Below are 58,272 nucleotides of genomic sequence, written 5' to 3'. Positions count from 1 at the left end.
GAGAGAACTTAAACGAGATCCCCCTCAATCCTGTTTTAAAGGATTATCTGAAATCCTTCCCATTTCAGATATAAGTACAGCATTAACTGTATAGGGACGTGTGAAAGATGTGTAAAGATATCCAGCTTCCTGGATTTTTAAACATGTTTGACAGTGAGCAAACTTATTTTTGTAGCAATTTACTGTATTTTGGGATGGAACTTGAACACTTGACTTCTTATGTTTACAGAAACTGTTTGCACAAACCTGGGGTTTTAAAACCCTGGCATAATTTTTCTGCCAAGCAGAATATTTTATTATTTTATAATATTTTAAAATATATTAACATAATAAACTCTATTGTGGACGTTTTTAAAAAAAAAGAGCATCTGACTTTTGTTTTAAATGTTCTGGTACCTATCCTGCTAACAAACTTCAACTGCTAATTGAATGTGTAAGTGCAGACAGGTCTCCATGTGGTCCTGCTCTTTGCCCTGACCTAGCTCACCTGTTTTAGTGCTAGTCCAGCAGATAGAGGATTCCTGCCCCAAAAAGCCTAAAATAGAAAGATACAAGAGAGTAGAAAATGTACTGAGGATGAATCGGCGCAGGAATCTAGCTCTCGTCTAAATCCATAAGAGCAGGAACAGTGTGTTAAGACTACAGTGGTACATAGTTTTTAAAAGAGTGACTTGAACCCTTAGCTGAGCTAACTGCACCAACTCTGCCTTGCCTTATTTCTATTAAAAGCTACAAGGCTCTCAGCAAGAAGAGGTTGCTGTCTGACACAACCAAACCATATGAATGTTGGTGGGGAAAAATAAAACTGTCCAGAAATGCCATTCACACACTTTAAAAGGCCATGAACACTGTATCATGATGCACTGGGGGAAGGATAGCTTAGTTCTCTCTTTAAATTGTCACATGCAAAATGTGGCAAAGGTGCAGATATCTTTAGACTTCAAAAAGGTGTTCCTTGTCTTAAAATCCTGGTCATCTACAGAGCACAGACTTGGTATTTTAAAAGAATCTATGACTTAGCTGTGTGACAGGATCCAGAGAGCATAAGCCTATAGCTTTACAGCTGTAATTTCTAGTGGCTAAACTGCATTCAGGAAAGTTACAAAACATTAGACTGTTTTGTAATACCATTTGTAGAAACTCTGGTGCCTTCATCAGTTTCCTATCTGCTCACAAAATGCAAATCAGTGCCCCATAGAGCTGTAGCCATGAATGACTTGAGATGCCTAATTTGACAAAATGTCACTTGCATTACGATAAAGTTTCTCCCCTCCCCCAAGCGTTTCCTGAAATCCATGAAAAGCTGTCTTAGAAAACCAGCTGAACCAAATCACTTCAAAGAAGGCACAGATTTTCACAGAAATGTACTCTATCAGCACAGATCTGCAGTGCTTACAGTAACTGTAAGCAGTAAATGAAGTCATTTTTAGTGTTTGGAAGATAAAAGGTCTCTTCCTCTACTTTAATTCACATTGCTTTTACAGCTAAAGCCATTTTTAGGAAACATTGAGTACGTGTTATGTAATGTAGTGTTCCTTACTGAATAATTTGTTTAGTATCATTTACTCTACAAAATCAGCTCTTACATTGTTGATGTTTCTTTGGAATAAATAGGTTTCCTCTACAAAGATGACTAAGGATCACTCACAGTGCTTTGGAAATTGTGAAAAAGGGGAAAAAGAAAGATCATACAGGCAGTATCATGTGACCCTTTACTGTGCTGCTTCCCTAGAAGTATTATTTGGACTGGTACTGCCTAGCAGTCTTCCATTCTGTTGTCAGCCATCCCTGGCTGAGATTAGCAGACAGCATTTCTGCCTAATTCTAAAGCTGGAATTAGTTGCAGAATGATGCATTTTCCCACAGCAGTTGCAAGGCTGTAAATTGGGAAGTAGTGAATGCTGTGCTATACAGCAGATACAAGAGCAGAGCAAAGAGGTTGCCTTGGGAAAGAAAAAAAAGTCTTTGTAGGGTGAAGGCTGCCAAACAGGTTTGCTGTCAGCAGAGATGTTATCCCTTTCCCCAGCCCCACACTGTAGTATCTTTTAACCCTTCAGGCCCCAAACTAATGACTCTTGCCTTGCTATATAAATCAGCGTCCACACAACAGCATTAGTGGCAGAACAAGCGCAATGTAGCTTAGAGGGCTCTCCACTACCCCTGATAGAAACAAACAAAATTAGACCTAGATATGTGGCAAGGGGCTTCCCACTGAGAGGCATGGAATGAAAAGCATAAGGACTGAGCCCATTTCATTTTCTCCCTGGCAGAAACAAACCAACTTACTTTCTCTCTCCCTTTTATTGCTTTAGAGTAACTTTAGCAGAAATAATCCATATCATCCCACATGAAGTGCCTAAATGCCTTCATTTTGTCTTTGATACCAAATGCAAACGTGGGATAGCTCAGAAAAAAATATAAGCAAAACTATAAATAAGGACAAGAAGGTTAGAATTGTCTAAAAGGTCTCTTAAGGAAAGAGGAGACAAAGCTGGCTTGTATTTTTTAACTACCTATCTTTTCACCTGCCTTATTCTTACCCTTCCTTCCTTTTCTTTTGTCTTTCTCCCCAGCATACAATACAGTGGCCAGGCAGATCCTCTTTCTAGCAGGTATATGTAAGTTGCTCCAACACAACTAAGAAATCCTAACCACAGTATGCGTGTTCACAATGTCACCCTCACTTGCCCTCTGTAAGAGCTAATGAAGGGCTCCCTAAAACGTCTGCTTACCTGCGTGCACTGATTTAAGGACTCTGTCACATCTAAGGGGTGTAGTAGGAGTCTCCTGAAGATTTCTGTAGTAATTCCAGCTGTCAAATCTCTCATCCTCTGTTTAATAAAGTACAGCAAGGTCAAATAGGGAATTTGCTGTATTCTGCACCTAAAGCAATGGAAACACATAACAGCACAGTGATTTTAATCCTCCCTGCTAAATAGTATGTGAAGAGTGGTGTTTCCAGTCCCACCCCCTCTTGCCAAGCTCTTTGCTATGACCTTTTCACTCGTGGCTGTGGCTGGAAAGTGAAGTAAACAGTCAATCTGGTAAAGGACTACAGAAGAATTTGAGCCATGCTCAGGAGCAGAGCAAAGCCATGTTTTCTGAAGAGACTGCAATATTTATAGTTAGTGGGGAAGGGACAGCTTTAAAATAATATCATTTGCAGCACGGCTGCGTCACCCACGAGGACCCTGGAGGTCTCTGTCCCACAGAGAGCAGCAGGGTGGGAACTGTGCCGCAATGTTCTGCTGGGACACCACCCCAGCCCTGCTCCAATGCAGTGCTCCTGTGACTACAGGCAGCAAGACTGAGGCTTCCTCACTTTTTAAAGACTGAAACACACATTTGCTTTCACAGTAGGTTAATTTACATACCATGCTGCAGCTGTAAAACACTTGCTAATGAATAGAGCTAATTAATAGAACTGGAGGTGTTCAGAGAACCTGGTTAATTTAGCCACAAAGAGTTTTTGAATGCTCAATAGGAGCCTCTTGAATGACAAACATAACCTTACCCACTGTGAAGCTGTGGTCATACTAATTCTGTTATGATTGAAGTCATTTACAAGAAGCGAGGCTTCAGCTGCAGTCAGCACTGATGCTATTTTCAACAATCAAGAAAAAAAAGTGTCCCATAGGGCAACAGGCTGACCATATCATATCTAGCCATCAATACTCTTCTCCCATCTTGTACTTAATCCTCCATTGAACAGTGTATCCACCTCCTGAATCTTCTCCTTCAGATCCATTGTCAGCCCCTTCTGTTGTATTGGGCTGTCATTCAGTCCCTGGCTCTCCTTCCACCCTTCCATTCATGGTGCTGACAGCTGTGTGAGCAATGCATTTATTCATTAATTCCAGCTTTCAGACAAAGTGTGTAACAGTGACTTAATTTGGACACTACATTGCTTTCTTGTGCAGTCAAAGGGTAGGCTAACAGCTGCATGTGCAGTAGGTGTCTGAGATGTTTCTCTCAATTTCAAAGAAGTGCCATTTAAGACTTCATTGCCACTCACTTGTCTGTTGTCATGCTTCTGCATAGTACTCTGATCCTGTCACTATATCTGACTTTTTCCTCCACAGCTGTTTCCCAGCATAGCAGCCAAATTTGATACACCTGGGTCCAATTTGCTCACTGTGTCACCATGGAATAACAGAAACACAGGCCAGCAGGGAGCATTGTCGTGGTTTAGCCCCAACCAGTGTCCAAGCACCACCCAGCCACTTGCTCACTCCTGGTGGGATGGGGGAGAGAATCAGAAGGGCAAAAGTAAGAAAACCTGTGGATTGAGATATAAACAGTTTAATTATTGAAATAAAATAATAATACATTGTCATGAAAAGGAAAACAACAAAAAGAGAGACAGCCACAAAACCCAGGAAAAACAAGTACTGCAGCTGCTCACCACCTGCTTGACTGATGCCCAGCCCAACCCTGGGCTGCAATCACTGCCCCTGGCCAACTCCCCTCAGTTTATATACAGATCATGATGTCATACGGTATGGAATAGCTCTTGGGCCAGTGGGGGTCAGCTGTCCTGGCTGTGCCCCCTCCCAGCTTCTTGTGCCCCTGGCAGAGCATGGGAAGCTGAAAAAGTCCTTGACTTAGTATAAGCACTGCTTAGCAACAACTAAACCATCAGTGTGTTATCAATGTTCTTCTCATACTAAACCCCAAACAGAGCACTATGCCAGCTACTGGGAGGAAAATTAACTCTTATCCCAGATGAAACCATGACAAGCATAAGGAAAAGCCACATGTACCCACTGCTCAAGTATAGCAAAGCAGCAAAGGCCAAAGAGTCAGAGATGATGCTTGTGCATAGCAAAGCAATTACCCTATAGTCTTCAGCTATGAGAATATCAGATGTTGTGAGGATAGAATAGCAGCCAAACAGAATAAAGCAAATAACTGTGCCACAAGCTGCATTTGCTCAGCTTTGTTCATTCTGCTCCTCTTGATAATATTAACAAGGCAAAGTAGGATCAACTTTCTGTTGTCATTTTAATCTCAGTATGTTTTTTGTAGCTCCCAGCCATGTTACGAATGACAAATCCAGTCATCACTCTTGAAGAGTTCAGTCTCCTTCTGTGAATCACTACTGCCTGGCCTGCTTATGCTTGTGAGCACAAAGGTTCACCTTCACTAACAAACAGGTTTAGGTTTTGGGGTTTTTTTTCTCTCTGCTTCTAACTGGAATAAACCAACTGTGAAGATTTGCTCAATTTTTGCTGAATAAGACCCACTGTGCTGTGCTTGTAGGTGTGCATAAACCCTCCAGATGTGGCTGTGGAAGTAAAGTTCTGTCTGAGTGGTAAAAAAGGGGAACTTCCTTTACATGATTAGTATGTTTTTAATCAGGGGCTTCTTACACACTTATCTATTGCCAAACACTTATCACTTCTTACATAGAAATACTCATTAAATGCCTCTTTCTTCCCCATGTAATTAATTACTTCTTAATTCTATTTTTGATACAGGAAAGGTTTGGTTTAATCATAACAGTACCCTTGTTTACACATGATTCTGAATTCTACAGCCTGTAGTTGTCTATTCTGAATACGGTGGGCCAAAACATGCTCAGGTTTACAGTGAGATATTCCATGGGCAGATCCAGAATGGTGCTGGGTTGCCTGAGAGGACACTCTGACCGAGACATCTGTGCACTCGCAGTATTGCATGGGCTCAGGATGTTTCCACAGTGTTCTTAGCTTAATGTAACTTGTGGTGCGGATCTAGCGATCATTGGTGGGACATGAGCTCCACAAAGCTCCTTTACTTGTATTTTACAGCATCTTTGCATGCCATAAAGATTTGGAGGCTAGCAGATACCAATACATTCATCTAGTTTGACCTGTATATAAAAAAAGGCCTTGGAAGTTTCACCAGGAATTTTCTGCAGTGCAAAAGTTATTCCTGCTTTTCAAAGCCAGTTACGTGTAATTAAACTTAGAGTTTTTAGGCAGCCATCCAATACCAACTGAAGGATGTCAAGCACCAAAAAATTTACTGTGTTCTTCCATGTGCTTTTCCACCAGTTAACACACTGGCTGCATTACAATGCAACTTACCTTTTCCGATCATCAACATGTCCGGCCAGTCACAGTTCTCTTTCCATTTGCGATTACAATACCATCATGGGACGACTGCAGCTGGAGAGGGAATAAAGCCCTGAAGTAGATGGTGGGACATTTCTTCTCCTTACGTGACAGAGTAGGACTGGGCAGAAGGCTGGCTTCTTTTAAGTAAGGTGAGCTAGTTGCCACCCAGGATTTGTAGAAGTTGGTAACAAGGGAGGAAAGAGGAAAGTCTTGATCATCAGTCTTAGTTGAGCACATTGGGAAAGTAGAGGAATCTGAAAGTGTTATAAATCAAGTTCCTCCCTCTCTCAGGCAGCTGAAATGCAGATAGTGAAGAAACTGTAGCTACTGTACTAAAATAAGACATGCAGGCCACACAGACGAAAGACCTGGAAAGATGCACCCAGTTGGATAGGTAAGCAGGATAAGTAGTTTAGGCCTTTACTTAGATGCTGTCAAATCTCTTGGAATTTCTGTGCTCTGTTTTAGTTGCTTTTCATAGTACAAGTGGACATGCTTGCTCTGTTAAAAAAGCAAAAAACTGTTTGGCCCTTCTTTATTCTACTGCTAACTGGCCTCCTGGTACTCTACTGCAGACACTGAGTAGCACAAAAAAGATCAGTGGTTTCAATAGTCAAGACACATAATCTGTACATAGATGAACATGTTAATGATAAGAAAGGAGAAGAATTAACTTAGTAGCAACCAAGAAAAAATAGGAAAAATATTTAGCAAATTTTCAGAGGAGATAGTAGTAAAAGGTGGCTTTACTGTGATGAATGCTTTGACATTTAGCGGTGGTGTCAGCAGAAGCAGAGAATAGGGGATAGGGAGATAGCTTGAGAAGGAAGGCAGAAGTGGGATCAAATCTCAAAATCTGTACTTTCCATGTAGCTATAAAGTCATCCTTTAATTTGGTTACAATGCTGCCAGATTAAGTCAGGATAAAGTGAAAAGTTACCAGTCCCTGGCAGATGAATACGTTGTCACTGTAAAGGAAGCCTCTGAATTCAGTTACCTTTATCTTAGACTGAAGATCTTAGATAATTTCACCAATCCCTTCCATCTTTCACGAAGTTCAAACTGAAAATAAGGTGCTTTACTATACCTGTCTAACAGGCACCCTAGAGGCAGCATTAGCACAGGAGAGCCAGCAGCTGCTGGAAGTCAGGGGAGTGCAGAGGAGTTCCCAGCACTGTACCGTGTTCCCACAGTATTCCTACTGAATTGAAGTACACTTTGCAAGACACAGTGTGAATGTGAAGAGATAGGGAGAATACCGTGGACCCATTATTTCTTTCGGTAAATCTGCTCTACTCACAACATTTACACATGTTGTGGGAAAAATAAAAATATTAACCATATTCAATTTCAGGTTTATCATATCAGAACATACAAACAACTGGAGTGAAATCTTAGCTCCAGTGAAATAAATTTCCAGGGAAGATCAACTTTTCCATAAATAGTATTATTAAATAACAGTAAGTATCTTTTTAAAATTAAATCTAAGAGCTATGGTTGCATCATGAAGATTTCTTACTTGATAGAGCCCCAGCTAACTCACAGGTTGAGGGTGACGTGAAACCATATCTGTGCTGTTGAGCTTTGATACTGAAAGTGTGTGTACAAAATTCTGTGCAATTTCCTGCTCATTCCTTCCAGCTCTGCAGGTCTCCCCTGTGCCCTTCACACTGAAACTGATAACTATGTTACATTTTCACCCTAAACTAAACTTTCCCCAAATCAGCTTCCCTACAGCAGAAACTAATTATTACTGGAATTTGAGTCAGATTGAACTTTCAGGCTGAGATTTTAGGTATCCTCTTAGCGATTTTTAAACAACTTCTCGTTCCCAGACAGAGCACTAAAACCAGAAGTGAACATAAAATATTATCCCCAAATCGTTACAACACAGACTTGACTAAGGCTTACAGATTTTGTAGCAGTCAGTGAAATAGTCTCATTTGGTTGTTTCTTGTCCTGCCCGTAAACCATCACTGTTCAGGCAATCTTGAGAGATCTGGTAGTGGAGTTGGTATATCCTATAGACAGATTCATGACACCGAAGTAGGATAGGTATGATCTCTAACATCATGACTAGGCCACACAAGGAGTAAGGCTGCTAGCTACTTTCTTAGCTCTCCCCAGATAAAAAACAGCAAACTTTCTTGCTAGACTCTCCTGGCATGTATTCCACATGCACAGTCTGTTCAGAAACAGTTTTGACAAATGCTTCAGAGATTATTTTAGGTTTTCTGTCCCCCTTACACTCCCATTTGCTCTCACCAGGTAAGTTGTTTACACCAGCTACGTTAAACAGCTGACTTTGATGCAAATCAAAAGCTTTCAGAAGACAGATGCCTAACTGCAGGTGGCAATTAGATCTGTAAATTAGGTGCCTAAAAGACATTGTGAACCCTTCCCCAGGTTTCTCCATGGTTCCCAACAAGGCCAGCTATACAGAGTAAAATGAAGTGAGCCATGAAAGCTTTATGAGTATTACATAGCAATTGCTTTTTGTTTTAAAAAACCCTGAAGTTACAGTTCAGTACACCTCATGCCTTTTGCAGCCATGAGATAGGAATTTCCCTTTCAAGTAGAGGGATCTTCTCTATCTAATCTCACACAGTTAGTCAGTAACTATGTGACTAATGGTAAATCCATCACTGTCCTGTAACCAAATGTAACATGTGTAAGTTACTATCTTAGGCAAACGTGCCTCTTTTTGTTTTGGAAAACCAAGAAGAATTACGGCTTTGTAGTAAGAGAAGAAAATACTTGTCAGAGTGTCTGTGTAAAACTGGCAGCCAACAGAAGCTTTTCCCAGACAAGACAGTGTAACAACACAATATTCCAGAGCACAAGCTACACTCTTGCAGTCCACAGCTCTGCAATGTAGCATCTAGCTATCTCACCTTTATGCATTTGGCATGTACCATATTTGTATAATTGTATGCAAAGTAGATGGTGCCTTTCTTAAAGGTAATAATTTCAGTTCCAGTATTCTCAGCCCAGCACATTTGGTAATGTAATTTCCATTTTCATGTAAGAGTTTCTGGCTGCTGTAGATCTTCTCATTACTGTTGCTGCACAGAAAAAGCTAGTGACTGGCTGAGCTGTGTTAACAGAGCATACAATCAACTTGCTCTGCAGCGTAAGTTTGCTGTAATTTTCCTCAGTGGCATTTTCACAATGACATTTGCAACCGATATTGTTCTTATAATTTGTCAGTTACGCCAAATGATTCCTCAAAGTTTCCGTTTAGTAAAAAAAAGAAAAAGACGACTGCAATGAAAGAAATCTTAGACCTTACAGGGGATTCATTACTGGCCCAGAGGCCAGAGCTGTCCAAACCATCTCAAGCCTTATGCACAAACTGTTTTATAGCATGCAATATGCTGTGGTACACTGGGTTTGTATACATTTCCAACAACTGATAGGTGTACATCTGCTGCTGTAATTCTTCAGCTCACTGTAAAAAGCAGTTAACTCCTTTCTTGAGTGGGTAGCTGAAGCAGCAGGAGTCTAGAAGAAGGCTCAGAGATGATATGAGCATTTGTACACAGGGACAGTGATTCCTGGGGTTCTCCATCTTTCTCTAAGGCCTGAGAAGCCAGACAGTAAGCATCTCATGGGGGATGCTGATGACCTCCTCAGCTAGACTGATTGTCTTTAGGGCCAGACTGACTGTCATGATGAGAGTCCAGCTCAGATTGGCAATTAAGGGATGTTGTTAAGGGACGACTTTTTCAACAGGCTGCAGTGTCATTTGTCCTTGGGAATTAAATAAGAATATCTCACCTAATTTGTGTGTTGCAGTTGTAAAGGTCTCAAGCACTAGCGAGACTTTAAATGTCTCCAACTTTCTGCCAGTTGGAGTTTTGAGGACTTTAAGCTTAGTACAGAACACACTGGGAACACTTGATATCTTCTAATACACAAAGTTGATAGTGTGGCCCACGTGCCACTCTGGCCTTGAACTCTGTGAATAGCAGCCATGTACATACTGGTCAGCGGGATTTTCTCTGGAGTCTAAATGCAAATAAAGGAGGACAGTTTTTGTCTTGGGAGTGGAGTGAGAAGGAGTGTGAAATAGCAGGGCCTACTGAAGCTGTAAGGCACAAATAATGTTCCAGTTAGCCACAAAAGTACTAGGGTTAGGAAAAGAAAATAGGAAAGAACAGAAATTCAGCCTTTGGATCAAGTGCTGCTGAAATGAAGCTTAGGACTCTGAACTCCAAACAAGGAAACTATCCCCTGCCCTGTGATTCTGGAATCTTGCACTATATAGTTTGTACAAAATATCTACTCACAGTTTGAGTGAAGCATTATAGCTTAGACTCATGGACAGAGCCCTTTCCAAGGCATCAGGAACCCTTAGTTTCATTCTGTACTCTGCCAACAAATTATTCTATACATCATACTACTTTACCTTATAACCTCCCCCCAGCTTTTAACTGTATGGATAAATAGACTGATATTTCACAGCACATAATAGAAATGTGTATCGTCTTTTTTGGACCATTAGGTGACACTGCAAGGGTTTCAGTAACAGAGTACTCAGTAAACAGAGGTTTGGCTTTTTTTAGTTCATGGTGGCCTATTCTCTTTGTAGTCCTTTTACAGCTACCCTGTTGAAACCACAACAAATTCCACATGTTTCTGACAGTAGGATAAAAGTCTCTTGATTCAAACTCTGAGTCTATAAACCTCCCCATGCCTCCATTTCCTTTACCTGTGCAATGGGTGTCATGCTCTAGTCCTAGAAAATTTACTGTAATACACACATGTATTTAGAAAGAGCCTTTAACTCCGGGGAATAAAAACAAAGGCCTAGCTGATTATTTTCTCATACACCTAAGTACTATTTTATGTCTACTTTTAAAACAGATACACCTAATGAGGAAGAATTTATCCGTGTGAATTGCAAAACTTGTATTGTGTATCTTTTTATTATGCTTTGGAACTAATAAAACCTAGATAATCTTTCTTCCTGATAAGTGTAATTTATGTACTTTATGCAAAACCATACCCAAGCTCATCACCAAGGTGAATACAATGACAATTTCAATCACAGATACTGAAATACCTTAGGACTTCTAACTCTGCACTAAACCACACAAGCAAGGAGTACAGGTGAGGCTATGTCTGTATGCTAAGTATAAAGTGAGGACTATGCAGTCCAGGGCTGCCTTTCTCAGCAATCCATATTATTTTCTCCTGTTCTCCTACATATGTCATTTCTTTTGTAATTTCAATACAGTTTTAAGAAGACAGTGATTTTAAAATGCAGCATGTTTCACATCAGTCCAAAATGTGTTTTGGGACTGGAAGGCCAGTTATATAGGTCTTAGCAGTGACATTTCTTCTGGGGAAGAATAATCCCTTCTGATTCCCTAAAGTTTAAAATACCACAGTTCATTTGCCAGACCTGAATTTCTGATCCAGGTGAAAGGAAAAGGTGACTGCTGCATACAGTCTGCTGTAGTTACACTGTATACAAACCATAATCTGTTAATGTTGTATACAAGCCCAGCCAAAGCCCAAAGGCATATAAATGCTACACAGAACCCATAGGCATACTCCAAGCTGGTATGAAATTGAGTGAATATATGAGTGCATGTGTAATTCCACTAGCTTGAATGCTGGCCATTGTTGGAATAAAAAAAATCACTGCAGGGCCAGCTTGAAGCAAATTCCAGGTTTAACTAGTTCCCAGTGGTCTTCAGGGTTTCTTACACAGCCTAATTCAATCTCTAGTGAAGTCAACAGAACTGAGCTCAGAACTAGAGAGAAAAAGTTTTCTCTCTAAAGGAAAACTCTGAGTGAAATCTGGGAAGACTGTAGCGTGTCAGAGGAAAGCATCCTGGAAGGCTGAGCCAGAGAAAATATGAGCTGGGGTTTGAAAGAATTGCACACAGGCAACAGCAGCTGCGAGGGCATACAGGTGGTTCTCACAAGTTCTCTTGCCAGCTGTAATCTCTGTTATAAAAAAGGAGTCCCAAGTGCAGAACAAGTAGTAAACAGCTAGTTTAGAGCTTTTTACTCCAAGATTCAGACATGTTACATAATCCAGCATAGTCCTCAAACTGCCCAGTTTGCACTGACAACAGTGAAGGCCTGAGCCCTTATTGAAGACTTGGAGAAGCCACTTAATTAATTGCCATACAAATTATGCTACAGTTGGTCCAAATTTTTAAAGCTTGAACTTATTGCAGGTCAGTTTTAACAGCCTCCAGTGCTTGAGCTGAAATGAATGCATTCTTTTATTCAACCTTAATCCACATTAAATGCAGAATTAAGATAATATGCTGATCGTACAGAAAAAAACGAAGGGGAAGAGACACCTATTAAACACCTTCATAAGATAGCGTCCTTTTAAATAACCATGAACAATTTATGAACCTCCCTTAGTCTGAGTCAGAATGTTTTTATGTAGCAGGCAGATTATGAAAGTAGCTTGTCCTCACTAGTTATGCAAATGTACAGAATTGGCTGAATTTTAAACACTGTCCATTGGGTTAGGTGGACATTTATATGTTTAGGTTAGGACAGCTTTGGCCAAGTGCAGCTCAGGAAGTTCTGTAAAATAGCACCTAGCAAAATTGTTCCAGAATGTAGAGGTTTGACCTCTGGAGACCACATGTCACCACATCAAAACAGATTAAGGGAAAAGAAACTAAACTCAAAATAAGAATAACTACAGTCTACTCACTTTTAATTTAATCTCTTGCAGGTCTTCCTTTTGCTTACTTGCATAATGAGAAGCACAGATTGTACAGTATGTCACTCTAGCTCAACAGGCGCTGGCATCCAAACATAAGAAAAACAAATCCCTTCCTTTTAATTCTAGTCCATCCTGCTTCTCATGACTTCCTGTCCTCCAGCGCACTTCAGTTCCTAGGAAGAGTTGCACAATACAAACACACTGTTGCCTGTGCTAACAAAATAATTGACCTGCCATGAAAAAGCTGGCATAAATATTATTTCCTTTTGGTTACTAGTGAACAGCTAAATTGCACATGGTAATGCTGTTTGCTATTAATGTTATTTTAAAGAGACGTAATGCTTACAAATCTAAACAGAACAGCCAGTAGCCTGTTCCTTGCAGGGCGTACAAGAAATGACACATTCTACTGTAAAACAACTACACCAGAATCACTGCAGTTAAAGAACATATCTCACAGTCACAGTCTTACAAGTTTGCTGGTGAGATATGATCCTCCAGGAAATTAAAGGACGAGAAGGGGAAAAGAGCGTCATCAATACTTATGTTATTGATGGTGGAGGAGGAGAACAACCAGCTTTTCACTGAACTCACTTTCTGCTTTACAAATCAACTCAAGTTTTCTGCTCTGTGTGGTTCAATATTAAGGGGTTTGAGGAGGATGAGCTAGTCAATATTCCAAACCTGGTCCAGTTTTATTAATTTTACTGTAAGCTTAAATGAAAGAAGTATTGTTACATGACCAAGTTGGAGCTCAGATTTGCAAATACTAGTCCTGTTTTGGAAATACTCCAGTCTGTGACCTCTGCTTCAGCCACTTCAGGAAACAGAGCTCATAATCCAGGAGCAAGTCCAGGAAAAGGAATTAAGCATCTGGAGACTTAAGTGTGCATAGGATAAGGAGTAGGGATTTAAGAGTGAATAACTAAAATCCAGAAATAATTCTGGAGCAATGACTAAATCACAGGATTTTTCAGGCACAGGCTGCAGACCTCCCCTGCTCTCTTCTGCTCAGAGAGATGCACTACTGTTTGTACAGCCTCCACAGACCTAAGTGCCTTCCCCTCATCCACAGAAGCCTGTGTAGCACAGGACCGTCACCTCTGAGGGAAGCAACTTAAGCCAAATATGCTCCCAGCACTAAATTTTCTTGGAAGCAAGTGCTCTGGCTACTAGACTACTGTGGGAAAGAAAAAATGTTTCTTGGCAAATACAACAACTATCTCAGGACTCTCATGTTTGATTGTGGAACACTGTGAAGGGCAAGACCATCCATACACCCAAGACAACCATCTCCCAAGAGCAGAAGTATGAAAAGTAGAACTTTTCAAGAACTAAATACTTCCATGAATCTCTACTGAAGTTGGGAGAGTTTTGCTACTCATTGTAGAGGCAGCAAAAACAGGACTAGATTGTGCATGTATCAGGCTGACAGAACAGGTACTCTCCCTCCCAGGACTAGTCAAGAGCCTTGATTTCAGCAGAAAGGCTTGCTCACTGTATAATGACCCATCAGATAATGCCACCTGGCCTTTGCTAATCAGATCTGACTGTGAAGTGTCTGCATAGCTCTGACAGTAACAGAAACAGGATGTTGGTAGTTGACAGGAAGTTCAGGTGTTAAGAGCACAAGAAAGTCAGAAGTGCTTCCTTGCCAACTCTTGGATTTGCCCACAGATAGAAAGTGTATGGCCTAATTTAGTAGAATCAGACTGCAGATCAGGATATTAGCCTTCTATTTGCCACCTCGTCAATGATAAACTTGAATTTGACTGCTCTTATACTTCAGCAGCTTGCTAGTTCTGCTCTGTTCTGGTTTTTAGCATGTGATATGAGTAACACTGAGATTTCATTACAGGATTTTGCTCTTTCCTTTGTTATTTTGAAAATCCCGAAGGACATGGCTAAAAGCCATAGTCATATCTGGTTCAGGATTTTCACAGCTGATTATTAGTTCTCTTGGAAAGATGATTTGCCTGGGAATAATATTGCTTGAATGTGCTTTTGTTAGCATTATTGAGGGGTTTTCCTTCCCTTCTTCTGTTTCTTTATTTCACAGAAGGCTCTTAAATAATTGTAATCCTTTAATTCTTCAGTTCATACATGCCTTCCCGAATGCACAAGGAACTTCAGGCTTAGTCATTTGGATTCAGTCATTTGGATGACTGCTTTGCCATATGACTTAAGAAAGACCTATTAAGCTTCCCATGCTGAGGATAAGGCCCCTTCTTTGACCTTCTTGCTAGTTAGTCCCCCACAGAAACACAACATATATTTATGCTGTTCCACGTAGACTTATTTCTGCTCTGTGTCCTCATACATTGCTACCGATGACTGTGCAATCAAACAATCTGATCTCTGTGAGATGTGGATCATGGAGACATGCTCCCAACAGTGAAACAACATCTTCTCTCCAGCTAGCACACAGCAGCCTTGTGTGTTTTGAGACCCTTCCTCAATGCCAGAATTTGGTGTATTGGGAGGCCACCTTGTCCCGTGAAGGCCACTGCTTGCTCTTGTTGGTGCAGGAAGAGGAAATCAGAGATAAATTTGTGTATTATATACCACTAATGCCCTACAATTCTAATAGATGGATTTTTGACCAATATCTAGCTACCAGTTCCTATGGGAAGGGGCTCAGTTGCTCTACATGAACAAAAAAGGCTTTGCAAAGAACCTTCTACAGAGCCAACACAGGGAAATCATGTCACAAACTCATTCTCTCTACTTCTCCACCCTTCACCTTCTCTCTACCTCAATGACACTTCAGGAGTTTATCTGCACTCACACACAATCTCTGGGATGGGAATCCCCTTTAATAAAACCTCCGCTGGCTTCAGAAGTCTTGTAAAACTGCTGCATTGCAACCAGGCTGCAGAGAAAGGACAGAGTGACAAGGGTGACAGCATCAGAGTCCTGTCTCCCTCACCCTCAAAAAGCTGGAAAACCTGAAGGTGAAGGGGGCATGCCATCACCTGTAAGTAAGGAGGGGGGATTTCCCCCCTTCCTCCTGAGGAGAAATCTATAAGGAAACTATCATGGCGTTTTGCTAGCTGTGTGTCTCCTCCTGTGGGATTTCCAAAATTGTTGTTACAGCAGTTGCGAAATCTGCCTTGTTCTTTCAGAGGGGGAGGGGGCAAGTATGGACTTGCTGGAGCTGGATGACAGCAAAGGACAGAAGTAGGCAGACTTCCTCTCCCTGTGTCTTTACTGGCACCTGTAAGAAGTTATGTAGTACAGGAGGAGCTGGCTCTGAGCCAACCTACTCTGGCTCTCAGCAGACATTAGTCATTTTGGCTTGATAATGGTCTAAATACAGCCACCCAGCTACTGCTGGCAAGCTTGAACATACCTGCCATGGACATAACTTCTGATAGCAGGAGTCCCAGGCACCCATATCAGCTGAAACATATGCTGCCGGAAACTGGAGAAAGCAAAAGAGAGGAGGTGGGTGTGGTGTAGATAGGCACACATGGACACGTGATGGGCTGATGACTCTTCCCATATCTGGTGAGGCAATGGGAATATACTCAGGTAAGTGAGAGCAAAAGCAGAGATTGCTGGAGCTGTTTGAAAGTAATGATGGAAACATTTAGCCTTGGGAAAGTGGTGCCCATTCATTCATTATGATGTTGCTATGTGAAATTTCCATGATTTGCCTTAAAATGGTGATTTGATACCTTTGAAGTCCTTACTTGTTAGGGCAAATGCATTTACTCATGGGAAGTGAAAAAGGGTCTCATTTCATCCAAGGAGCTATGAAGTTATTCCTTTAAGCATTCATACATGGCAGATCCTGCTCCTCTTTCTACCTATACTAGATAATTCTTTCCACTTCCCTCCTCATGTTACGTAAACACTGCAGTGCCTTCAGTATATTCCTGTAACACATATATTGTACTGAGTGGGTGATCCTCCAAACTGAAACTGATAAGCAGGTAAAAGACACTCTCTGGAAAAGTAGGCTCATCCATACTGTTTACGTAGCCCCCATGTGTGAAGTGTTAAAGGTAACCTGAAGGACTCAGACTAACTAGCTTGACCTTCAACAGTGTGGCCAGTATAACCTTTCTTTGAGTTGCTCTACATCAAAATGTGTCCTCTCTTAGCACATTGGTCAAGCCTCACAGTAAAACCAGTCCCAATCAATATTTTGTGTTCCTGAAAGTGAAATTTTTCTCAATAATGTTAGCACTTTTCTGTGAGCCAGTAACTAGAAGGCTGCTGGCTGTGTATTTTGTGTAATAGAAACAATGTAGGCAGGGTGTTTTTTAAACAACTCAAGAGTGTGGTGTCACAGACAGCTGAGACAATCCAGCAACTTCTCCCACAACTTGGCCTTTCTCTTTCTCCATCCCTGCTTCTGGGATGTGGAATCCCACCTCACCCTTTATGGTGGCTCTTGAGCCCTTCCAGAGCCAAGACAACTTGCTATCTTAGGGAAAAAAAAAAATCCAGTCATGTCACGTTAAGGAGCTAAAGTGGCTAAAAAAAGCATCCAAAAAATGCAGAACTGGTGCAAAACAGCAGCAGGAGTACGTGGCTGGGACAGATTAGAATTTTTCAGATTTTAGGATTACCAGTTGTTCTGTTATTTCTGTTAACCTCCACAGTGTTGTAATTAAGAAACACCTTTGTATATTACAGAACAAGGAGAGCTTCAAGAATGTGTTGCTTACCAAATCTGGCAAATCAGTCATGCAGAATGTCAGTAAAAGACAAACTTCTCAATCTAGACCAGAGTCAGTGAACAGCTATTGCAGGAGCCTGCTGTTGAGTTTGGCAACATCATACTGGAAATAAAATGCTGAACCCAATAGCTGAGAGAAATCATTCAGACTCTATTAATAATGTGGCAGGTAGGATCCAAACAAACATGTAAAGAGATTGCCTTTGCTGCTTCTGTCACTAAAAGGGAATGGCCTTACTGATATGAAAAGCCTGCTGAAGAAAGAGTTGAGTGCAAAACTTTCTCTCTGTTAATTCTCCAGGAAGGATAAGTTAAAAATTTAAATGCTAAATTTAGATTTCATTGGAAAAAAACACCAACCTCAAACCCAAACCAAAATAGCTGTAATTAAGGCTGAATATTTATGGAGTAAAATAAAAGACCAACCAAGAGAAAAAACATGCCACTGACTGATCCAAGAACATTGCAGATTTACAGTGAACTACATTAGCAAGCAATACAGAATTAAGGCCTCAGTTTTCCTCAGTCTTTTTTTAGGCAAAATTCCATTGAAGTTGCTGCAGCAAGTTGACAGTGATTGCAAAACTGAGTTCAAAAGAGATTTTGACAGGATTTGAGTTTTTGCTAAAACGTAAGAAAGCCCTTTTGCAGACAAAGTAATTGAGGGGTTGGAGAAAAACAGCCTATTTTATTTTCCTAGTTACATCTTCTGCATCAGGTCAGATTTAATTTGTGATTTCATGGGTAGGACCATCAGATGTTAGGTTTCCAGAAACTAAGTTCTCCTCAGGGGAAGGGCTGCAGCTGAATAAGAGCCTGAGCATCTGATTCAAAGGCCGTTGGCAATGAAGAGAAAGTTTCCAATGATCTGTGGAGATTTAGACCTCAGAACAGGAAGAAACAGCAGAGTCTTTTCTGAGTGCATGAAGAATCGAAGCCTTTTGGCCATCAGCAGGCACATGCAGGAAATACCACAAGGCTTCATTTGGATGACTTGTACACACAGACCATCAGTGGTTCAAAGCAGGCGTACAAGACAATACCGAGTTCTTGGAAAAATGGGAAAAAGGAAGAAAAAAGGGGGGGGCAAAACAACACTAACTTTTTTAACTTACTGGAATCCAAGATCACCTTCACAGAAAATGCAGTTGGTTACTATAATTTGGAAAATGATTGTTATACTCTGCCTCTTGGTAATTCCCTGAAAAGAAAGAGCAGGCTTTAGGCCAGTATGCTTTTATTTTCTTTCACAGGAGCTGTTAATTCCTTTTGTCTTGCTGCAGGATACTTTAAAAAAAACTTCAGCTTTCTCCATGTTTGGAACATACCTGAGGTAAGAGAGTAGCATCTCTGAGAGGAACTCCTCAGGACAGTAGTTAGTATCCCACTGGAGGATGTTCTTACCCAGGTAGGGAAGCAGCGGGGAGGTGTGGGCTGAGGCTGGGTGCCTGAGTCTGCTGTGCTTTGGTTACTCCTTCTGGCTGAAGAAGATAGCATAGATTTAATGAGAACCAGAGGGGGAACAAAATGGATTATATCCCATTCCCTCTGTTACCTCTAACTTGGCAAAGCAACTGCTCTGTCACAATATAATCTTACTTCATCTCAATGCAACCGAATCAGCCTTTGCAGGGCTGGGGCAGGGCAAATTAACTTTTTCACTGTTCTGCTGAGTAGCAATGCACTTCTGTGACACAAAGATACCTGCTAGGATCACAGATGTGTCTCTGTGTTTCTGCTTGTAGCAGAACTTGGTATATCTGTGCTTTCTAAAGGTGGTCCAGATGTAGTGCATACAGCACCAAACAACTCAACCCCCCTAGGAAAAACCAAAGGGATACAAGACAGGAATTTATTTGTGCCCATACATTTGCAAAAAATGGCAGTTCAATCTGTACTAGAAGCAAGCGGCGACCTACAAATCTGAAATTGAATAGGATAGTATGGTACATCAGCAAAATGTTCCCAGGCACAGTTCTGGAGAAATGACTACTCAGCTAGTGAAAATATTTTAACTGGATTTGCACAGCTATTGTCAAATATGCTCGAAAATGTTTAAAGAGAAACATGCAACATGGCACATGCATGTTGATGTCAGTTCCAGTGACATGCTCTCTGCATGCTTGAATTGCCCTAGTAATCCTATAATAGCAAAGGCTGCTAAAACAGTTGTTTTTAAAAGAGGTACAGGTCAGCTCAACATGAGATACGACTGTAACTTTCAGTAAAACACCCATTTAGTGAACAGAGCCTGGGATGTGTTGTGCTTTTGTAGTTCAAAGGGAGCGTCTCTCTGTGCGTGTTTGGCTTTTAACACCATCTCTCCATGTGATTAAAGAAAGCCACAAGAAAGAGGTTTCTACATGATTATCTCTTCCTGGAAAATAAACCTGACTGTTTCCCCGAAGTTTGCTGGTACAGAATTATACAGCTTTAAAGGCAGCCAGACGTTTTGGCTGCCCATCCACTTGCCTTCCTTGCAGTTGTCATTATCTCTGTTTTACTGTACCTGGAATTTAACAATCCCTCACTCCCTTTCCTCCTAGGTTTCAGTAACTCTTCAAAATGAAAATCAATAGCGTTCCTTTTACTCCAAGATACAGCCTTTCAGATAATCACGTCATATTGTGCAGCAGCTGCTTGGAGCCTATGCAGCAGAAATAGCCCTTGGATGAAGAGTTTCCAGTAAAGTAGTTGCCTTTTTCTAGCATTTCACTGTTTACTTGTAACATTGGTTTAGATCAACATTGGGTTTTTATCAAGTGATTCAAGTAACATGTTAGTGGCATGGCTAGGAAAACTCAGAAAGATTTTTTTCTTTTAAAATTACTTCACCTTAGAGACTCTAAATAAACAAAGAACTTAGGAGTCAGTGGATTTCATTCCTGTCAAATGGCCATTGAATTAAACCAGAATTACCTCAAACCTCTCATTAGCAGAACTGCATGTGTAATTTCAGTTTCTGTTTTGCTACTAACAGGCTTGTAAATGGGTTCTAGTAGTCCTACTTCTTTTTAAAGAAACTTGTCATCTTGACAGACACATGAGAGGCCTCAGGAAACCCCCCTCCCTCTTCCCCCAGAAGTGTCAGTTTTGTGAGGAAGAGTTGGCATTGCAAAAGTCTGGACATAATTTAACAAATTTTCTCAGTAGATAGGGCCAGAGCCTCACTTGCTGAAGGTTCGGGGCAGTCTCCCTGACACAACTGGAGCTGTGCAGATGGGTGGCCTGATTGTTCCCTGGAAATACACAGCACGAACTCAAAGAACTGAGCACTGAAAGCAAATGTGCTATAGCTGATAGTTCTCATAATCCAAATTAACTGAAATACCAAATGATCTCAGAGACAAGCCAGGTTTCTGTTAGTACTGTGGAGAAGTTGATTTATGTATAAAACTTCTAAGGAGTTCACAGTGTAAATGCAACTAGTTGTCCCTCTGCTCTGTCCACATAAGAGGTAAATGGGCATAACTGCCCCCCTGCCCTGTCCGTAAGACAAAAGTCACCCTGCTAAATTTTTTTCCCCACCATCAACAAATGTGGACTGTTTCCTTAAGTTTTACTTGCCTAATCTGTTGCAACCACAGAGTGAACTATCAAGAGCACAAATAGAAGCTGAAGATGGGAGTTTTAATCTGTAAAAGATCCAAAGCTTTCCTTTAAGAGACTCATCTCTCTTAGTAAGAATAACTGAATTTTAACACTGCCACAACGCAGTTTTGTGATTAAGCTATTTTGGTTACTCATAAAAAATTTCTAACAGGAAATTGCTGTAACATTCCTTTCCTTTTCCCTCAGAGGCTTCTGCTGTTGTGTAGAAGAAACCTCGGTTGATAAGCGGACAGCTAAAAAAATAAAGAGCAAAACCAGTCAAAATTTATAAGTGTACAGTTCGGCCAAGAGGCCTCCTTCCATACTGACAGACACCCCAAAATCTTCACCATCATTCCCAGGCTAAAGAATGCTCTCATTCAAGAACCTGTAAAGAGTCCTGAAGACAACTTCGTGTAGAAGGAGGGTCCCAAACCCCAGTGAAACTTATTGGGACATTTCAGGACTGCACAAACGGATCCACATAATGTCAATAAAACCAAGGCCTGGTGAGAGCTTAGTTGCAGATTTTAGAGACAGTTCTCTGTCTGTCAGGTCTGTAGAGTTGATAAGGGAAAAATACATATTGATCTTGGTCTGAGAAGTGGCGCATGGGCTTTCTTTTCTCTTTAGAGCACAGTCATGTTCTACAGGAATGGTCCAAATGAGGGTGCGTGAAAGCTTTGCTGCAGCTACGTAGTGACCTCTTGATAACCCTCTTTATTGCCTACATCAAGTATCAGTCAGCAGCTGTGTCAGCTTGGATTTTAAAATTTCTCCCTCCACACACCCCCAGCCTGGTCTCCTCCCATTCTAGAGAACTACAACTGACTTTGTCCCAACTCCTTCCTGCTTGCAGCTCCTTCCTGTGCAAGCAGGTACCCTCATGACATTGGCACTGCTGCTGGGAGATACCAACTCCCAAAGAGCAGCAGCTCTGACTATACTACCTGGACTACATTTCCCTCCTTCCTTCCTTTCCTCCCTCCATCCTTCCCTTTGGCAGCCACAAGCATCCTGGATCTGTTTATCTCCTATTATGGGGCTGCTTGGCTGCCCAGGTAACACCTGCTATTTTATCAGGTTCTCAATGTCTTCCATGGGAAGAAATGACAGATCAGAAACAAGTGTCCTGCAGGCTAAATCTGACTCACAAGCGCCTTTACTATTGTCGTAATATTTTTGTAAGTCTAGAGAAACAAGACTGCATTTCAGACATGGTGTCCAGGGAGACCATAGCTACTTCAACACATCTTTGCCAAGCAGATGGGAGAGGCTTGAGAACAAGAGAAAGAAACAGCAAACTTCTCTTTAGCCTATGTGTATGCTGATTGTATGATCTGATATCAGAAATACACATAAAGCTAGAGATGTATGTAGCAATAAGTCACTTAGTTGGGTGTCTGTTCAAACCAGAATTGCTCTATGATGCCCACAATCCATTAGAGATAGAATAGCTTAATTGAAAACAATCTGGTGAGAGAATGATTTAGCCCAGAAGTATGTGGCTGATGAGTAGGAGTTCCAGGTCCCAAAATAGTTCCATTAAAGCTCAGTAAACTAAGTGAGCATCTTTCTTGGTGTTGATTTCTGTAAAACACAGGTCTCTCAAGCCACCTCAGCTGGTAGCATTCTAGAACTGCGATGATCATTGAGAGCACTGATTGATACAAGTACTGTTTTTCCTCAAAATCTAGGGGGATTTTGAAGCACATCCAGACATATGAAATTTTCCTTTAACCAATAATCTCATTGCAAAGTACTGACAATGCTGAGAGTTACCCCCCCATTCAGGAGATTTAAGTGCAACATAGAAAGAAACAAAATGTATCCCAGTATTCTGCAGCTTAATCTGACTGGGGGAGAGTTTAAATGCTTTTTGATGGAAGCTTATAAGACATAGATTCTAAACTTAAGTCTTTAACCAGGACCTGAGTCCAGACTCATCTATATTCAGCCCACATTCAAAATTCATACCTCATTGAATAATTCTATCCAGTGCGCTTCAAAGTCCAAGCATTTTGAGTGCCACCTTCACTAATGTTCAAGAGTAGCTTACATTTGACTTTCTTCCTATATTCAAATTCCCTGTTCTAACCACCATTTCCAGTTAACCCTTACACATTTCTGGAGATCTGTATGTTCACTAGTTGGAGAGATGAAGCTCTGGACTTAAGCACCAGAACTTGTCAATAATGGAACAAGGGTTTGTTTTATGACCAAAAAAAGATAGACTGCAAAAAACATATCCTCATCATGATGAAAAGTGGCAGAAGATAGTATTGCTCTTCTCAGGTCATTCCCTGACAGGCTACTTCAATGCTGCAATAGAAATTGCAGGAATTGGCAACAGCCAGAGACACAATCCACATTTTAGCAACAGCTAACAAGGTTCAAAGGTGGATTACATGCTTATATGTTGATTGAGTATTGGAAGAAGGAAATAATTTATTCATTGTTAGAGGAAAGAGGGTTTCATTCAAGCCGTATTACTAGGAATATTCAGAAATGTATTGCTGCAATGCCTTAGTGCTGAGCCCATCAGAACTCATGCCACTCACCTGTTTTGGAACAGGAAGTTACTTACCTCAGATTATACCTCATGCACACACATCCTGTCACCCATGCAAGTTCTTCAGCCAGGTGAGTACTTAAAACACCCAGCAGCCATTCAGCCAAACCAGCTTGTGGACAAGATGTGGAGGGTATGCCAAGAGGTGCTAATTCTGGTTGACTGCTCATTCAGACGTGCATCTACCAGTTGTGGGTTGAAACTCCTTCTGATTAAAGAGGCCCTTCCTCTCCTGAAAAAAAATCCTCCTGATGTAGTAAATACTAACCAACAATCAGAACAAATGGTCTGGAGGAGAGCTCAAAGAGCAACAGAAGAGTAAGCAAGAATAATTCAACATCATCAAAGTAAAAAATAATTCAATAGCACTGAGCTTAACTAGCTTGGGAAAATGTCCCAGAGGAATAACCCTTATCTGCTAGTTAAAATTATTGGAAAAAGCAGCAGGAAGCATGCTGGAAAGAAGGGGAAATCCTGCTGCTATGCCATAGACCAGTTGAACATAATTTCTCTTTTCACCCTAGGTTGCACTCTGTGGCACTCACTCCTACTGACAAAAACACACACCTTCAGTTAGTATCAAGATCACATTCAGTAGAAAACCTGCACAAAGTCTAGCTCTAGTAAATCACAAACTGAAGTGACTCACATGGTAAATACTCCTATTCACAGCTTCTTGAGTGTGTTTAATATAGGTAGATATTTATACTTATATCTGACATCTGAATTTCTTAGCTTGCTTATAGTTCCTTTGGAATAAGCTATTTTTATAACAGCTTTTTATAGAACATAGTCAATGAAACTAATATACAGTACTTCTAGCTAACTTATATCTAAAAGGACACTGCTTTAATATTTTAAGAGCAGGGGAAATGCACATAGGTCCAGAGAAGCAAAAAAATAAATATTTGAAGAGACTGATAACATGAAAAGGGAGAGATCTGAGTTTGGAGTGCCTGCAGTGAACCCCAGAGCAAATAGCTACAGGGGACTGAAAGAATATATCATCCAGATATGGTCAAAATGGGGGTGAGAAGGAAATAAGAAAGAAGGTGCAGAAAAAATGAAAGTACACAGATAAGGAAGAAGCGGCTTCCAGGAACATAGCCATTGTAAAGCTATTATCCCTAGTTTATTTTGGCATTTTTACTAGATACAGTTTGGTCTGAGATGGGAAGGAATGTGATATTAATTTGAAAATACTCAGTAAGATGTCCTATGTATGAACCCTAAAAGGACTCCCATTCTTCTGCATTTATTTTAGTATAAACATTTTCTTATTTTATTATTCTAAAAATGTTCTTTATTTGTTTTAGTATAAAAGAAGAATTTATGCTGCAGAGTCCTGGAAGAAGGTTAACATCAGAGAACTCTGTCACTGGGGCCCAAACTTAAAAGGGCACAGGCACTCAAACAGCCCTAAACCTGGGCTGTTTTAGGTAAGTGACATTTAAAGTCACCTGTATTAGGTAAGTGACATCTAAAAGACTCTGGTGGAGAAAATACTATTGAATATTAGAGTGCAATTAAATGGATTTCTGGAACGCTATATGGGGTTGCTCTGAACTATATCAGAAGAAAATGTGTATACATCTAGCAGGGCTTTAAAGCACAATTTCACACAGTAGCCTGCTGAGGTTAACTCAGTGACATCTGCTGAACATGCTCTGCAATTAAACAAGCAAGAGGTTGCCAAGAGCCACATAGGTAGCAAAACACATTCTCCTTTTAGACATTTCTTTTTTCAAGATCATCCTTCAAAACTGGGTGGGGAGAGGGGGCTCTGAGCTCCAGCTCTAAGCATAAAAAAGATTTTGGCACAATTCTGGTCATATGCTAGAAACAGCATGTGGCTCCAAATCTGGTTCCTAGATTGCTGCTAGGGAGAGCAGAACACTGCAGAGCTTGTGTGTAGGTGCAAACCATGAATGGTTTCCACAGCAGCTGCAGACCATCATGGCTCTGGCTTCCTTGTAGTACCCGCTACTTAGGGTGGTCACCTACTCGATCTGCATTTCACTGGAACAGACTGACTACAGACCTGTTAGTTAACAACAGAAACATTATCAATTAGCACACATGAAGCAGCCGTTTGTTTCAGGAACACAGCTTTGTGTGTCAGTGAAGAGAGTTCTACGCATGACAGCAGTAGCAGATCTTCAGAAGTAAAGTGCTAAGGGCTACTGTTTTGGGCTAAAACTGATGACACTGGCAAACAATCCACTGTTCATAAAACTTACATTTTTGTGAGTGTGGTGAGCAGGCATTAGCCCTCCCATAGTGAGATCAAATTTATTATGAAAGACTTCATCTATCCTAGGATCTTAAGTCTTATCCTCAAGCCAAACTGCTCCTTTAATCACAAGACTGCCAACTAGCAAAGGACAAGTCAGAGATTTGGATGTGGGTGAAAAGAGAAAGACTTCAGTGCACACTTGTCATTCACTTGGGACACTCCTTTTTATTCAGCTTACTGCTCCCAGCCTTGTCTCCTAACAGCTTCGTATCTTGTTCCTTTCCCATGGCTTTAATATGGGCCTAATACAGCAACAAACCAAAATCCACCCTGTGCCTCAAGGGAAAAAATAGCAAGCAAACATTTAAACCATTTTAGTTGTCCCAAAGATAAGAATACATATCAAAAGTCTGTCTACATTAAAAATACATTAATTTCTTCCTGTCTTCTAAGTTTTTGACTCTCAGCCTTACAAACCTTACGAGGTAACAATTCAGAAAGACAACTGTGCAGAAGCCGGGAGTTGAAGCACAAACTGTTCTACAAGGTCAGCCACTACTAGTGAATTTCCACACTAACTTTTGGCCTAATCAAGCCTGGCTTTATACTGCTACAATTACTTGGTCAAAATAGTTACACCAGTATATGCCCCAACATGGAGCCCATTCTCCACTGCAGTTGGAATTAACTGTTCTAGCCTAAGGCACTGCCAGCTCCATGCATTTCTAATCATCTGATGCTGCTGGACTCCCTTCATTATAACCCCACAATCATGAACAAGGATTTCTGCCTTTAGATGGACACCAGTCTCTATTCTAGAACATGTAGAAACTAAAAGGGGTAACAGCTTCATACTTCTTATAAATACCTCCTCTTATGCAAGCATGCTTCTGTTTGAGACTAGCTTTTTCCTTTTAACTTTTGGTACCAATTTGTTTAAACTACAAAGCAAGGGCTTTATACATGCAGGATTAAAGATGAGATATGATCTTTGGAAAAAAAAACCCAAACCACTTTTATTTTGCTACATCCTGGGCAGATGCAAGGTCCTTTATATGTTATTAATGACCTTTCTATGTACTTTACCTTCAGATTCAACCATTCTGGGAGAATACCTTGTTTTAATTGGCTAGCGTCAACCTGAACCCCAAACTTTTCTCGGTGCTTCTCACTCCCATGTCCTGTTTCTAACTGTGGCAGAGACTGTCATTCGGAGAGTATTTTCTTCGCTGCCTGCAGGTCTGCGTATCAGCATCAGCATGAAACAAGCGGGACCTGGACAGACTGGAGAGCTGGGCGGAGAGGAACCTGATGAAGTTCAACAAGGGCAAGTGTCGAGTGCTGCACCTGGGGAGGTCAAACCCCATGCACCAGTACAGGCTGGGGGCTGACCTGCTGGAAAGCAGCTCTGCTGAGAGGGACCTGGGCGTCCGGGGAGACGCCAAGCTGACCATGAGCCAGCAGTGTGCCCTTGTTGCCAAGAAGGCCAATGGTATCCTGGGGTGTATTAAGAGGAGTGTGACCAGCAGGTTGAGGGAGGTTATACTCCCCCTCTACTCTGCCCTGGTGAGACCCCACCTGGAGTACTGTGTCCAGTTCTGGGCTCCCCAGTTCAAGAACGATGAGGAACTCCTAGAAAGAGTCCAGAGGAGGGCAACTAGGATGATAAAGGGACTGGAGCACCTCCCCTACGAGGAAAGGCTGAGAGAGTTGGGCTTGTTCAGCCTGAAGAAGAGAAGACTGAGAGGGGACCTCATCAACACGTATAAATATCTTAAGGGCGGAAGTCACGAAGATGGAAGCAGTCTGTTTGCAGCGGTGTCCAGCAACAGGACTAGGGGCAATGGGTGCAAACTGAAACATAAGAAGTTTCAGTTGAATATGAGGAAAAACTTCTTTACTCTAAGGGTGACAGAGCACTGGAACAGGCTGCCCAGGGGGGTTGTGGAGTCTCCTTCCCTGGAGATATTCAAGGCCCGCCTGGATGAAGTCCTGTGTAGAATGCTCTAGGAGAGCCTGCTTTAGCAGGGGGGTTGGACTAGATGATCTCCTGAGGTCCCTTCCAACCCTTGCGATTCTGTGATTCTGTGATTTCTCTTAAAGGCTTATGGTACCAATTCAAAGCTGTTTGCACATCTGTTTGCAACAGCATTCCATATGCCCTCTTTCAAGGTGATCCAGAAAATCCCAGAAGCTAAAAAGCACTGGGTAGCCACCAGCTGTCCTAGTGGGATAGATCTTCCAGTGCCTAAGCGCCTTTGTGGCAGGCAGCAGAGTATGACCTACAGGAAACACAGATTGTTCCGGAGTTAGGTAGAGCTCGGCTGGTACTAACAAGAACTTCACTCAGAAGAGTACACTCTGTGCAGGCAACAACAGCTTACTAGATGTTACAGCATTCTTAAGAGATGATAAAGTTAAAGATATCTCATGCACTGTGTGCTAAATGATTTAGTCAAATGTCTTGCAGGAAATTGTTGATGTATTCTCTTCCAGGAATGTTTCCTGGGAAAAACAGCTGGCAATTCAGAACAGAACACTTCAAGGCTGCCTCCATATGCCAGCTGCAGCTTTGCTAGTAGCATAGAGAGTAGGAGTTAACTTATATTCATATTTAGAGTGTGTTTCCACATAATTAAAGAACTCTGTAAAGGAAAGGCACCTGTGAGTAGTTGCAGAGTAAATTCTGCAAGCAAGGCTAACAATTAGAAGTTAAAACAGAACCCACAAGCTGAAATGTAACTGGAGAAAGTACTGTAACAGATACAGCCTGTCCTGGTGCCCACTCCCAATTGATACAAGGCAAACTCAGCCACTTTGCAACCTCAAATTTAGCAGTCCTTGCTAGTTTCAGACTATGTCCTCTTCTCTCACGTGTATTTTTAGTGTGTGCAACTGCCAAAAATCTAAGGATATGGAAAAGAAATGTTCTGCATCAGCTTAAGCTTGAATGCACCTGTAGGAAGAACAAAATTAGTCAGCCAAGCTACAAATATAAGCAGCTTCTCTGCACTACAATAGCTTTTGTGGCCCTTGCTGTTCTGTGTTTTCTTTTTGCTCAGGTGATAGGAAGGAAGTGAAAGGAGAGAAGATGTAACCAAAGGGGTTTGCACTGAGAAACTGTTCTTTCTCATGCATTTTTTTTCTTTTTTTCACACCATCACAGCATGAGATTTTTCCAGCAGCGCACTTTGAAAGTTGTAAATGCTCGGGATAACAAGGATCAAAGTACCTGCAGACTTAACTGACAAGCTTAGAAATGCTATCAAGCAGTACACTGCACAATGTCAGAATCTTCACGTCTCACTTAAATGCTGATGCTCTGACAGGTGCAGGCCATTTTCATGCCTGTGGTCTAACATACATGAGCTAGATTGCACATTGCTAAAACAGCACAGTGCCTGCTGACTGTGGGCACTTCGAACTGTGCAGTTCTCTTGCATTTCCAGGAAGAAGTGAAAAAGCGGGGAGTCCTTGCAAATACCTCCACAGCAAGCAGATGTATGAAGCTGTCACCATAATGATGAATAAGCAGGATCTTTCCCTTGGGTACATCCTGTACCAAAAGCCAGAAGCATATAAGGAAACCAATAACCAGATATCCTGTTATTTTATCTGTCGTGCATGGAACTGAACATGTGGGGTCTCTTTCAAGAACATTGCCAGCACCTCAACTGACAGAGGCTGTTAAAACCAATCAATCACTGAAGCAGAGGATGAAAAGTCCTTCCCTTTATAAAGTTAGGATGTTCTTCCGGGGAAATCATGCATGGTAGAATCCAACCTAGCAGAGAACTGCATGACAAAACAAGAATTTGGTAAAGCTGTGGAATAAAAAAATGAAGAATATAAATGTTGTTGGGTAAAAGTCAGCATGGATGAAAATAGGACAATGGTTTCAATTGTGCTAATCTGCAGTTCACTAATTGTGCAAAAGCAAGCACAGCTGCATCTGGTGGCCTCAAATTTGAAATGCAATTAAAAAAAGGGATATAGCAAGGAGTGAGAGAGAAAATATCATGGGGTGACCTTGATGTGTCTTAGCACTCGATAAAACAGAGGCGGCTCAGGAATGCTCAAAATCTCTGAATTGGAACCTAGAAATTGAGTAAATTTGTGAAAATTTACAGTTAACTTTGGATCCTGCTGGCAAACATTTTTTTTGGTCTGTAGTCTCAGATTTTATGGTTTGTATTTGCCAGCTTTTTCTCCTTGACAAAAACTTGGGTTTGTTTGTTTGGTTTTGAGAACAGACTGAGAATTTTATATCACTAAATATTATGAATCCATAATGAAACCGAGAGACCTGGTAACATTGCCAAAGCCACTGCACCAGGCAGGTTTTCTGCCTAGCATTCTGCTTAGCCCTTCACCCATGCCTTGTCTTTGAGTTCAGGCACTCTTGCCCAGCTGCAGTGCTCTGGGCACTACAGGCATGACCTGTTGATGCTTCCAGCTGACCTACCCCCACCTTTCGTCAAGGAGACAAGAACCGAGGGTCAGACCCTGGCCAGTTTGCTGCCTATCACCTCTCCTACCCACCACAGCTTGTAGGGCTGTTTTGATTTAGTGAACCTCTCTAGTGTCCTCCTGTAGTCAGGACAGGAAACGGCTGCTAAGGAAAGAGGAAAACACTAGACATCCTCTGTCACTCTCTTCCCCAAAACAGCAGCAATCCTCTGGGAAGAGAGGGGTTAGCTGCTCTCTGGACGAAGAAAGCTGTGGCCTGCAAAGAGAGGGGTCTTAAACTCCAGCTCTGATCCCTGTGGCTGCAGATGTTGGACCAGCCCTTGCCAATTAAAGAAATGACACAACTTCCTATTGCAAAAGAGTCCAAAGGTTAAAAAAGAAGGCAAAAGTAACATAGGATAACAGCACTGCACAAAGCCAAATCCTGCTGTAGCCAAAGTAAAACTTAACCAAGTTACAGTCTTTAGTAAAATCACAACATTATTCCACTTTATAGATTGGTAAGCGACTTGCCTAAGTCATCCACCATCCATCAGCGGTGGACTCAAGGAGTGAGGTATTGATTAAATACAGGCACGACTCTGATCTGGTCTAGGTGTCTTTCATCTCAACCTAATGCATAGTCTAACACACTTTGGGGCATTTGTGTCCTCAAAATGCTTATTTCTTTCCACTGACTGTAAAGAGAGCTTAGGATACACACATCCATGCTGTAACTAACTAATGGCCAGGGAGGGGAATTCCACCTCTGCTCTCCTACATCCGTGTCCAGTGGTCTTTCCTACCCCAGAAGCAGCACTGTGTGGTGGTGCCAGCTCTTTCAGCTGCACTTTTTGTGATGGAAAGGAGAAAAGGGGTAAAAAATAATATGGGGATAGGAAAAGGGAGGCTCTTTCCAAGAAGAAACAAAGAGTAAATTCAATTGAAGGAAAAAGCAAAGAAAAAATAGCCTGAGTAAAACTTGTCCTCTGAAAAAAAACAGACCAGGATGAAGAAGGAAAACATGGGTACGAGAGGCATATGGTTTACTTCAGTTTTTGTGTTAGAACATGTGATTTACAGAAATTTGAATTTCCTTTCAAGGGAACCTGCTATTCCTAACATTGCGCTCTCTTCTGAGAAGTTTTCTGTGTTCATGGCAAAAATATGCCAGCATTCTGCTCCTTAGGTGGCCCCTGCAGATATGATGATACCTTGTTTTCCTTGGAAAGCCAGGTACACAGGTATACACAGAGCCGCCTGCTCTCTGCTGCAGCTGGTACACACAAACATCCCTTCAGGTGATCTGATCAGCTCCTGGCTTGACATATTACCTGGAAGATCCTCAGCAGGTAGTCTTTGTATTTTGAGGAGGAGGGAAAAATATTTTGTTTCTACAGAGATTAATACTGAAGTCTGGAATGAGAAATTCACTTCCCTTTTTCTTAAACCTTGAGGTCTTAGTCGTGCATCAGTTATGACGACACTGGGCCCCAAGAGGAGGCCTAGAAATAAGCCACAAATGTGGGAGCAGCACAACTAATACACCAGCACAGCTGTTAGTGCTCTGCAAGGAAATCTTCCCCAAATGCTGCTGGAACATAGTCAGCAAAACACGGCATGAGTGACTCAGGGGCCTCCCACTACTGGCATTCAGTCAGCAAAGGACACCATTTCAATAATTAGCTGAAAGCAATTTTATTATTGCCCTGTAGCATACTGCAGTGGGTGTCCTCTTAGAGTCACAAGTTACCTTCACTGATCACGTGTACAGGCACGCTTAAGCAAGACTGAGAGAGGATGTTGTAAACCTCCTGTTCCTTGACTCCTTTACAAGCTTGTTTGTTCTGTTGTATCCTGCTCTCTACTCTGCATCCCTGCACTCCTGCTTTCACCATTATCGCTAATTTAGTGTTTCCAATGTCAGTTATCTCTTAATTTCTAAGGAAATAAGTAAAAAACAAACCCAAACCAAAACCCACCAAAACCTGCTGCACAGTGAGCCTTTGAAAGTGCTGTGCGTGAGCTCAGCTTCTGGAGCTTTGTTGCTGTTTCAGCTCAGGTGACTGGGATACAAAAAATGTACTGCAAATCAACATCCTTACATGTCACAGCTCCATGACACCACATGCGTACTCAAACCCTGTCTCAGCCTCTTCCTCTCAAGAGAAGGGTAATGCCTTAGCAACCTCCAGCACAGCTGTATGACACATGCAGATGATTTTATGAATGTTACTTATAAAAGGCTCATCAGAGTCTCTGTGTCCTTAAATTATGATTTAAGGGTGGGGATGTTATTTCATTAGAAGATAAATCACATGTTATAACTTGATGGCAGTTTTTAAAAAGAAACCGCCCTACAGCGGTTGGACCAGCTGATTAGATATTTTCCTCCTGAGCTTATAGGCTGGCCCCAGAAATGAAGCTGCTGAGCAGAACTGAGCCCATGCCAAGTCATTGTTATGCCAGGACAAACACAGAGTTCTTATCCCTGCTCTTGACACAATACATCCCTGCACAAACATGACTGCTTTGCAAGTCCCTTCCCACTCCAGAAAAAATCCTGAAACAGCTGGGATCTCTATCACCAGGTCATCAAGCCTATTTCATTCACGTGACAGGAGATCTGTGTCTGTGTTGGGGGGTGGGGAGTGTTGAAGTCCCCCCCCGCCTTTCCCTTGCAAGAAAGGTTTATTTACCTTACTGGTAAAGCATACTTAGAAAGCTAAGCAAATTTTGGATTTTTACACAAAGTCATTTATGCTCACACCACCTGAATTTAAGCTGATGCTGTTTTCATTCCTGTGGATGAGGTTTGGAACACATGCTTGTTAAAAATAAGGAAGAGGCCACAGTCCTTTGGGATTGAGTATCAGAGAGGACCATTAGTGAATTGTTCCTACTGTTACTTGTGGTCAGTGGGTAGAATCAGCATGTTGGCCAGAATTCTTCATTTGCTGGGTTTGGATTCGGAAAAAAGTGGAGCTGGATTTTTAATTTGAAATAGGAAGAGGGAGTTTTTGGTCTTTTCTGCATCTGCCACAAATGAACCATTCCCTGCAGACTGCAGCCAGAGCACAGTGAAACCTGGCTGCCAAGACCAGCACTTTCCTTGCTCAGAAGAGGTGTGCCAATAGGGGTCAAAGCTTTGAACCAATGAGAAGAACACAGAGTACACTGTTGGTATGGTAGATTCATAAGTACCTAATAGCTAGTAAGACAAGGGAAAATGTGAACACCCCTCAAAATGAAAGCTTTAACTTGTGTAGAGGAAGAGAAGCCTCATTAATCCTAGAAGTCCTTGATCCACTGTGTCCGGGGAAGAGGTCACTACCTGCCTGATAATATGGAAGAAAAAGGCTCCTTTCCAACCTCTTTCCCATGCCTCCTTATTCCCCCATCCTCAAACCTGATGTTCAGCTCTGCTGCTGTTGCATTTGTCCTTGAATAACTCCAGTAAAGTCAAGCAGATCACAGTAGGCATAAATCTAATTCGCTAGCCTGGAAGACCAATATAGCTCCAGCATTCGTGCTTGGATGAGGTTCCCAGACAGAAACAGCCAGGCTAGGTGCTGGCTTGACACATTTCTATTTGCAAACAATCCCAGCTCCCAGGAGAGGGGCTGAGGCAGTGCTGGCCCCCATCATGTGACGGGAAGGGGCCTGCACCTTTGCACCGCTGGTTTCTTCAGGAACAAGGTGTCTTTTGCTCTGACCTTCATCTGCAGCTAGACTTTGAGAGATGCAGCATAAAAATCAAAGGACTCACTGTGTGATCTTTGTTTAACCTGTTGCTCATGCTCTGCAGCTTCTGTTAACAAGACTGACATTGTTGGCTTTTTTTTTGCTGAAGGGAGGGGATTAACTCACTGTTTCTCACTACATCCCAAGTTACTGTTACATTGCAAGCCAAAGACATACCAGGCCACCAGTCACTAATTTGATGAATCATCAGACTTTTGTTCCTCAAGACCCTTCACTCTACCAATCAAAGATGGAACTCAGTTAAAGCCCCAGATTTGTCCTTGGTTCAGCCTTTTTATTCAGAGCCTCTGCTTGCCATTCCCAGGATTTAATCTCTACCAGCATGTTTAATTTCTCAGTTAAGCTGCCTCATACCCCTTATTTCTGGGGGTGGAAGGCTCAGTCATAAGCCATCAGTAACTTTTGATACCAACACACAGACATCATGGCTCATCCTACACATACCACAATAAACCACTAGTTGCTGCAGATATATCTAAATGTCTTGGAAAAGTGCTGTGTAAATACCAATAAAATCCAAATAAGTATTTTATGTTTTAAACTAATATATCTCTCTTCAGCCTTGGAGCTGCTTGGCTTAGCACCTGCTAATCAAATCCTCTAATAATCCCATGAAGTACCACATCTGATCATAGGACAGGGATCTGGCAGCACTTCAGAAAAACTCTCAGAGGCTCAGCCTTCCCTGGAAACTGAGGGCACTGTCACAGAGCCAGTTTCCTGCCCCTGGAAAGGTGCCCAGCCTCGCCCACATCTGCCCTTCCCCTTCTCAGTACCAGCAATGTGCTTAGTGTAGCATCATCAGACAGCTTGAGAGAAAGTCGGGCAAATATCCTTCCTCTGGCTCTTACCATCCTCCTCACTGCTGGGTCTGCCCGCTGCCAGCATTGCTTCTCCCTCCAGAAGCCAAGGAAGGCCCCCCACCTCTCTTGCACACACAGACACACTCTTGCTTATGCAAAGCATAATTTTGCTTCTATCAGTCGATTGCTTCAGATAACTGTTGGTTTGTGCCTGAAGAGGCCCCTATGAAAGTCAACACTTCTGGCCAGGTATGTAAGACACTAAGAAACAAAGTGGTCCTTCCAAAAGCCAGTGTCAGTGGTTAGGGCTGTAACAGAAACTTAAGGGCCCTTATGTTCAGTTGTCTTTAACCCTGCCTTTCTTCTGTTATCATTAGCATTTGCCCGGTCCCCAGACTTCTCTTAAGCTGACCTTCTTCCAGCTATCTTCCCCTGTCTCTCTGAAACCATGCTGCTTTAATTTTCCAGCTGCAAGGCAAGTTCTTTTCAGGTGAAGCCCCTGCATGGCAGCAAGGCATTGTAGAACAGTTTTCACTGCATAATCCACCACTGTGCTGAAAAACTTGCTTCTGAAGTTGCTTTCAAGGAAAATTATTTAGCTTGGGAGAGCATTGTGTCACCATGCCTCCATGTTTCTCTGTACATCTCTACACCTTGCTGTATAAGCTAAGTTTAGATGCAGATAACCTTTTAGCTTTGGGGAGTGGGATGTTAAAGTTCTCCAGTGAATTCTTCTCCTTTCCTTCCGAAAGCTTAATTCATAAAATAAATGTTTCAGGTTACACATTTTAGCTGCTATAAAGTAAACCATAGCAAGGAGCTTTGTAAAATGCAACTACTTGTTTTGTGTGGTGCAACTCAACACAACATGGTGCTCCCACAACTATGCAATGCTCTGTCCTTACATCCCCTACACAGCAATGGTGGCTGCACTGATGCTGTGGCACACCGGTAAACAATTCCGCTGAAGGCATTTCTGCACTTCAGTCTCATTTCCAAGAAGTGATCAGAATTTTCTATGGTTCCTTCAAGCTCTTCTTAAAAACCAACAATTGTTTTAATAGAAATGTGGTCATCTTCTTAATATTTGACTGAGGCAGAAGCTCTCTGATGTGATGAGCAAGCAGCGGGGAAAGAGGAAGTGGAAGATGAAGACACCAGGGTGAAGGAGTGTGCTGTGGCTGTGCAGGTGGCACTGTGGCGGGAGGCTCCGTGGCAGGCATCAAAGGGCAGCAGTGATTACTAATGCAGAAAAGCTAGGGACATAAAATATCACTCCCGTTGCTGCACTGGGAAGAGAAAAATGCTGCCTCCTGCAGGAAAGCCAGTCAAGGGCTCTCTGATTCCCACAGGTTTCTAAACAATTTGAGTCTTTGTTTCCTCACTTTGAGGATACAGCCATAAAATCCCTTCTTTCTTTAGAGACAACAACCCTTTTTGGCACCAGCGATACCAGTGTGGGAAGCTGCAGAAGTCATAGTTTCAGAGACCAGCTTGTATTTAGGACAGAAAATGGTGACAAAGGCATGGTATAAACTGAAAGTACAAGCTATTTTACTAATGTATATATTTCATACCTCACACAGGCACCTGAACTATCCCCTCTCAAAAAACCCAACCTAACAAAAATGTCTGGTTCCTGCATGGTAATGTCAGTCAGGATCAGACTCCAGATTCTCAGACAGAAAGTGATCTCTGTTCCTGCTCTCCTCCCAACAGTAACATCACAATATATCTTATAGTCTTAACACTTGTTCAAAGAACTGCAGTGTGTAAGAATCCTCTTAGATTCACCAACTGGAAGTCATGCTTGACCGACTTGATAACCTTCTATGATGAAAAGACTGCCTTGGTAGATGAGGGAAGAGCAGTGGATATTGTCTACCTAGTCTTCAGTAAGGCTTTCAACGCTGTCTCCCATAAGATCCTCATAGATCAGCTGTTGATGCAGGCTGGTGTAGAGAACCATTACTGAATGTAGTTTGTCTCAACATTGCCATTGTACCACCGTTTCCTGCCACTCGGAAGGTTGTGCCCTCACGGTCTGCAGACAAAATAACAACATGTACCTGCACAAGGCCCAAGGCGTGAAAAAGGTAGAAGGCATCCAAAGGAGACAGCACGTATGGCACGGACTGCACGTACGCCAGTGCGATCTGCACATGAGCAAGGGACACCAACCCCTATAAAAGGAATGTGTGCGGTCCAGTAGGGGGGCTCTTTCTTGTCTTCGTCCCTCCCTTTTGGACCTCTTGGAAGCCGCCTCATCGAAGTCAGCATCGCATGGACTGAACCTGGAGTAGCAGACTGGGGCGCCGGAGCGTCGACTGCGCCACAGACAGAGGTGGCACAACATCGCTGGACCCAGGGCGGTGGTAGCTAGTCCTCTCTTTCTATCTCTCTTGTTCACCCCGTCCTCCCTGATGTAAACCTGCTCCCTTTCTAGCTCTCCTTTTCTCTCATCCCCCTTTCCCCCCTCTTTTTTCTTCAGTTCTTCCCCTTTGCCTTTCCCCATTCTCCTCCTGTTACCTTCTCACGTGGTTCCCTCCTTCCCCTGCGTCAAAAATAAAGTTGAAAGGTTGTACAACATTTGACCGGATTTAGTGTCTTAATCTCGTTCTTGGGATTGTATCAAAACCTCCCTGACATTGGATCGGGACATCTGGATGAGCAGACCTTGAGGTGGATTGAAAACTGGCATGAAGCCTAGTTGGAGGCTGGCAACTAGTGGTATACTCCAGCCATCAACACTGGGTCCAGTCCTGTTTAACAATTTCATTAATGATCTGCATGATGGGGCAGAGTGCAGCCTCAGCAAGCATGCAGATGACACAAACTGGGAGGAGTGGATGATAAGCCAGAGGATTGTGCTGCCAATCAGAGGGACCTCAACAGGCTAGAGAACTGGGCTCTCAGGAACCTTATGCAGTTCAACAAAGAGAGGAGAAGTGCAAAGTCCTGCACCTGGGGAGGAACAACCCCATGCACCAATATATGCCAGGGCTACCCAGCTGGAAAACAGCTTTGCAGAAAAGAACCTGGGCGCCCTTGTGGACACCAAATTGAACATGAGCCAGCAATGTGCCCGTGTGGCAAAGAAGGTGAATGATATCCCGGGCTGCATTAGGGAAAGCATTGCCAGCAGGTAAAGGGAGGTGATCCTTCCCCTGTGCTCAGTACTAGTGAGGCCACACCTGGAGTCCTGTGTCCATTTCTGATCTCCCTAGTACAAGAAAGACATGGACGTACTGGAGAGAACCCAACGAAGGGCTACAAAGATGATTAAGGAGCTGGAGCATCTCCCCTGTGAGGAAAGGCTGAGAGAGCTGGGACTTTTTGGCCTGGAGAAAAAAAGGCTCAGTCGGATCTTATTAATGTATATAAATACCTGAAGGGAGAGTGCAAAGAGGACAGAGCCAGGCTCTTCTTAGTGGTGCCCAGTCACAGGACCACAGGCAATGGGCACAAAGTGAAACACAGGAGGTTCCCTTTGAACATCAGGAAACACTTTTTTACCAGAAGGGTGACTGAGCACTGGCACACATTGCCCAGAGAGGGTTGTGGAGTCTCCATCCTTGGAGATACTGAAAAGCTATTTTTACATGGTCTTGGACAACTGGCTCTAAGAGGCCCTGCCTGAGCAGATGGTTAGGACCAGATGACTTCCAAAGGTCTGCTCCAACCTCAACCAGTCTAATTCTGTGGTAACAATATCACCCAGTAAGTAACACTAGCACAAACATTCCTTTGCCTACTCTGCTTATCAGCAGTTGTAAGCCTAACTAATAGCCATATTTGAGCATATTCTAAATGAAGAATTCTTTCATTCAAGTTCCATCAAGTCTGAACAAATTTCTGTCTTAGCTGGAACCAAGTAGCGACTATATCTCCATGAACTTAAAAAGCTAATTTTCATGCACAAGTAGAAGTCCATAAACAAAAGAATAGCAATTTGAGCTCTGTTTTTAATTCAGTATTTAAACACTTCATTCCTGGCAAAGGCAGAATCCAAAAGCATGAAGTAATAGAAACTGAAACTAACTTCCCATTCACCTGTAAAGTTCTTATTATACATGTATTTACTTTGTCAATAATAACAATCACCTTTCTATATAGCACAGCATCAAACCACCCTAAAGACAAAGAACAGAAAATTGGGTGGGTGAATGCCATGCCTAGGAGTAGCGGACTTGTTTAATTCTCATTGCAACAGACTGTTTTATAACCAGAAACTCCTATGCTGTGTGACTTCCATTAGAAGTGGATGAAGACAGAATTCAGAAAGGTAACTAATTTAACAAGATGGCAGCATCCAGCAGGCACTCAGGAGATGTAAAAAAAATAATGACTCATGTTTCACACCACTTACAGTGCAATATGTAACAAGAAACGCTTACTGGTTGAAGTATCTTGCGTTGGTAGGACATGGCACCTCTGAATCTGCTATACACTACTATGTTATGAAGACGTGTGAATTGCAGTGAAATTTCTTCTTCCCAGGGGATGAGAACTCATTTCAGTGATATGATGAACTGCAGAGAAATAAGAAAGATGTTAACAATGAAAAAAACTTGCCTGAGACAAAGTTACTCTGAGAAAGTCAGTAAAGGTGGATCTAACAGAAAGTACTGAAAGTTCTGTATGCTTCCAGACTTGCTATAGGTAGAGTTCTCTCTTAGCAGAGACAGACAGATACTCTGAGAAACCAATTAATCATGGACTACTTTAATTTCCCAGCTAACTGCTATATGAAAAAATGTTTCCAGCAATAATAGAACCCAAATATTTTTGTATAGGAAGTTAATATTTCTTTCAACTATCAGTCAGTGAAGTTTTGGATTTGTTTTGGTAACTGTGAATCTTCTGCCACTTACTTTCAATCTGATATTGCTGGGCATCATGCACCCTCAAGGTGGTTCCACACAGTCATGTTTTCAGCAACAGCTCATTGTCTGTTTTATTATGATCCTCCCCCCCCCCCCCCTCCACCCCCCCTTCCCCCCCCCCCCCCTTTTTTTTTTTCAAACCACCAGCTTTCACATGCCTTTTCTTCTCCCTGATCTTCTTGGTGCAGAATTTTAGCTTTGGATCCTAAGAGCTGTATCACACCCACTCTGCTTTGTTCTGTTCTATAGCATTCATGGCAGGCTGCCTGTTAGCATACCCCGCTCTGTAATGTATCAGGATAAATATGATATAACACTGCTAATTCCAAGAAAAAGCACCTGTAAATAGCCTGATCTGGGCAGTATTTAAGCAGAATTTTAACACCTACACAACCCAATCCCAGCAGAGTAGATGTGTGTAGGTGTTGACATACACTATAATCAGACCACATACAAAGTGGTTTACATCCTGATTGTATGTACGGTGGTGCCAAATTTTCTATCAAGCTTCTCAGAAAACTGTTCTACTCCCAACAAAAGCTTAGAGAGCCAAAAAATGTAATCACCTTCAGAATGAACTTAATTTAAAATACATATGAGTGCTGCCCAGGCTGAGAAGCAAAAATTTTTAAATAGTGATATCTGAAAGATATCTAGAAATGTCTGGATAAGAAGCCTGTACTAGTTTCGAGGGAAATTTCATCTAGCTGCTAGTATCTTTAACATGGAAACATCTCTGCAACAAAAATAGGTCCTTAGGAATGGAGAGATCCCTTACAGCATGGTGTGCAGCAGCAGGAAGATGTGAGGCAGCAACTGGCTAAGGATGCGACATCTACTTGTCTCCCTGGGACACTTTCTGATCAAAGTGCTGCATGATCAGCATGTTATTAACAAAGGCTTTTTGCAATTGTCTGAACAGTCTCCCAGTTTTTTGATAAAGGACTAAACGCAGAAGGATGGCCACAGACTGACTGGTTTTGAGACAAGTTAATAGACTAGCCATAGTAGAAGAGATAGCAGCCAGAGGATCATTAAGCTACTCCGCAGTAGAGAAACAGCCTCATGAGCCTTAGCCTGTGTTAATTTACTGTGCAGTGTACTAAATCCAAATATCAGCACAGGCCCTACAGCATTCAGCTGTGTGGTCATGCACTATGGTCAGCACAGATAATTTCAAACCACATAAACCTTAGCTTAGTGTGAACTACACAGTTTGCACTGATTTCTTTATCAAGTTACCATAGCTCCCACTAAGTCAGGAGGAAGTAACTCCTGTTGGTTTCACAGGACTTCCCTCAGATACTGTAACAGTGCTTAGCATAATCAAAATTAAAGCTAGATGGGAAATTTTCTGTGGACTTTAACAGAAGCAGCTAGACCTCTGCTGCTATGCTGAAAGACTCCTTCCTGATAAACAATTCAACACAATACAGAATATTAAGTTTACAACAAGGTACAGTCTGCAACAAGCTGCCCACTGACTTTGCTTAGTAGTTTATATCCACCAGTTTCTATTCAAGACATTATTAGAAGTAGGTGAATTTTTTTCAGTGAATCTACTGAAGGAAAGAAGGTTAAGGAGAGTAAAATTGTCCTAGATGAGAGTCAAATAATTGTTTTAAGAGTTTTGACTGATAACTGTCTACTCTGTGCTTGCCTGAACCAAAGCTATCCAGCTCTTAGGACACTACATAAACTTTGCACATTATACAATTGAGAAAAATAAGCTTGCATAAGAGACTGCACACACGTACAAAGGTTTTGTAAGGTCTTCTCTAAGGGATGTTGTCACACCTTTCACAGACTCCAGCTTTATTCATTATTTAACCCCAAAGTACCAGTCTGGGAATGTACTTCAAATTTAAATTCATTGAGATAGTATCTGGTTACTGCTTCCTTTTTGTATTTCACTGCACAGCCCAGAGCTCAGATAGACTGCGGTATGCTGGATGAGGCAGGTAAGCCTTGTTTGGGAAGTTATGGGAAATCCTCTCAAAGCCTTTCTCAGTAGCTTTCTGAGCTTCTTGGTCTCCTGATCATTCTGCCCCATCCTACTGCCCTCTGACTTCTTGCTGCCTTCTGTCTTCTTGCAGAAGGTTCCCTCTAGTCAGCTTTTGCTAAAACGCTTTATTGAGAAGAGAGAGATGTGCACATATACATATCTCATATTTATAGAGGCTGAACTTCCCAGCAGTCTTTCTGGCCATTTCCCTCTCTCCTAAAAAACAATTTGAGAAACAACCTTTACATTACTCACTCTGATTTCTGTTGGCTTACTTCCAATATCCAAAATAAACAGAAAAAAATAGAAGAAAATTGGCCTCTGCCTCAAAATTCATCCCCCCCTTTTCCTCCCCACCTCCCAATTACATCTGGAAGTGCAATTACAGCTCATGAGCATCTGTGCGGCCTCCAAAGGTGAGCTGGAGCCCGGGGAATGCTCACACACTGGGAGGAAGATTCACCCCTCAACAGACACAGAAGCTTATCAGAGCCAGGAGGATCCTGAGGGAGACTAACATACGCAGAGCACTTTATTTTGTGAAGAATGGGAACCTTTCCCCTCCCCCAGTCATAAAGTTTACACTGAGCTCAGCCTCAAAAGTGAGCAGGTGAAGTCTCTCTTTCTGTCTCCCTGGACAGGGATTGCGGTAGCATTGAAGAGTATGCTTTTATCTTGGCATTGCTTTACACAGTGGAAAATTTCTCTGTTCTGGGCTTCCTTCTACTGACTTGCTGGGAAGTTACACAAAATGTGGCTTATTGTTGTTCCTTTTCCTTACTACAATCAAGTGCTGGTCCTAGCTTACAATTTCCATTTAACCGCCAAGGCTTTGTATTCTTAAACTGTAATTGCATGTCTCAGCATTGTCCTTGCAACGTCATGCACCATTACAAAACCCTGAACTGTACCAGCTTTAACAAAGAAATCTGTTTCCTTATCATTCCAGGAAAAAGACTGTCTAAACCTCCAACTATTCCCTGGCCTTGCCATACGTGCTTATCATGGACTGGGGATTTGGTTGCAAAGCCTCTACAGTCACATTTTATTACCTAACAGCAATTAAGAAAAGCAAATTTCACCTTCTGATGAATCAGATACTACTTCAGTGTTTCCAAATGCTTCATTTGAGCAAGCAATTGTCTGCTCATTTCATAGAATGAAAACAATTAGCAGAAACAGAAAGCGGATAGTCCCTCTTCAGGAAACATTTCCTAGGGAATTTTGGTGATACTAACCAGAAAGGAAGAAGCAGCAGCAATGATTTGATTTTGAAATAATGAAAAACTCTGTATTTTTACATTAACAAAGTCTCTGCTGATTATATTCTTTACTGTTAAGGCCAATCCACACACCTTTATCCACACCAGATATCCATCAACACTATAAGTCTCCTTCAATTACACTAACACTGTAAATTCCTAGCACAAATGGCAAGCGGCAGTCCAAGCCGTCCCCTCAAAATTGTTAATCTTCTGGATATGAAGATGAGCCTACCTTTCTCCAGACCCTTCTCATTCCAGTCTATTATTTCCTTCTTCCAGCTCACTTAATTTCTGATCCTCCTCCCCCAATCCTGGTGCAAACCAAAAGCACCTAGAGAAAATATGGTGTAAGAGAAGCAGGGGTACATCTTAATGCTGTGTTCAAGATGTAGGCATGAAAGTATGAATGGCTTTGATACAGTCAAATGATGATATAGATGGGATAAAAGAGGTTAGCAACTCGTATAGCTCTGGCTAGGCAGGATCATCTCCAGTCAACTCTAAATATAACCACTTATATAGGCCCTTTTATTGTATGGGTTATATGGCCTCCCTGTTCTCCAGTAGCAGCTTTTGTGTGTTGATTCTAGTTAGAGGTACTTGGAAATCTATTGTAATCAGTAAACCTCCACAGCACTTGGGTCCTTGACTGCATGGAAACATCTGGAGTTGGTGTAAGGCTGCCTTCAAATTAAGGGCAAGCTGTATGTAAGGGGGAATTGGAGATGAGCTTTACAGAACTCATTAAAGGTTTGAAGGTACTGGGCCATAAATCATCATATGGATATACTAATTTGATTTTAATGCAAATACCTAATGTTACCTTATTTGTGCTTCAGAGTTCTGAATTTTAATATGGGGCAGTGAACAAAGAGTTCAAGTTCAAACAAGGATTACTATTTCACTATGCTCGAAACCGATTACAGATCAACTTAATGGTTAGTGTTTGATTCCAAGTTTGTTTCTGTTTTCAATTTTCTTTTCTTTCCTGAAGTACAGAAACAATTATCTAAGTTTACAATGAGCTCTTGGCTACATCCAAATGACAAAAACAAAGTTATTTTCAGGCTGAGATCTTGTCTAAAATGGAGAGTAGGTTTGTCCTGTTTGCTTCCTCTATATTTTTCAAAATAATTAAAAAAAAATAATCTTAGCATATGTGTAGTAATATCTAATTGAAAATCCAAGGTAAGCTTCTATGTAATAAAGAGAGGCCAGAGAAGGTGTCAAACTCATTAACTTTATATATAAACTATGGCTGTTTGAGTGCTAATACTATTGCACTATATCTAGGCAGAAAAGAGGAAAAAAATAAAAGTAAAATCCAGCTGACTAAGAAGTAATTAACTTTGGTATTTCATCTTTTAACATTGTAAGGTGCAAGGAGGCCATTTTCACAAAATCATTGTGACCATTTCACTCTAATTAGGAGGTTGAATTTAAGAATCTTTAAAATTGCTACTGTTATGATCCTAATATCACATCCTAATATGTGATGAAGTAACACTAACCAGATGGGGCTGTTTTAGAAAAATAGCATGAATGCAACTAAGGAAACAACGGGACAAGATGTGGGAAAAGCAGTTAATGTTTTTTCAATGCCTAGGTGGCCAGAACAGATTATTGCACAACTTCAGTTCCTAGGCATGAGCAAGTAAAAATACCTAGTGGCAGCAAGCTGACCTGCTATGTTTTCAACCATTAAATCAACACACATTTATATTTTGTGGTGTGCACATAGGCACACAAGTTTTCTGCTGTATTATTTTTGAGCACAGAGGCAGTTACAATAGCATGAAAGATATACCCTACAGCTATAGGTAAACACCACAAAACTCTATGGCCTACTGGGTGTTGCATTTTAACTGCAGTGTTGCAGGTGAAGCACAGGGTCAAGGGAGATGCAGGCTTAGACTCAAGCAGATGCACAGAGTACTGAGAAGCTTCTACTGCCAGTGCTTGGAGCATACTGCACAGGCAAAAACCTAGAATCAGGCTTTGTGCTTTGGCTGTCAGTTTGTTTGGCTCTTATCTATCTACCACTAAGTACCATCCACAGCGCTACATAATATCCAGTGATAAAAGGGATTGAGAAGTGCTTTCAGCTGCAGCATTAAAGTCTGTCCATGCCTGCTTATACAGGAAGATAAAACATCCTCTGTTCCTTTCCCTTTAAACAGCAAACGCAAGACAGTGAGGTTTTGGTGGGTTTTTTGTTTAGTTTGGTGGGTTTTTTTTTTATTTTTTTATTTTTTTAAACTAACATTAGACTTTCTTTTTCTCAGGGAAGCTCAGCACTGACTTACAGCCAATACGGCCTTACCAGGTAGCTGCCAGATGACGATATCACCTCTCAAAAAAGGTTTCCCTTTCTAGCTATCTCTGTGTTATTTATAGGCAAAAAGCAATGGATACAAAAAACTCAGAGGAAAAGGGAGGGACTGCATCAAGCAACTTGGAACTTTATTAAATTATTGCCTGACAGAAATACTTGCCAAGGTCTTTTTGAATAGCTTTAAAAAAAAGTTTCTAGTACAGGGAAAAAAAGTCCATTATTCACAGATCTGGCAGCCTGGAGATAAAGAAGAGGCTTTAATTTCTAAACAAAAGGACACTTGGTATTAAAACCACCTGCAACATATTCAGTTCTAGAAAATGATGAGGGAGGGTTTGTTTGTTTGTTGTTGGGGTTTTTTTGACGGAGCAGAGTGTTAGCTTACTTTAAAAAGAGTGCCTAGGATAGAAAAACAGCTGGAGGAGAAATACAGTGTAGGCAGAATTGCGGTTCCATGGGACAGCCAGGAAAAGTCAGTGGAACTGCTCCCTTGCTTTAAATTAGGCGTCTGCTTATGCACACAGCAGAATTTTTCCAAAGTGTCTCTTTTTTTTGTCTTGGTTTTCTGAGAAAATGAAGTTCATGCTATTATGCTGCCTTTTCTGCTTCCTATTCCTGCCAGGAAGGCTTCAATGGGTTGGTCAATTCCAATCCAGTTTGCTGCAAAGCTTGAAATACCAGAGTTACCCGCTGCCTCCAGCCCTTTGAAGACCTGCAGTTGTGAAGAGAGGAGAATCTACTCTATTCTTCTCTACCCACCTAATCTCAGAGGAAAACATATAAACTGCTCTACTTAGACTTGTTTGGGATGGTCCATCTCGTGTTTGGGAGGCAACAGCCAGAATGTATTGAGCTCTTAACCAGCCATATGACGTGCTGACCCCTGCGCTGTGAGCAAGCTGAATAAAAGGTAGGTGAAGATGGTGGAGAGTGCTTGAGGGTGTTTATGTGGCTTTTTTGGCATATGTGTGTGTGTCCGTGCACACATGTGCATGACGACACTAGGAGGCTAGGCCACTACATACTGAGACAGGGAGGGAGCTAAAAGTACATCTGTGTAGGAGTGTACACAAGACTTGAGGTGGAGCTCAGAAACGCAGGACAAATTCATGGGAGGATGCAGTTCTGTAAGGTCTGCTGTTAATGGCCTACCTGCTCGCCCACGGCACTCATCACCCAAGGGACAGAGCACGCTGTCTCTTTCTTAATTAGCCCTGCAAAATTCAATGATCTATCACTTTAGCTTGCTATATGACAACCTCTGTTGATAAACAATAGATTAACCACACAGGCAGCAGCACCAATAGCAACAGACTTGCTTCGGCAATCATAAAAAAAGCCCCACCAAAACCCAACTCAAAGGAGGTTCAGTGAGGAACACCTGAACATGCATACCCATTTAAGGAGCCTGTATGCTCCTAGCTTGCCATCACAGGCAATTAGTCTCAGAATTAGCAGAAACTTTAAACTAGCTACATTTGATGGAAAGCCTAGGATCTACTGACTTTCCCTATACTGCCAGATTTAAATTCCTACGCTTTTACAACATTGTAAGACAGAAATTAAAAGCACACATCAGAAACAAGGCTATGGAGCAATCATTGAAATTTCAGATAAAGGCACTTAAGTGCAAGAGAAGCAAAATTTCAACCTCTTGCCATTTGAATGTACTCAAGTCTTGATTTAGCTTGTTGTTGAGAAAATAATTAAATATTGTCATTGTGTATGGCTACTTCATAACAACCTGTCACTTTGTGCTCAGTCACCTTGCTCTGCAAATACAGAGGGAAAGTGGCAAGGCAGATCTAAAATGGGGAAATTAACATTGGATTTTGGGGTTAAAAACTCCCAATCCCAGTAAACAAGGCCTGCTATAATTTTTAATTTGAACACTAAAGGTCTTGGTCCATTAAAATTCTTTTAGTGTTAATTAAACCACTACAGCTTCAACTCTTGAATTAAACTAGGCAATTTCTGTGTTTATACAAGTCTGGTATTCTTTCAGCTGAAGGTATAAAACCTACCACTGGAGTCCATCCACCCGGCTGTTTTGCTTAATCTCCTAGAGTGAGGAGGTAGGAGCAACTCTCTGCCCTCCCCAAACATCTTACTGCACTGACTTACTGGTGGTTCAGCTATCCAGAGAGATAAACTGTCCTCTCTCCAGAGGCTGTGATGAACAGTAAGGGTGATCAGGTCCACTCAGATTTTGCCAGCAATTGAATCAAATAAAGACTTTCCCCAGCCAGCTCTTTGGCTAGTCAGGCCTAGAACCCTGGTGACATCTTAAGTGTATTGAATTTACATCTTGATGAGAATTTTGTATATTATTTATGAGAATGGATTGATTTTTCTTTTCTGTGAGGGAATAATATAGCATGTATCCTCCCCTCCCCCATCTGTACTTCTGGTAAAATAATTCCTACATAAATACTGATGTATCACTGCCAGAAACATTGTAAAGTTTTAACAGACTGCCTCAATTTTGTAGTTCCTCTCTTTACTGGGGTTTCACAAGGAACTTATGGGGAGGAAAAAACCTGAATACAAGGAAATTCACAATTGCCTTTCCTGCTTGCTGTTGATGGTGCATTACAGCATAAGGTTAAGTTCTCTAGCTACTTGCTTGCTATCCCTCAGTCATAACTACATGTTATACAGATATTTATTTCATCTTGTTCCAAAGCACATTAAAATTGAGAACTGAAGCATGGCGATGGGTAGTAATAGTATCTTCCTCTCACCATATATTATGCATATTTGCTCTTTCCTAGCTTATACTTGATAAATCAGAAAGACTTACACAACTTATATTCATGTTTTTCTTTCACAGGATGGGTTTTTCATTGTCATGAGACATTTTAAAAAAACCAGCATGTAGGGCAAGAAATATAGGTTTATGAAGTGAGACCAAGGCAGAATTTGGGTTCCTAAATTCAAAACTGTGATCATGAATGTTCACGATTCTGCTGAACAATTGTTAGGCCCTAAAGATGCTCTTAACTACAGAGATCACTTTTGGCTTTACTTCTACAGATTTTAAATACTGTGTGTGGAGTTCAGCAGCTCTCCAGACAGCATGCTGCGTTTGGATCTGATTCTAAGGGTGGGATTATAACAGAGTTCTGAATTATGGCTAATGCTATCAGTGTAGCAGAGGTAGAATATTTATAGTTAGGCACTAGTGGATTTATTTCTCTGCAGCTTTTGGTCTCCTGTGATCCATTCTTCATCAACCGTTTTCCAGAACAAGGTTGTCCCTATTCAAATAAGTCTTTGCCCTTTATCCTACCTGATCATTTTTACTTCATTATTTATCCCAAAGCTTATCTACTGCTTTCTCTTAATGAAGTTGTCTCTGCTTCTGCCCCTGTTTTCTCTCCCTGCTTTCTCCCACAACTATGAAGACATTAGCATCTCCACCCACTCCCTCAAGGAGAGTGAATCAGGCTATACCTATAAGCAGTGAGGAGGAAGACAAGGAGATGGGCCTGGGACAAAGTGAGGTTTGCTCAGAAATTTCCTATTGGGAAATAAAAGGCTACAAAAGTTAGCTTAAATTGTGAGCCAATTACAAAATGTCACAGCAGTAGATATTTCTAAATGTCTTTTCTTAAAAAAAAGTGCATGTTGAAATCAGAAGAGGTCCACCTTTTTATTTCATGCAAGCAAGTTTTTATTTATTTAAACTAAACAGAAAGATTTAAGATTACTACTTCTGTTTCAAAACTTGAGAAGAAAAGTTATATTTAAACAAGCACCCTACCATTCACTGCATCGGGGAAATGAAGTAAATCCAAGAACCTGAAAGTGAAACTTACAGTTTTGTAGAAAGTTAACTGACTCCACTCAGCTGCAGCATCTCAAGAATTGATGAATAGAAACCAAGGCATTTACTAGAACACCATCGTACCAGTTTTTAAGAGCCAAACACGTACATAACAGCTGCAAAAAGAACTCACATGGCTTCCCACCCCCAAAGCTGCTATCACAGTTCAGTGGTGACACAAAGGAACACCTTAAATCAATCAGCGGGTAAGCAAGAAAACACTCAGTGGAAAAATAACTGTCCTCTCAGTTTTGGGAAAAGCTTCTGTATAGAAGCAGCCTTGCTTGGTGCTGAGGGAGAAGGGGACAAAAGTTTGGAGGAACAAGTCTCCAACACTGAGATCAGTTCAGCTGCACCAAAGTCAGAGTCTTGCAACTATATATTGATATGGTTAACACCTAGACTGCACAAAAGGAAGTTTATCACTAGAGCTGCAGTGCCACCCCCCTGACACGACTGTTGGTTATATCAAGGTTAAAGTGGTATAGCTACAAACTTGGCAAGGAAAATGTATAAGCCTAGTTTTCTGCTGGCTTAATCAGATCCGGGCTACAGCACCAGCTAGTAGTGAAATTACCCTGCTAAAAACCTCTGCAATCCTTTCCTATCCAATGCTGCTTTCCCATCGAGCGTGCTAATGCCAATCTCCCACAAGTCCTCAAAATAAAACAGCACTACAAATCACAACTGGGCTTGCTCTGTAGGAGGTTACTCTAACATGTAGGACTGGGCCAAATACTCACCAGGGAGAAAAAGCTTCACTCCATTTGTAACAAAAAACCCACTAAGTGCAGTTTATGGGCACAATGGTAAAAGCCTGGCCTATAATCATATCACCTGCACTACTCTGATAACAGTTGTACTCAGCCCATGCTGCCACTCATGGATTTTAATATTTTGCAAAATATTCATATGACCTGTCAGACATCTCCAGTGCTTATTCCAATTTATTTGCTGCTGCTGTGGCAGCATAGCCTGGGGGTGCTCTGTGCCTCAGCATACTTCACATGTGCTGGGCCTGGATTCTGTGGGCCACACACAGATGGAGACACTGTCCGGACTTCAGATGGAAAAGCCTAAACATAACTGCACAGCCCTGTCATGCCTGTTGCATTAGTGCGGAAATAAGCATTCGAGAAATGATAATTTTTGCTTGGAACTGAGTGCCTGGACTGCATACCCTGCATCTGCTGAGCCAGTATCTCCCCTCTCTAGATCATCCCTCATGCTCCAAAGAACAAATGAAATGAAAACAAAAAGCAGAAAAGTACAGACTCTGCTGGCTCTGATACTGGATATAATGACTCAAAAATAAGGCATTCTGCTTTTCTCCTTCGCCCCTCCCCTCCCTTTCCCCCTTCTAGGCATTTAGAAGAAATCAGTTTCATATGATCTGAACCCTTTGTTTTAAATAGGAAGGATACTGTCATCATGCCATTAAGGACTGCTTGCAAGTACAGTTTTGATCCCTAGCCAGTGCAAATCCCACAGATCTGCTCAACACCTTTCACTCAATACTTCAGACTAAGAAGTAATCTTTTCCCTCTGTATGCTGATATTTGTATGATAGATAAAAACAAAAGGAGGCTACAGCCCACAGTACTCCTGCACATACCAGGTCCTGACAAGGACTAAGTTACAGCTCTGAAGGGCTTCCTTAAACTGGATACTGATGCAGTAGTCGCAGAATGAATAATAGGTTTCATTATAGAGATAAGGCGGCAGCTGAAAGAGGCAGCAGTAGTACTTACAACTGTAGCTCACAGAAAGCACGTGCCTGGCACCCAGGGCCTGGGACATGCTGAGAGTTTTGAGTCAGATTTCACAGAAGTTGAAGTGAATCTCAGCCAAGATGCTGTGGTGCTGTGGTCCTGTGCCTGTGTCCCTTCCTCCCCACCTCTCTTGTGCCAGCAGTAAAGTTCATGTGCCTCTAGAATGAAAGGTCTGGCAAAGTAAGAAGAAATAAATTATTTGGGATTTTTTTTTTCTTCCAGTCAGAGTTCAGGCTCTGACAGATTAGCTCCCTCACCACAGTCACAGGAGCAATATTATAAATGCAAAGGAGTGGAGAGGCAGGGCTGTACAGATGCCAGGGAGAAAGGACTGCCAGAACCCACAGCAGACCAGCTGAAGCTGATACAGAATCATGCTGCCGTCACTTGATTCTTTATTCACAGAATGGAGATATTGAACCTTTTTGCTAGTAAACAAGTTCACAGACAAAGTCCTTTCCTCAGTTCTTTGCACCCTTCTAGAAAAAGTATAAAATAAACCAAATCTCAAACACTGACAACCCACTTGGCTCAACAGGGGTAGCATTGCCTTCATGGACTGAACCACTGGAGCACTCTGTCTTCAATCTCCAAGTTGAGTGCATAAAAACTTTTCATCTGAGCTGTATAGGCTAGCTCTCAATACGAAACAGACAGTGATGTGAGGGGAGAAGAATTTCTGCTATGGGAAGATGACATCTAGCCAGAGAATGTCAAAAGCTTGGAAGCCAGTTCTTAGGAAACAGGCTACAAGACATGGAAGATGCCAAAGAAAGCTTCTCAAATGCATGCCAAGAGAGTGAATGACAAAAACGTGGTTGACAAAGTGGCCATGTCTTGATATCCCATGCCTGAAAGCAGAAAGTGGCTGATGGCTGGCCAGAAAGTTCCTAGATCATCAGCCAAAACAAACGAAGGAGAATCCCACTTTATAGTTGGTGAGACTGAGTGGAAATATGCACAGCTACACCTAGACACCCAGAGAAAGCATAATTCAAGCCTCTGTCTGCCTCCCGTCCTGACAATGTGACCGCATGCTCACTGTCAAACTATTTCAAGATTATGGAAACGTGTTCCCTAAGCGCACCTCTTGTCAAAACACAAAAAGCTTTCTGAACATGACAGGAACAAATGGTACAGGCAAGATGGCATGGCAATGCCTGTAAAACACAGGCAAGGTAGGGGGGAAAAATATCCTCTCTGCAAGGTCTTCAGGCACTGAGTATCAAACTCTGGAAAGAGTCTGGATTGCTGCAAGATACTCTGCAGTAAATCCAAACACTGCATACTGCCTCCTTCGATTTGATATTCTTCACTTTACATTTTGTTGTCTCCGTGGGATTATCAGCTGGAAACAGACACACTTGATGGTTTCTGAGACCTCAGATTCCATTATTCTGCCACAACACTTACTAATTATAAATGCTTTGCCAAATATCTGATGTTTTCACTGGCTGAAAGCCCATGCTTAATGGACTGATAAAGAACAAGTGCTGTCAGAGAATGGCATGTGACTGGTTACATGGGTCAGCCAAAACTGTGCCCTCAGGAGGTGCCTGCCTAAGTAAACAGCATAAATGAACATTTCCTGGGTGAGAAGCTGAATGAATTCTACTCCTAGAAGAGAATGTCATATGTTCAACTATTCCCAGGGCTACTAAGGCTTCCCTTTCTGTGCTGAAAGTTGAACATCCAATGCACATTCTCTCCCAAGGATGCTGTGACCTGCCTTCAGTGACTAGAAGACAAGATATCAAACAGTCCGAGTGAGTTGGGCTCAAAGATGAATCTGTGTTTGGCATAAAATACCTGTTCCTCCCTTTTCTGGGCACACTGAACATATAGGAGGATGCTTCCAACACTAACCTGCATATTCTGACTACTGTATCTAAATAAGACATCGTCCTTTTTCTCCTACTATTCTGCTTCCTCTCTTCGCCATGATGTCCACAGATCCCTCGCTCTGTCCTCTCCCTTTCCTCCATTACTGCTCCACACCATCATCAATTCACACCCACAAACCTGCAAGAAAACAAAAAGAAATGAAAGTTTCAATCTTCTCCTCCACTCCATCCTCCCTCCCACTTGGGTCACTCAGAGCACTGTTTCTTAGAGAAGGTCTGAGACCCCAAAACCAATGTGGGTCACTGCTAGGTGCTGTATGAGTAGTGTCCCATCTAAGCAGGCGGAACAGACCCAGACTGGGGGAAGGCACAAAAGACAAGGAGATCTATACCAATGTGAGGGTGCCCATGTGCTCCAAGTACTTTTTGGTTAGGATTGATTCCTTTCTGGGAAACCATGGCAAAGTACTTTAGCTAAACAAAGGGTTGGAGTGAGAGAGCAGAAGACCAAACAGCTCAAGTAAGATGATCAGCAAGAAAGGTTCAGAAAGAAACTCAAGGATGTCAGTGGTATCAAAGGGCTGTTTTCTGAAAAGCTTCAATAGCTATTCTTCTGGCTCCAGACTTCAGTTGGCTTCCTTTGCTTTACTGTTTGTTTTTTTTTCAAAAAGCCTTGTCCTCGTGGACAGGGGAAGATACTGAATGAATGTTAGTATATCTGACTCCTAGATTGCTCAGACCTTTGTCATCTAAGCTCTCTCAACAGCTAAAAATACCCTTCTCTCAGTTTCTGGAGGTTACACTGATGACATGTCTTTAATTTATCAGCTGAGTGGATGCTCATTCAGTAATCTGATGGCAGGCATTTGTAGGAAAATTTCCAGAAAAAAGACAAATAATAATTTTCCTTGAAATCTAGTCTGTCTAGTTCCTAATTTAAAAGAAATAAAATCACTCATTTCTTAAACTTTCTTCCATGAAGTCTTTGCTTCTGTTGCACCAAATTCAGGAAGTTAACACTGTGGAGAGGAGGTGGGGGGGAAACAAAGCACACACACACACACACACACACACCCCGTCACTCAAACTTGTCAGAGGCTTTGAGGAACTGTGTGAAGGAACAGCAGGGATCTACAGGAGAAGCAACAACACAGGTGTGCAGAATGCTCTAGAAATTAATAAACCCCAGGGCTGGCTTTCTAGACACAGTCAGTTCCTGACTTCTGCTGTTGTTGATTACGCCTCTTACATTTTTCCAGTTGTTTATCATTCAATTTACTTGCCATTCTCACTCATATTCTTTTGGGAGTGCTGTCTTCTTCGAAATATATTCAGTTCTGCCAGGGGAGCGAAGGGGAACAGAAGCTGCCACCACCTGGAGGCTGAGGGATTAATCTCTTTCAAGTATTTGTAAGATTACAGAGCTGGGTTTTACAGGCACTTTTGCAGGGCTGTCTTTCTATTAGATGTAACATTATCAACTCAATTCTGTTTATGATACTTAGGCTTAATTCCATAACCTGTGTCAAGTGAACATTTTGGTATCACCACACCAGCATGTACTGTCATATGAAGGTGAAAGTAACTTCTGTGAAGGCTGCAAGGCAGGGGAAATTAGGCCATTTAGCAGCATTGGTCAAAGTTAGCATCGACATAACCCATACAGGCTCAAAGCTAGCTAATATAAAAGGTCTCTATCTAGTTTATTGGGAATTCAAACACCACATAAAAAAGGAATAAATAGATGTTTTAATACATTTCCACAGGTGGTTTAATAAAAGAGCAACTTTGAACTGAAATAACTTTGAAATGACATACCTATTTCAGTGGTGGGCATGCTACAGCACAGTCTGCAGACAGTCTGTTCACCGCCTGTTGACTTGTGTTTAGAGTCAGTAGCTGCTGTAGCTGAATCAGCAGAAAGCTGGAGGGTGAATGAGCAGAATAACAATTTGTGGAAGTTTAGCCATCTTGGAGTTCAAACTCAGGTAAAACTTCAAATTGCTGTTTATCACCAACTTTGTCGAAATCCCTGAAGTGACAATGATGGTTTCACTTTTCATTCTCCTGGTTCAGCTGTTCTGCTAATTACCGAGGGAGGAGCTCAGTTTCTATTTCTCAGCAATAGTCTCTTCACCCTTAGGCTTTCTGCTGCCTGACAAGGGATGTTTCCAAACTGGAGGATTCTGAAACATTTCCACAAGCATCCCCAGCAAAGACACTGACCACCCGAATCTATTAATGTTTGCAATGGACCATTCCTTCACAGCAATTTTTCAGTGCCCTGCGTCAGTTTTAAATGTCTTCATACGCATTCTGCACTTTGCTGAGCCAAAACAGCCCAGAGCATATATTTTGTGATGGGAACCATCAAACTTCCATGACATAAGCACTGTGTCCAAAGGTCATTGGGAGTGAATGCATAAAACAGACTTCTCCCCCGCAGCTACTTCAAAACACAGAAGTTCTGGTATTTTAGTTTTGGACACAGTTCCATTTATTTAAGCTAAATTTGTGTCTGGTGTTTTATTTGTTCTCACTGATGGACCAAGTGTCACAAAAATACTCCTACCAACAATTCCACATGAGCTACTTCCACTTCCCTTCCCCCCCACCCCCCCATTTATTTTATTTCATGCTTTTGTACTTTCAAATCCATCTCATTTAATCAAAACTGGTTGCAACACACACAACGCAGAAAGAGTTGCATCAATATATACATGGGCATGGAAACTTGCAATGTAAAGGTAGGAGCAAATGAATTCTTAAACTATTTTCTGCCAGGAGAAATATACTGAAAAGACACACTCCTGAGTATAATTTAAATTTAAGCTTCTGCATGACTAACTTGACATTACAAGTCCACCTCTGGAACACAAATAGTGAAATAGTCACCCATAAGATGAACTTGCAGGCATGATTTGTTCAAGCGATGGACAAAAAAGCATGATTAGATAGTTTTTCCATTCAAAACAATGGTTTGGAGTTTCTTAACTAATTTGTTTTGGCAGGACAAGGAGTCTGTAGTGGGTATTACTGTCTTGATGCTTTGAAGAACACTTTTTTTTTTTATTTTTTCATATTCCCACAGAAAAGCATTTGAAGGACAAAAAATTCCCTTTGCCTTTTTATGTAACAAATGGCTATGGCTTAAACCAATGAGAGCTTAAAATTAGCGCTTCTAATGTGACCACTGAGACATTTCAGACTTAATTACATCTGAAGCAGACTTAACCACCCATTTCCCTCCAGTTTCACACAAACAGTAAGTGCCCCTGTAGCCACACTGCAACATTGTAGAATTAACCACATCCTAGAGGAGCTGGAAAAGAAAAAAAGGAAACAAAACAGACTCCAGGGTATCTGTCCAGGCAGAATAGGCTCATCGATTGGTCGGTCCAGCAGGTCTCCCTTCTGCAGTAAGAATTAGAACCAATCCACCGAAGTCAGCGTTGTTCTGTACCAAACACCTAAAGCAGGTAATGCTCTGCTTCCTCACTTGGCTTTCTACTTTAGCTCTTGTTGACTTAGATAAAGTCAGCAAGATACAAAGAGAACATTTCTGAGTCTGTATGTGCCTATGTATATACACATGTAATTATGATCATCCTTATTAATCTACTTCTTAAAAAACCCCAGAATTTTTACTTTAAGAAGCTGTGCAGATTTTACTGCAAGCTGTAATCTTGTGCGCCAAATGATACACTTGCCCCAGGGGAAGAAAAAAAGTGTTATTAAAGTTAGTGGTCTAATATAAACACAAATAGATAGCCTCTATTAAAAAAATGTTGAAATGAATGTCCCCACATAAATCTTACGTCCGGATCTTACATTAGAGGCCAGCTACCATACTGTGGCAGCTGGAATTTGGTTCTGCAGTTTCAGTATGGCTGGACCACTCTAAACATGCTCCTCTGTGACAGGCAGAGTGAATCCTGAGTGAACAATAGAGAGGGAAAAAACTTTTAACACACTTAGGTTCTGTGAATGAAAGAGACAGAAAATACTTAGACAATTAGGTCCTCTAATCAGCGGGGCTATACACAAGGTTATTTGTTAGGAGCTAGGATACTCTGCAGATTCAAAGCCTAAGAGGTAGCAGAAGAATCCAGGAGTTTCCTGGCATGGTAGATCGTACAATTCAGGATGCCTCTGCCTTGCTGCAGTGCTGCTCAGCACAGTGATACTCTTGCACGGGGAGATAAACCCCTTTCATTTTACAAAGCATCTCCACTGCATACTGTTCAGAGCGTACAGCTCTCAACCACCTTCCCACTACTACATATTCCAGACTGACTCTGGAAGCAGTACAGAGCAACAAGCTGCTTTGTCTGCTCCAAGGCTGCGAAGTTCATTGTGGGCCATGTACTTATTTTATGCCTTGTACATACAGGTTTTGTTTTTCTATCTTTGCTCAAACAGGTTGAATTACAGATTCCCACTTTATTCTGTTTCTTCACTGCCTGCTTTTAAATAAATCATATTGCACATTGAACTGAGGATCCATCCTCTCACGTCTCCTGGAATGCAGGAGGAAAGCTAATAAAACAAGGTGCAGCTGCTCCTTCTTGCCTGCCAGGTTAGAGTTGCTAGAGATCCTCTTGGTTCACTGCACAGAAGTGATTATTGGATCTACCACCTAAAAATAAACCAAAACATCTTACAGGAACATGTTACTGTGCAGATAGATTTGGAATTGCTCTAAGACAAGCACTCCATACTGTGAGGCAAACGCACATGAAAGCCTGGCTCGCTCTCATAGTCAAAGGAGCCTCTGAGTGAAGAGGTACAAGTTTACTTCTCTGGGTGGACTGAAATCAGCTACAGCTGCAGATCAAAATCCCAGTGCAAGTGCATAAGTGTATATTTACAAAAGCCCAGCTCAGAGCTTGTGCAACTATTGTGGAAGTATCAATGCTTGTGGAAGTATCAATGGCAGCGTTAGGATAACAATTGGACTTGATGATCTTAAAGGTCTTTTCCAACCTAAATGATTCTATGATTTGATTTTCTAAGTATGCCCCAGCTTTCTGGTTTCAGGTGGGGTGGATTGTTTTTCATTTTTCTTTCTTACACTGAAACAAAAGACCCCAAAAAACAATGACAAAAAATTGAAATCACAACAGTAAACTACTCACTGTCCCAGAACTCAAGCCTGAGCTGTGTCTCAAACACTGACAAAGGTAGTGTATTTTGTTGTTTCTACTGCAATGCCTAAAAATTGCCCATTTGTAGAACTAACTATAATTCTCAGAGTTGAGAAATACTCTGCTTTCCTATTGATTCCCTAATCTAGAAGCAATTCAGAGATATGACAGGTCCATGTGTAAAACAGAATAACAAGAGCTAACACTGACAAGTTGCTAGCTAAGAACTAAATCTGTCTGTATGTCTGCCTTCCCCCCGCACACACACTCTCCCCG

At 41.7% G+C, this 58,272-nt stretch overlaps 1 protein-coding gene and 2 long non-coding RNA genes across 3 annotated transcripts in view; 1 reads left to right on the top strand and 2 right to left on the bottom strand.

The window, feature by feature from the left end:
• Positions 1-294, top strand: part of SOCS1 (suppressor of cytokine signaling 1) — a 2,480-nt gene extending 2,186 nt beyond the window's left edge. Inside the window, exon 2 of the mRNA XM_009635465.2 lies at positions 1-294. This exon is cut by the window's left edge and continues 622 nt beyond it. Within this exon, the coding sequence (XP_009633760.1) occupies positions 1-74 (74 nt within the window). The 3' untranslated portion in view covers positions 75-294.
• The window catches only part of LOC118451949, a 38,868-nt gene extending 32,813 nt beyond the window's left edge, over positions 1-6,055 (bottom strand). The window contains exons 1-2 of the long non-coding RNA XR_004841551.1: positions 6,044-6,055; positions 4,838-4,845 (exon numbers count right to left, since the gene is read on the bottom strand). This is a non-coding gene — a long non-coding RNA (uncharacterized LOC118451949). The remainder of the gene's footprint in view (positions 1-4,837; positions 4,846-6,043) is intronic.
• A 46,613-nt stretch (positions 6,056-52,668) lies between these two features.
• LOC118451950 lies at positions 52,669-56,755 on the bottom strand. The gene is made up of 3 exons (XR_004841557.1): positions 56,681-56,755; positions 54,668-54,773; positions 52,669-53,027 (listed from the first exon to the last, which is right to left on the bottom strand). It is a non-coding gene; the product is annotated as an uncharacterized LOC118451950 (long non-coding RNA).
• Positions 56,756-58,272: the final 1,517 nt, after the last annotated feature.

The sequence above is a fragment of the Egretta garzetta genome, unplaced genomic scaffold (assembly GCF_000687185.1).
Source record: "Egretta garzetta isolate BGI_Z169 unplaced genomic scaffold, ASM68718v1 scaffold153, whole genome shotgun sequence".
NCBI lineage: Eukaryota > Metazoa > Chordata > Aves > Pelecaniformes > Ardeidae > Egretta > Egretta garzetta.
This window is presented reverse-complemented; position numbering and strand designations above follow the sequence as displayed.